We start from the raw sequence: 72,089 nt of genomic DNA on the forward strand, positions 1-72,089 counted from the left end.
ACTGGTCTAGACACTGACTTTTGGGTTTAACTGCTCAGGGTGGTGGGAGTTTTGCAGTTCCACTCATTCATAGCTTTCAAGAGCAAATATCTTTGCTGCGTTAATTTCAAAAAAGCAAAGTATGTGATATTAGCCCTAGATTTCTTAAGATTATCCACAATATTGTAATCAATGTTATAAATAGGATAGGGCAGAGTGAACATACCAGTTTTTCCATTCTTAGGAGGGAGCTTACCATTTTGAGCCACCTTTATTGCAGTGAGAGATGCATTTTCTTTCTTTGGATGGTTTTCTACTGGGGTATTCTTGGACTGACCACTAGATTTACCCTTCTCAATAGGGACTTTGGGAGCGGGTGCCTTCATAGGGCGGACATCTTTCTTGGTCCGATCTATAGGCTTCATCACACCCATAAGCGGCCCCTTGCTTCGTGTGTGGATTTCATTAGTTTGGATCTCTTCCATACTGTCTCCTTTGTCATCATCGTTCTCATTTGCAGAGAAATCCCACAGTACATTGATTTGAGATTCTTCCTCCAAGGCCTCCTCTACTTGGTATTCTTCCTCATCTTCTTGTTCCGGCTCTAGCTCCACTATAGGTTCTCCCTGGTTAAGGAGCAATCCTATAAGAGCCAACTCTTCTGTATTTAAATTCCCTTCATTGGGTGGAGCAAGCAGTGCAAGTGGACCATGACCACCTTCTGCCTTCTTATGATAGAAAGGTTTGAAAGGTTTTCTATTGTTGTACTCTCTTACACTCTTGCTTGTACTCTCTCCAGAATTCCTTTTCATATCGATGATTGTATTTGTCAACTTCTTAATGATCCGATGCAGACCTTCTACATATATGGTATCCTTTTCTTTGGTTTCAGCCCCCTTGTTATCACTCCCATTATTCTTCTTGGATGCCTGAGAGGCTTTCTTTCCTTCGGTTGTAGGGTGGCATGCTGTGAGACTAAGCATTTCATTCTCGACCTTCACTGCTTCATTGATAGCACCTTGTAAGGTTTGTGCATTACTCCTCTTCACCCACATCACAATAGGGATAGGGAGAGCAGTGATGTAGAATTCCATGAGCACCTCCTCAGTAGGTCTAGCGGTGGCTGGGATTCTATTGAACAAGGTGTTGAACCAGATGTTAAAATCCTTGACCTTTTCTTTGGTTTCCATTTTCAAACGGGATAGTTCTAAAACTAAGGCCGTAGAGGTTTTGTTATCACCATACTTGTCTAAAAAGGCCTGTTGAAAGGTAGCCCACGAAGTGATTGATCCTATTCTCAAGCTAAAGTACCATGTGGAAGCTGCACCAATTAGGGTAAAAGGGAATAGGCGACAAACTATATCTTCATCAACTACCCCCAACATGCGCATGGCCAAGAAGAATGAATTGATATGGTTTTCAGCGGTGTCTCCCTACTCAGGGTCGAATTTAGGTAGTACCTTTTCTGCATTCTTCAGTAAGGGATGCTGCTGCCCAGGTATCGCCACGACATCCTGAGCAAGCCAGGGAGGTAGTGCTCCCGGAGGAGGTGTGAGTTGGTTTCCACCTGATTGAGGAATATTAGCCATGTCGAGGATAGGGATGTTCTGATTGAGGGTTTCTTCGTTAGGATTTTCCAAATTAGGCCAAGGATTGCCTTCAGACGGGGAATCCTCAGGGATTTCTTCCCAAGGAGAGTTGATACTCTGTAAAGAATCAAGCAAAATAACTTCAAGAGAAGGGGTTGCAGATGTCTCTTCATTTATGTGATAGACCCTTGGTTTTATTTTTGTTGTCAAAGGTAAAGATTGAAAGATAGGGAGTTGTGATAAGGAACGAGCATAAGCTCGAGTAAGTCTTCTGACTGGATATTACTAAGTGACAAGATACTCCCACAGTGTCTCTTCTTCGAAATGAGGCTTTTCCGAATGAGAGGAAGGGTCTTTTTGACCTTCACAATCCATGTATTAATATTTTTGAATCCATGCGTGGCACTTAAGAATGAAATATTGAAAATCTATGTATGGCGGTTCAGGCCCTCCTTCTAGCGCCAATTTGTTGACATGGCAAATTTTCGCTATACCAACAAGGGGAACTAACCTGATCGCAAGCCCCAATTAGACCTGCTTTCATTTGGAATGGCTAGTTCCAATGGGTTTTAAGGGACCCCGTAAACTGTTAAATGAGTTGAAAGATTGCTTTTGGGAAGAAGGCTTCAATTAAATCAACAAAATTAAAACAACTAACCTATATGTATCAACTCCTATCTAAGCTATTTCTAACTACTCTAGTTTATATCCTAACTATCCTAACCTATCCTGTAGGAGAAAAACAAAGGAGGTTAAACATCATATATAAATCCCAAGTCCAAATGAATCAATTACTGGTCCACTTAAGAACAAGGTTGTATTAAATCCTAATTGCAATCCAATCATTCATATAGGAATACACATTCCATTTTATGGAAGAAAAGCTTGCAACTGATGTCTAACATAGTTTTGAATCAGCAACCTTTCATGATTTAACCATGATGTTGAATCATATTCAAATAACCAGGCATAACCATGAACTGCAAGTTATCAATATGCACAAGAAAAACAAATATACATTTGCATTTATGCTAGTGACAACATTCTGATCAAAACACATAAGAGAAGAGGAAAATCAATCTGAAACACAGGCTCCTCATTGAACCAAGCAGTCTCTCTTTATTCACAATAAATCAGAGTTGTTTTTTCCAAACAAAAAGCCCTCCTCTCCTATCAGGAGGTAATACTTATGTAGCCCTCCATGACCCTCCCTCTTCCATGACCTTTCATTTCCCCCCTTTCATTACACAGGTCAACATATGCAGATGAGAATGGTCGGTGAAACTACTGACACGCCGAGGTCACCCTTGGTGGAGTGTTCTCCTTCCTGGGGAAATGAATGGATGCCTTTGGAATAGAGGAGGACTGCATATCATTTCTTAGCACCTGTGTGGAGTGGCTATCATTCTTTGTCATTTCCTGAAGGAAACTGAAGATGCTGCGCTCATCATCCCCACATCTGGCATGCTTTGTGATGTATCTAGCAATGATGACATCTTGATGGATTAGTGTTGTCATGAATGCTTCCATTGAATGGAAGGAGTGCCTCCATTATGTAGTTTTGCAGCCCGTGTTCCCTTTCGCAGAGTGTGTTCTGCAATGTTGACACTGGTAGGGCATAGGTGTCATTCTAATACAACTCACCTTCATCCGTTACTGGGTATGCTCGAATTTGCCTGCAAAATAATCCATATCGGCTATGACGGTGAGACATATGGCAAATAGGCCTACAAAACATGAATCTTGCATTTATAACATCAAATGTGAAAGAATTCCATTTTCTTTTTAATTTATGCACTGATTAAGTCCCGTGAATGTAAATCCGATTTATATTTCAAATCCTTGCAAAACACAGAGCGGAACCCAAAACCTGGACTTGAAATACTATGGGTGGGAGCCTATGCCCTATCAGGTCCGCCATATGGCATTTCCCATAAAAAAAACGATGACCATAGCACTTTACTGAATACACAAGAAACACGGGAAAAACTCGCGTTTGGGCCATATACCCAGACTTCAAATTTTATATGCCCGAGCCTAAAATTATTGGCGGGTTCGGCGTATGGTGTCGCACCTTATACATGAGCGCTAGACCCCGTCGATAGCGATTTTGCGATGGGGAGGGGTGGACCCGATAGCATATATATTATGTTTAATCAGATCAGTGGGTTCGCCATATCGCATATCACAATATGCGCAGGCCTAGGGCCCGGTCGATTGCAATATGCGATTAGGCCAGACCCAATATATATATATATATATATATATATATATATATATATATATATATATATATATATATATATATATATATATATATATATATATATATATATATATATCTATATATGTGTGTGTGTGTGTGTGTGTGTGTGTTATATTTAATAGCCCTGGCGGGTCCATAGTGTATGATTTCCCTTTGTAAATCCCGACTTCAACGTTTTTTTCGAAAACACAAGAAAGTATGGGAAAACCCCATGTTCAAGCATAAGGCCAGACCTAAAATGTTATATGCTCTGGTCTATAATCATCGGTGGGTCTGGGGTATAACGATGTGCCTTATATATAGGCCCCGGACCCTGCCGATTGCGATATGAGATTGGGAGGGCAGACCCAATAGAATATATATCGTGGTTAATAAAACGTGTCAGGTCTGGAAGCCATGAATTCATTGTGTTAATTGCGATAGGCCTAAAAAAAAGGGGGATTTATGCATGTTTTGCGAAGTATTTCTGCTATAAGGAATTATGATGGGAATAATGATGCGATAGAAGGTTTTGAGGGCTTAAAAGGTTCCGATTGGGGGAATGAATGGAGGGCTAGGCTGGGTGATGAATGGACTATGCAACAAGGTCTAAAAAGGGTGTCTTGACCATTAATAATTGAAGATTTGGCTCAGAAACGAGTTAAAGTCTCTAGGACTAAACAGATCATTCAGAGAGGTAGAAGACCAAATTTTAGGGGATCCACTCAAAATTACCGCCAAGGCAAGTTTCATAGGGTGGTGGTTGTGGCCACAACAACAAGCTAGATGTGGAGGATTGTACTGCATTGAGCACAAAGGGGGAGAATGTGCAGAGTCACGATGTTAGTGAACTTTGGCATAGAAGACTTGGCCATTTGCATCATGGTTCTTTAAATATCATACAATAGATAAGCATAGGCCTCCCCCACGGAGCACTTGAGCAGCAGGATGCATGAAAATGATGTACTTTGAGGAAGTACACAAAGTCCACATTCCATGATCGAGAAAACAAAGCACATGCAGTCCTTGAAAGGATCCACTCTGAAGTTTGTGGACCTTTCTCGATATCCTCCACTGCCAGGCACAAAGATATTTTCATTTTTATGGTTGACTTCTCATGAAAGTGTTGGATCTTCTTCATGCAGAATAAAAATGAGAAATTCTCCAAGTTCATAGAATTCATGGCACTGGTTGAGAAAGAAATGGGCAAGAAGGTGAGGGCTCTTAGGACAGATAATGGTGGTGAGTACGTGTTGAATGAATTTAAAAATTTATGTGAAAAAAAAGTCATTTGACAAGAGTTGACAACACCCCACAACCCAGAGCAGAATGGGGTGGTTAAGAGAAATAACCATACATTGTGGGAGCATCGAGGGCAATGTTGCATGATCAAGGTCGACCTTTATATTTTTAGACCGAGGCCTGTAACATAGTATTCTATTTGCAAAATCGGAGTCCTCATTGGATTCTTAGCATGATTACATCGAAGGAGGCTTTCTCAGGGAAAAATTTGGATGTGTCGCACTAAAATATTTTTAGAACCTATGTTTACTGCCATGTCTGCAAAGAATCAAGGAAGAAGCTAGAGTTGACAGTAGAATTGGGGGTAATTTTGGGTTACACAAAAACTCCTGAGACCTACGATGTGTACTTTCTATACCTCAAAATGAAAGTTATGTGAAGGGATGTAAAATTTGATGAAGACAAAGCCATGTGATGCTTTCTTGAAAGGGAGCTTCAGATCCCACCAGAAGAGGAGATTTTTTCTCCAAAGGAGGAACCTCAGGAAGTTTTGGAGCAACCACAAATTGAGGAGAAGATATTGGAGACATCCACTCAAGAAAAACCATCCATAGAAGGCAGCAAAGGGACCAGGGAAGCTGAGATACTTGTGCAAGATGCAAGGGAGAATGTGGGTGCTTCTTCAAACGAATGCAGGCAAAGAAGGTCACCAGATTGGTGCACTGGCTACATGGCTCTAATGATTGAGTTTGTAGAGACTGATCCATCCTCTTTCGAGGAAGCAATAGAGAAACTTGTGTGGGTTGATGCAATGGTGGAGGAATATGAATCCATTGTAAAGAATAATGTTCGAGAAGTGGTCCCAAGACTAGCAGATAAACTAGTTGTGGGTTTGAGATGGATCTTCAAGGTAAAGAATGCAACAAATGGAAGCATAGAAAAGTACAAGGCCAAATTTATGGTCAAGGGGTATTCTCAAGTTGAGGAGATTGACTATGAGGATACCTTTTCTCCTATAGCAAGGTACTCATCCATCATATCAATTCTTTCTCTAGCTACATATATGGGATGGAAGATCCACTAGATTGATGTGAAAACAACATTCCTCAATGGAGTTATTGAGGAGGAGGTGTACATCGAGAAACCAGAAGGATTCAATACTTTTGACCAGGAGTCTCATGTGTGCACACTCAAGCGAGTGTTGTACGGTCTCAAGCAAGCACCTTGTGCTTGGTACACCAAGATTGATAGATATCTCACTGGTTTAGGCTTCACCAAAAATGAAGCCGATGAAAACCTCTATCATATCTTGGTAGAAGGTAAATTGTTGATTATTGTCCTATATTTTGATGAATTGATTTTAACTGGTGATGAGTAGCTGATTAGATCTTCCAAGGAGGACCTTGCAAGATAATTTGAAATGAAGGACATGGGTCTCATGCACTACTTCCTCGGATTGGAAGTATGGAAAGGTGATGGGGAACTATTTTTCTCTCAGGGCGAGTATGCCAACGAGATACTTCATAGGTTCCGCATGGAGAATTGCAAACCCATGGAGACACCTCTAGCGACCAACTAGAGTAAGCATGATGCCACTTCAGGTGAGGAAGTGGATTCTACTATTTATCGATAGTTGTTTGGTTCACTAATGTATCTTGTGAACACACGATCATATATGTGCTATGGATTCAACTACATGATCCAAGCTAGGGTTAGGCCAACCAAACTATTTTGGAGGGAAGCTAAGCATGTTCTACGATACCTCAGAGGCACTACCCAGTTTGTACTATGGTATAGCCGGATAGAGGGAGTGAAGCTTTGTGGCTTCACAGATGCAGATTGGGTGGGGAGTCCATCAAACTGAAAGCGTAGAATAGGTGGAATTTTCAGTGTTGGGTCTGCAACGGTTTCTTGGTATAAAAGGAAGCAAAGATCTGTGGCACTCAGCTTGGCAAAAGAAAATACATGGCTTCCAATCAAGAAACATGTGAGACAATTTGGATGAGAAAGATACTTGTTAGATTGTTTGGTCAGATGATGGATCTAACTGTGATCTACTGATATAATAAGAGTTGCATCAAGCTCTCTGAAAATCATGTTTTTCATGATCGATCCAAGCATATAGATATCCGATATCACAATTTAAGGGACTATGTGTAGAGACAGATAATGTTGTTGCAGTACATTCTGATAGACGAAAGAGATGCTCATATTTTGACAAAGGCCTTGTCAAGAGGGAAGTTCGAGTTCACAGGTGCAGGATAAGGGTAGTTGATAATCCCTTTCTTATTGAGAGGGAGTGTTGAAAATTACAGCAAGAAATTCTCAATTTGATTTTGCCTTGATTAAATTGAGAAAATTTGAATTTCCACATTAGCAGACAACTTGGATGATGTTAACTTGTGTGACATGGATTGTGTCACATAGTTTACTTAGTAAATTTGAGTTGGAGGAGTTAGAGCTTAGTTTTGCATGTGTGATTGCTAATTTGTAGCAATCAAGATCAGTTATCTCAAGTTGTTTTCAATTAAACTAGTTTCAACTTTTGGAGGAACTAGTGGAAGACTAGTTAAGCAGTGGGACTTTAGTCAAACTCAGTGATCATCCAATTAACTGATAAATCAACCCAAAATAGCTAGTGCATGTAGAGAATTCAAGTTACCCAGTTGAGGTGGAGATTCCAAGGCAGTGTAACATTAGTTGTAGACTAGTCTTGAGTGTACATTTGTTGCATGCAGTCATATGATCAACCTAAAGGAATTGCGCAATTCAATTGAGGGGATTTCCTAAATAATAGGGGTTAATTCCTCAAGGAACAATGTAAGGAAATAGGAGCTCAAGCTGAGGCAAAATTTGACTTAGTTTGGGTTAGAGGCCTTCAGTGAGCAGAGAGATAGGTTGTGCACTTGCAAGGTGAGCTCAGCTGAGAAAATAAATTGTAATACATCTATATTTCATTTGATTAATGCAAGAGGCATTGGGCTTTTTAGCATATTTGTTTCCCCAGATAAAAATACTTGTTGCATGTGTGTTATTCCTTCTTGCATGTCAGAAATTTTTGTTCTAAATTGTGAAATAATGTCAGTAGAGCAGTAGTGTAGATCTGTTTCTTCTGATTTTGTTTAAAACTTTAGGAGAAGTTACAAATCTACATCCTAATTTCTACGTAGAGGGTCCAAAATTATAACATTAATAAGAAGTTGATACATGTAAAAATCATAACCCTAACCTTGGATGACTATTAAGCTATGTTAAATATTGGGCTGTTATGAAAGGAAGGGTTTCCATTATTATTATATTATTTATTATTCCATAGTTAACTAGATGACCTAGGAGTGGGATATTGAAGCATAACAGAATAAACATAAGATTGTGTAATAGCCATACTAGACATAGTGCCCATAGAAACTCCATATTAGGTGCCCCTTTCTTTGTATTTGCATTTCATAACTAAAGAGAAGAGAGTAGAGCATAGGCCTCCCTTTCTAGTTGAGTTTTTACTATATTAGTTTTCCCCGTGATTTATCTTATGTTCATTGTGTGGATGGTGCTTTATTTCCGTAGCTTCATTCATTTCAATATTGTCATGTATTAAGCTAGTAGCTGGAATATTAAGTAAAACACTACCACTAATAATAGGATGAGAAAACTTGTATGACTTATTATGATGAACTATTCTAGTGGGATATTTCTGGTACTTTATGGAAATCTATATTGATTTCATAAATGAAGGGATATATGTTAACACTTCATTTTTATCACCATGAGACATCTATTATTGACTTTAGTAAACATCACCATGTGGAATTTGAAAAAGGAATTAGTGATGGGTATGTTTGTCTATTATTTGCATGAGTAACCCCATGCAGAAAAAAGCGTTGATAGGTTTTCACTGAGCAGTTTCTCACAATATCATTTTTTCCACTAGCATTTTCATGGCACGGGTTTTGAGTTCCATCGTAATTTTTTTTTTTTGGTTAAGGAACTACGAGTATATTATAATCTAGGGTTAATGCATTTGAGGAATATACATATTGTATTATAACATTGTAAATATTGAATATACTAAAAAAAAAATTAGTTTTCTGAATTTGGGTTTCGAGAGTAAAGTCTTTTGCTAAATGTGTGTGTGTGTGCCTGTGCATACCATTGCATCTTTTTTATTTTTATATAGAATATTTTTGCAGCAATTAATTGTATAGGGTCAACACCTACATCTGTTGTCTAAATAGTTTGGCTTCAAGGGGATGCCTTTGTGGCTAAGGGTTTTAGCTTGGCCCTCAGGAAAACCTTGTTAGAATCGCAAATATGTAGTGTGTTGGAAATAATACTGAGAGGGGGGGTGAATCAGTATTATCAGATCAATCAAACTTTTCAATGCTCAGAAACATATACGCTACTTCAGTTAGGTGAACCAGCGTGTACACGCTACTGTGATTAAGTAAAACAGCGTATAAGAAGAAAACTCATAATTTAGTCAGCTTATTCTTCAGTTAAGTTCATCAGGACATTATTCACCACATTAACAGTAAGCAGGTGCAGTATAACAGAACAGATCAAAAACCACACACATGAACACCAAGATATAAGGTGGAAACCCAATGTGGGTGAAAACCACCTGCTGCAAGTTGTCTCTATCTTTCCTTAATAAGAAACTTCAGTTTACAATATTTTGTACTGGTGCAGCCTTGTACCAGTACGTAGGCTACAACCTGCAGAAGGCTACAACCTTCTCTCGTTCTCCAAACTTCCTTGGAAGGGAGCTCCAACCCCTTTTGCTCTTGTACTAGCCAAGATACTAGTACGTAGGTGCTGGCCTACAATCTTCTTTCTTTCAGGTACCACCTTTCATACATTTTCAGACTGGATATTCCTGAAGCACATCATTCAATCTGTAGAACCCAATTCATTCAACTTTCATAACAGATCCATGAAGCATAAAACAACCAATACTAGAATTATCAAATTTTGAATCACTGAACCACTGAACCCTGTCAATCACCAGATACCAGAACCCAGAGCAGTCTACAGAACTCTGTAATAACAGTCAGATCCAACTGCAAACCCAAAAATCAAGCTTTAAGAGATATACGCTACTTCAATGAGCGAAACCCGCGTGTACACATGTTTTTACTTAAGCCAACCTGCGTACAGATCTAAAAATAGATTCTCTCAACTTGCAGCTGTACCAGACATCAGTTAGATCCAGAACATAATATTGCGACAGTATGCAGATCTAGAAATACGCATAATCAACCATATCATAATAGAGTATTTCAAACCATTAGATCCCGATTTGTCCTTAGATCTAGTCTTCCATCTGCCGATGTGATTTCTCCTTAGCTCATATCAAGCAACCCGAACCCTACATATCAGATCTCTTTCTCTCTTAGATATTCAAGCCTTGTCGAAAGATGAAATTGCCTAATGATCTTCTTCTCCTTATATAGCCTTAGGCCTTGCTCAATACCAAGAGCCAAAACCATAGTAACACAATACCATCAACTTTAAAACTAGGGATCGACACGCCCGTCGAGACATAATGGTCCGAAATCATAGGCACAACTTCCAAGGACTAACCACCATGGACCAAAGGAACCTTTCCACATACACGCGCTTTCTCTGAATCGAACTAGCGTGTACACGCGACTTGGGCTTAACGAAACTGCGTGTATGACCTTCCTTGGCATGCTGTACTGAGATCTGTCTTCTGATTAAGTTGCCATCACCTGTACCAACCTCTGAGCACCTGTACCAACCTCTGAGTGAGTTGCCATCAAGGACAACACTTGAATCATAATGCCAACAATCTCCCCCTTTGGACTTGATGGCAACCACCACACCAAGTCATTCTCCCCCTTTGACATCAAGGGCAAAGGGCTGTGCTCCCCCTGAGGACATGCTGATACCTCTGCTTGCTGTGCTGACTCATGCTCCCCCTGACAGTAGGCCAGATCTGCAAAAGATGTTCTTCAACAGGAACCAAGACTTATACACCATAAGAGACCTTCCTATCACCGAAAGACTCAATACATACATCCATACTCCCTACCAAGAGGGGATATATCAGAAACAACCAATTATATTACAGCATTCATCCCAGGCATAGAGGGGAAACCAACATAGGCCGTTACATGACCTTGACACCATAAAAGAGATATGACAAGAGAGATACATGACATAGAGACAACAGATCTAGACCAAGACTTAGGAAAGGCACCAGCAGCATCTGATAAACATCTTGTTAGATCAGCAACCAGGATTTCTTTCTGAGCTCCTTCTCCTGAAACCAACAACCAAAACATCTGAATGCCAACAATGCTTTATGAGACTTTTAAGCTGCTCCCCCTGAACCTGTGCCTGTTGCACCCCCTGAAACTGTGCCTGAAGAATTCTGACATTCCCATTGCTGTTCAGAACTCCAGAGTTTTCCCTTGCTGTTCAGAACTTCATATACGCGATTTCTCCTGAATAAAACGGCATATGTACGCGGATATAATCTCTGCAACAAGCGTACACCTTACACGCGACTTTCCCACCATAAATCCGCGTGTATACGCGTATATACCTTTCGTAACTTGCGTATACCAAATTTTCTGTAGAACAGACATGCTTCAACAGCAGGATGAAGCATCAACTACTCCCAGCTTTTGTCTGAGATATTCAAAAGTTTCCCTGGGCAGTGGTTTTGTGAGAATATCAGCAACTTGTTCCTTAGAAGGAACATACTCCAACTTGACCTTCTGTTCAAGCACTTGTTCCCGGAGAAAATGGTACTTGATTGGTATGTGCTTGGTCTTTGAGTGCATGACTGGATTCTTTGAAATGCTGATTGCACTAGTATTATCACATAAGATAGACACTGGTGGAGTGCAAGTGATTTGAAAATCCTGCAAGGTCTGCATCATCCAAAGAAGTTGTGTGCAACAAGATGCCGCAGCCACATATTCTGCTTCAGCTGTAGATAAGGCAATCGAACTATGTTTCTTGCTGAACCAAGATACTAATCTGGAACCCATGAAGAAAGCACCACCACTTGTGCTTTTCCTATCATCCACACTTCCAGCCCAATCTGCATCTGTGTAAGCATGAAGAGTGAGATCTGTATTTCTAGGATACCATAAGCCATAGTTTTGGGTCCCTTGAAGATATTTGAAGATTCTTTTGACTGCCTGAAGATGAGTTTCCTTTGGGTTGGCTTGAAATCTTCCAACCATTCCTACTGCATGTGTAATATCTGGTCGAGTACCTGTCAAATAAAGCAAACTCCCAATCATGGATCTATAAGTGGGTTGGTGAACTGCTGCTGATTCATCATTAGCACTGAGGCTGCATCCTGTAACCATGGGTGTACAAACTGGCTTTGACTCTTCCATGCCATACTTCTTCAGATCTGCTTGAGGTATTTGGTTTGAGACAAGAAGATACCTCCTTCATTTTGTTGGATTTGCAATCCAAGAAAATATGTCAATTCTCCAAGAAGTGACATTTCGAATTCTTTCTGCATAACCAAGGCAAAGTTTTGACTCATAGTCTCTTCATTGCTGCCAAAAATAATATCATCTACATAAACAACAAGAATTAGCAATTTGTTATTTTCAACTTTTATATAGAGATTGCTATCTGCTGATCCTTTTGAAAAGCCTTGTTGGTGAAGATATTTGTCCAACCGATAGTACCAAGCCCTTGGAGCTTGTTTGAGTCCATAGAGTGCCTTTTTCAATCTGCATACAAGGTTTGGATCATTCCCAAGAATGAAACCATCTGGCTGCTCAATATATACTTCCTCTTCTAAGTCTCCATTCAGGAAAGCTGATTTCACGTCCATTTGAAATACCTTGAAGTTTTGAAAGCTTGAGAGAGCAAGGAACATTCGGATGGCCTCAAGTCTTGCCACAGGAGCAAAGGTCTCTTCAAAATCTATTCCTTCTTGCTGTGCATACCCTTTACAAACAAGTCTGGCCTTGTTTCTAATTACTTCTCCATTTTCATTTAATTTATTCTTGAAGACCCATTTTGTTCCTATTACATTCTTATCTTTTGGTCTAGGAACTAATTCCCAAGTGTTGTTCTTTTCGATTTGCTCAAGTTCTTCATCCATTGCTTTGACCCAACCTTCATCTTTGCATGCCTCTTTCACATTTTGTGGTTCAGTGGAGGAGAGTAATGCCAAGTAGCTTGAAGCTTCTGCAAGTGTCCTTCTTGTTTGTACTCCTGCTTCTTTCTGCCCCACAATCTGAGTTTCTGGATGATTCTTTTGAACATATCTGGATGGAGTCTTCTCTTCCGTTCTTGTCTGCTCCTCTGGTTCTTCTTGAGATTCTTCTTCTTCTTGAGGTTCTTCTTCTTCATTATTTTGCCTTTGAGAGTAACCTTCATCTTCTTCAATGTCTTCATGATGAACTTGCCTAGGAATATATCCCTTCTCATCAACCACTATATCAATACTGTCAACAATTCTGCCAAGTCTTTTATTGTAGCACTTGTATGCTTTGCTATGTGGAGAATAACCAAGAAGAATGCCCTCATCTGCTCTAGGTTCAAGTTTGCCAAGTTGCTCATCAGTATTCTTGATATAACATTTGCTCCCAAAGATTTTGAAGTGCTTCACGGAAGGAGTTTTACCACTCCAAAGCTCATGAGGTGTTTGAGTGCTGTTTACTCGGACATTTGTTTTGTTAAGAATAATAACAGCAGCATGTGCAGCTTCACCCCAGAAGGTTGCAGGAGTACCTGATTCATCGAGCATAGCACGAGCCATTTGTTGGATAGTTCTGTTCATTCTTTCCACAACCCCATTTTGCTGAGGAGTTCTAGCTGTAGAGAATTCTCTTCTTATCCCATGTTCATCGCAGAAATCGAAAAATTCATTTGATGTGAACTCCCCACCTCTGTCAGATCTGAGGCACTTAATTTTGTGTCCTGATTCATTTTCAGCCAATGCTTTGAAGGATTTGAATTTTTCGAATGCTTCATCTTTGTGCTTCATAAGCCCTAACCAAACAAACCTTGAGAAATCATCAATGAATAATATCAGATATTCTTCTCCTCGAGGTGTCCTTTTCCTAAATGGACCACATACATCTGTATGGACTAGCTCAAGAGGCAAGCTAGCTGATCCTTCCTTCTCTGGAAAGTTAGTTCTGGTTTGCTTTCCAAACTGACAAGATTTGCATATGGTGTTGTCTGGAATTTTGATATCTGGAAGATCGCGAACTGCCTGATATTTGCATGCTTTCCTTATTTGTGAGAAACTTAGATGTCCCAACCTTCGATGCCATAACCAGTGCTCTTCATCCTTGCTAAGATAGCATTGTTGTTGTCCTTCTTCAAATATGTACAGATTATTTGGAGTTCTTTTGCCCTTGAGAACTGTTTTTCCTGTATCAAGATCACGAACAAGACATCCATTCGATCTAAAAATAACCTCGGTTTTTTGATCACACATCTGGCTGACACTTAGAAGATTATGCTTCAATCCATCAACATATAAAACATTTCCAGCCTTGACCTTTTCTTTCAAAGGAGCAATACCTTTTCCTTTTATAGTTGCAGGAGTATCATTTCCAAAAGAAACTTTCTTTCCCTTTTCTAAAGTAGAATAAGATTCAAGTTTTTCTTTATCACCTGTCATATGTTTCGAACATCCACTGTCAATGTACCATAGATTTTCCTGTCCTTCTGCATAAAATGCTATCCCACATCTTTCTGTTTGAGGTTCCTTTATTCTCCATGTTTTGGTGCTCGTGGCTTGTTCCTTTTTCTCCTGAAACCTGCTCCTGCATTCAGAGTCTTTATGACCAAAATTATTGCAAATAGAACATTCAACTTCATTTTCAAGAACCGAAAAGTTGTTATAGGTCCTTTTTGTAATCCCTGTCATACTTCTTTGTTTTTGAGCTTCCCTAGTCATGATTGTTTTATATGCAACACATTGAGCTGCTCTGTGACCAAAGTTGTGGCAAGAAAAGCATTGTCCATTGAAGAAGCTTCTGCGGTTATTGAATCTACCAGCCAACTGATTGTAATTTCTATTTTCATCTATTCTTGAGCCAAACTGAGAAGATTTTACCTTTGGTTGGTTGTAGCTTTTGTTCATCCTTAAGGAGGATTGTCCCTGATAGTTTCTGTTTGTAATTCGTCCCTGCTTTACCTGATTATCTTCATTGTTCTTCCGCTCATTTCTTCTTGCTGCATCAAGATAACTTTTTGAGGTGGATGCTTGAGAGGTTTCTCCATTATAGCCCAAACCTGTCTTGTTTAGAGGAGACCGCTGCACACTGATAATCTCATCCAAAGTTTCAGATCCTTTGACAAATTTAAGATTAATAGCTTTTGTTTTCTCAATTTCTTTTCTGAGACAAACAATTTCACCTTCTAGTTTTTCAAGATGTTTTTCCTTTTCATCAATTTGAAATTGCAAAGTATCAATGATCACATTCTTTTCTTCTATGCCTCTCTTGAGTCTAGTGATTTCATTATAGAGATTATCCACATCTACAGCATCCTCATAATCATCATCTTCAAATGCCATTAACAGCTTATATTTATTACCTTGTTCATCTTCATCACTGTTTGATAAGCCATCACTATCTTCATGGGTGTAGTAGCTTTTCTTATTTGCACTTTGTTTTTTGTTCCATCTAGCAGGTTCTTTTCCTTTATCCTTATAAGGACATTTTGCAGCATAATGACCTACTCTCCCACAAGCAAAGCATTTGAAAGGTAGCTTACCTCTGAACCTTCCAGAACCCCTTTGAAGATTTCTGACAAAATTTGATTCTTCTTCCTCTTCTTCTGGAACATGGCTTGCTTCATAGTAATCTTCTTTTCCTGATGCCTTAAAAGCAGCTTCCCTTCTGTCAGATGGACCTCCCTTTCTCATTTCATAAGCGGTTAGAATTCCATGTAGCTGAGACATAGTGAGAACACGGAGATTTTCTTTTTCTTCTATTGCAGATACTTTAGATTCAAACTTGGGGGATAATGATCTTAGAATCTTTTGAACTACTATAGTTTCTCTTATTTCTTCACCCAAATTTTTCATACAATTAACAATCTCATCTACCCGAAGAAAATAATTAGCCACACTTTCATCATTATACATCTTGAGAGTCTCATATTGAATCCTGAGAGTTTGAAGTTTAGCTTGCTTTACCTGTTCATCTCCTTCATAGCTAGTGATCATTTTGTCCCATATTTCTTTTGCTGATTTGAAGTGCATGACCTTCATGAATTCTGTTTGAGATATACTTCCTAATAGAGTACTGACTGCTTTTGCATTTGTTTCATACTTCTTTTTCTCAGCTGGATCTGTAGGAGTAGCTGAAGGAAAAGCATAGCCTGTTTCTACAATGTTCCAAACTTCTGTACCAAGAGATTGAAGATATGCAGTAACTCTTACCTTCCAATAATTGAAATTTGTCCCATCAAAAATCGGTGGCCTGATTGATGCTTCTTTCTCGTAGCTGCTCATGATGAATGATCTACCTTCAAGCGATCAAGCTTCTCTGAAGGACCCGCTCTGATACCAATTGTTGGAAATAATACTGAGAGGGGGGGTGAATCAGTATTATCAGATCAATCAAACTTTTCAATGCTCAGAAACATATACGCTACTTCAGTTAGGTGAACCAGCGTGTACACGCTACTGTGATTAAGTAAAACAGCGTATAAGAAGAAAACTCATAATTTAGTCAGCTTATTCTTCAGTTAAGTTCATCAGGACATTATTCACCACATTAACAGTAAGCAGGTGCAGTATAACAGAACAGATCAAAAACCACACACATGAACACCAAGATATAAGGTGGAAACCCAATGTGGGTGAAAACCACCTGCTGCAAGTTGTCTCTATCTTTCCTTAATAAGAAACTTCAGTTTACAATATTTTGTACTGGTGCAGCCTTGTACCAGTACGCAGGCTACAACCTGCAGAAGGCTACAACCTTCTCTCGTTCTCCAAACTTCCTTGGAAGGGAGCTCCAACCCCTTTTGCTCTTGTACTAGCCAAGATACTAGTACGTAGGTGCTGGCCTACAATCTTCTTTCTTTCAGGTACCACCTTTCATACATTTTCAGACTGGATATTCCTGAAGCACATCATTCAATCTGTAGAACCCAATTCATTCAACTTTCATAACAGATCCATGAAGCATAAAACAACCAATACTAGAATTATCAAATTTTGAATCACTGAACCACTGAACCCTGTCAATCACCAGATACCAGAACCCAGAGCAGTCTACAGAACTCTGTAATAACAGTCAGATCCAACTGCAAACCCAAAAATCAAGCTTTAAGAGATATACGCTACTTCAATGAGCGAAACCCGCGTGTACACGCGTTTTTACTTAAGCCAACCTGCGTACAGATCTAAAAATAGATTCTCTCAACTTGCAGCTGTACCAGACATCAGTTAGATCCAGAACATAATATTGCGACAGTATGCAGATCTAGAAATACGCATAATCAACCATATCATAATAGAGTATTTCAAACCATTAAATCCCGATTTGTCCTTAGATCTAGTCTTCCATCCGCCGATGTGATTTCTCCTTAGCTCATATCAAGCAACCCGAACCCTGCATATCAGATCTCTTTCTCTCTTAGATATTCAAGCCTTGTCGAAAGATGAAATTGCCTAATGATCTTCTTCTCCTTATATAGCCTTAGGCCTTGCTCAATACCAAGAGCCAAAACCATAGTAACACAATACCATCAACTTTAAAACTAGGGATCGACACGCCCGTTGAGACATAATGGTCCGAAATCATAGGCACAACTTCCAAGGACTAACCACCATGGACCAAAGGAACCTTTCCACATACACGCACTTTCTCTGAATCGAACTAGCGTGTACACGCGACTTGGGCTTAACGAAACTGCGTGTATGACCTTCCTTGGCATGCTGTACTGAGATCTGTCTTCTGATTAAGTTGCCATCACCTGTACCAACCTCTGAGCACCTGTACCAACCTCTGAGTGAGTTGCCATCAAGGACAACTCTTGAATCATAATGCCAACATAGTGTTGATTCTTATGGTGAATGGAAATGGCGAGCAATTAAAATATAACTATTGAGAAATTCTATGGGGAGTTTTGAGATGTGGAAGCTCAAAATGGAAGATATATTGGTGGACAAAGATCAATGGATTGATATGGATCTTGGTACTAATACAATGAGGATGTTAATAGAACACTGGACCAAGTTGGATTAGAAAGAAAAGAGAACAATACATTTGTATCTCTCAAATTTAGTATTACTAGATGATCTAGGAGAAGCTACAATGAAGGCATTGTGGAACAATTTAGGGGCTTTGAATTATTCTAAGTCCCTTGTGAATAAATTGTTCCCACAAAAGAAGTTGTATAACATGATGATGAAGGATGGAGAGCTAGTGAAAGATCATCTTAATGCCTTCAATATTGTGGTAAGTAAGCTATTATTTATTTATCATAATATTTTAGAAGAATATAAGTGTCTCATATTGTTTTTTTCTTTACCAAACTCATGAGATAGTCTGGTTTTTTCCATAGGTTGTAATGCAACTACTTTTAAGTTTTGATGAAATAGTCTTATGGAGCAGATGAGCTGGAAAAACGAATAAAGATAGAACATAGATTCCTTATTTATAAGAGGATGATCCTTTTATAGAATAAAAATAAATCCAAATGTGGGCGATTTAAATCTAGATAAATCTCGAAGAAAATTTGTAAAGGTATGATGGAGAAGTGCAAAAGAAGGGAATTACAAGAAACATTGCATATCCAAAATTGTTAAGAAAGGGAAGGGATCTAATATTGCTCCTCCTCCAAAAGCAAAAACCTTTTCAAAAGGGTGGGATATGCATTTGGCTTCTTTAAGTACACATGAAAGGTTAGTCCAATTAGGTGTATCTTTTCATAAGAGTTCTCACAGGGATTGGTTTTTTAATATGAACGATATGATGGCATTGATGTTTTCCTAAGAGATGATTTAATAGCCAGAATCATAAGATGAGGAAAAGTCAAGTTGAAGTTCATTGATGGAAGGAGTAGAACACTTTATGGTGTTATGCACATCCCAGATTAGCCAAAAAAATGATTTCTATAAGAAATATGAGCAATGCAAGTGTAAAAATAATGTTTGGAAAGGAACCTATAAGATGGTTCAAGGAGAAATGGTATTTCAAAGGGTATTTTGGATTGTAACTCTGTATAAGTTACTAGGAAGCACTATTAGTGATGAGTGCAATAGCTCCATTGTTCCTAATAGTAGAACTAAAGAAGGAAAAAACCATGTAGTCTATGGAGAAAAGAATACGTTGGGGTGTCAAAGACTAGGACATATCGAAGAGAATGACCTTCAATTACTACATGATAAAGGTATTGTTAAAGCTATGTCTAGATTTTATCTAAACTTTGATTTTTCTCTGAGCATTGCTTATATGAGAAGAAAAACCAAGTAATATTCTCCTCTAGTGCTATAAGGATAGAGGGAATGTTATACCTGATGCATAGTGATGTGTTTTGTCAGTTCCATCATTGTGTAAATGTGTATTATTTCTCATTTATAGATTACTTCTTAAGGAATACATGGATTTTTTTCCTTGGGAACGAATATGAATACTTTGACAAGTTTAAAGAGTTTAAGGATCTTGTGGAAAATCAAATAGAGAAGAAAATCAAGGTGTTGAGGATATATAATAGTGAGGAATTCTATGGGAAAGAGTTCGATGAGTTTTTTAATATGTGCAATATAGGAAGGAAAAAGACTACACCATGCACACCTTAATAGAATGGGGTTGCAAAAAGGATGAACATGACAATGATGGAAAACATAAGGATCATCCTCAAAGGTGCCAAGTTAGGACATGAATTCTTGTAGAGGCAATGGGCATTATGTGTTACCTAGTAAATAAATCACACTCCCAAGCATTTGATGATAAGAATAGGAGAAAGATATATAATAAAACTTGAAATAGTATCTTTATTAGAAATAAAAATGTTATGAAAGGTTATAAACGTTGGAACCCAGAAACTAAGAAGGTTGTGTATAATCAACATGTGGTATTTAGAGAAATCAAAGTTGTTGTCAAACAAGAAGTCCTACAGAGGGAGAAAGAAATTTAGAAAGTAGAGTTTGAATTGAAGGGTGATGAATAATACTCTACAAAACAACATGACTGAAGAAAATCATGTTTCAATATTGAGGATATTGGTTCAAGAAAGAAGGCAAGAAGAGAGGTATTCTCCACTTGATTTTCATTCCAAATTTTCTTTTATTTATTATTGATGATGATCCTAGAACTATTAGGGAGATAGTAGATTCAAAGGATGGAAACATTGGAAAAAGGCCATGGTTAAGGAAACATAAATCTTGGTTAAGAATGAAGCTTGAGACCTAATGGAGTAGTTGGTTGGAAGAAATCCCATTAGCATCAAATGGGTGTTTAAGAAGAATTTGAATGTAGAAGAAAAGTGGACAAATACAAAGCTCATTTAGTAGCAAAAGATTTTTTCCAAGTAGTAGAAATTAACCTGTGAATTTTTTTCTCCTATTGACAAGCTACCTTATTTTAGATTTCTTTTATCTATTGTTGTTGCTTTTTATTTTGAAGTAGCATAGATGGATGTGAAAACAAAATTTGTAAATGGGGATTTAGAAGATTAAATCTAGATGAAACATCCAATAGACTTTGTAGTGAAGGGAAAGGAGTTGGAGGGTTGAAAAGGTCATTGCATGGGTTAAAGAGATAATCAAGGATGTGGTATAAGTTTTTTGATACTTATACAGTGGGACTTGGATTCATAAGGAGAAAAGCATATCACTGTGTGTATTTAAAATTAGTTGGTGATCATCTTATTTGTTTGGTCTTGTATGTGGATGATATGTTGTTTATTAGAAACAAAGAAACCATATAGGTTGTGAAAACTTAGATTTCCACTAAATATGACATGAAATATCTTGGTGTTGCAAATTTCATTTTGGGAATGGAAATTAAAAGAGATCGAGAAAACAAGAATGTATAGTTAAACCAGAGGACATATGTTGAGACAATATTTTATAGGTTTAATATGCAATAATCTAAACCGATAAAGGCACATGTTCCTGCAGGTGTAAAGTTATCTATAGATCAATGTCCCGACATGGGAAGAGGAAGAGGACATGTCCCATGTTCCTTATGCTAATGCTATTGGTAATCTGATGGATGCAATGGTCTATTCTAGATTGAACATTGCATGTGAAATGAGATTTTTGAGCAGTTAGATGTCAAAACCAAAGGAACATTGGGAAACAATAAAGAGGGTTTTCAAGTGTCTACATGGTAGTTATCAATTTCACTACTAAGGAAGACCAGGATTGGATAAAGTGTTGGACATGCATGGGTTTGTTTATGTATAATTGACTAGAGATTTGGATCACAAAATATTTACAAGTGCACGTGTTTAATCCATTTGGATGATTAATTGGTTGGATAAGAAAGAGACAATATACAATCACACTCTCAACTACAAAAGTTGAATACATGGCATCCCCTCATGCAAGCAAGGATGTAGTATGGTTACAAATATTGTGTTCAAGTATTGGGTTTGTATATAAAACTCTAATGATAGATTTTGATTGTAAGAGTGTAATATTCCTAGTGAAGAACCCAATTTATCATTATAAGACAGAGCATATTGATGTTTAGTATCACTTTGTGAGAGGAGAGTTTGAAGGCAAGATAGCGTTGTTGGTGGAAGTGGACACCTTGAAGAATTTTTTAGATTCACTAATAAATTGTATGAGCACTAAGAAGTTTTCTTGGTGCAAAGAAACATTGGCCATTGCTTTCTTGGATCATTGATCAAGAACCCTTGTGGTGCCTGAAATGCAAAGAAAATGACAAATGAGAGAATATTTTTTATGTGTTATATTCTTTGCATGATTATCGCCACATGTGATTCATTACATTGGGAACAACAAGGGGTCACAGAGGGGATATTAGCCTTTGTGCAGGGTCCCAAAGGGGCTTGTTGAGAAAAAAATCATTGATAATTTTTTATGGAGATTATTTTATTAAGCGATTTTTTTGGTATGGTTTTTGTCTTTGGTTGTTTCATGGCACATGGTTTTGAGGTCCATGGTATTATAATTCTAGTTAAGGAACTATGGTTATATTCTAATCTAGGGTATCAAAATTTTGATACTTATACATCGGGACTTGGCTTCATAAGGAGAAAGTCATATCACTGTGTATATTTAAAATTAGTTGGTGATCATCTTATTTTTTTGGTCTTGTATGTGGATGATATGTTGTTGAATGGAAACAAAGAAACCATCTAGGTTGTGAAAACTTAGTTTTCCACTAAATATGACATGAAAGATATTGGTGTTGCAAATTTCATTTTGGGAATGGAAATTAAAAGAGATCATGAAAACAAGAAAGTCTAGTTAAATTAGAGGACATATGTTGAGACAATATTTTAGAGGTTTAATATGTAAGAATGTAAACTGATAAAGGCCCATGTTCCTACAGGTGTAAAGTTATTGACGGATCAATATCCTGACATGGGAAGAGGAAGAGGACATGTCCCTTGTTCCTTATGATAGTGTTATTGGTAATTTAATGGATGCAATAGTCTATGCTAGATTGAACATTTCACATGCAACGAGAGTTTTGAGAAGTTATATGTCAAAACCAAAGGAACATTGGGAAACAGTAAGGAGGGTTTTTAAGTATTTACGTGGTAGTTATCGATTTCACTACTAAGGAATACTAGGATTGGATAAAGTGTTGGATATGCATGGGTTTGTTGATGTAGAATTGACTATAGATCTGGATCAAAAAATATTTGGAAATGGATATGTTTAACCCATTTGGATGACCAATTGGTTGGATAAGAAAGAGATAGTCTATAGTCACACTCTCAACTACAAAAGTTGAATGCATGGCATGCACTCATGCAAGCAAGGATGTAGAATCGTTACAAATATTGTGTTCAAGTATTAGGTTTGTATAGCAAACTCTAATGATAGATTGTGACTGTAAGAGTGTAATATTCCTAGTGAAGAACCCAGTTTATCATTATAATACAAAGCATATTGATGTTTAGTATCACTTTGTGAGAGGAGAGTTTGAAGAAAATATAGTGTTGTTAGTGAAGGAGGACACCTACAAGAATGTGATTCACTAATAAATTGTATGAGCACTAAGAAGTTTTCTTGGTGTAAAGAAACATTGGACGTTGCTTTCTTGGATCATTGATCAAGAACCCTTGTGGTGCTTGAAATGCAAAGAAAACAACAAATGAGAGAATGTTGGTTATGTGGTATATTCTTTGCATGATTATCACGGCATGTGATTCATTACGTTGGGCACAACAAAGGGTCACCAAGAGGATAGTAGCCCCTGTGCAGGGTCCCAAAGGGGCTTGTTGGGCAAAAAATCATTAATAAATTTTTATGGAGAGTATTTTATTGAGAGGTTGTTTTGGTATGGTTTTTGTCTTTGGTGGTTTCATGGCACATGGTTTTGAGGTCCATGGTAATGTAATTCTAGTTAAGGAACTATGGTTATATTCTAATCCAAGGTTAATGGATTGGGAGGATATATATATATATATATATATATATATATATATATATATATATATATATATATATATATATATATATATATATCATTGTATGGTAACATTGTAAAGATAGAATATACTTGAAGAAAAAACATTTTTGGTTTTCCTCATTTGGATTTCCAAAGTAAAATCTTTGTGTTAAATGTGTGTGTGTGTGTGTGTGCCATTGCATCTTTTCTATTTTATTAATAATATATTTGCAACAATTCATTGTACAAGATTAAAACCTATAGTTGGATATAGCATAAACCTTGAGAGACCATATATTAGCCTCAATATTAATGATGTGCATGATTTTCCCCATTAAAGATGTACAAAATAGGCTAAATAAAATTGAAATTAATGAGCATACTCTCCTTGAGTAGTACACAACCATTGAAAAGATCAAAATTGATGTAGGGATTTTCCTAGGTTGATTAAATCAATCTTAAGTTGATAGCTTGTGTGAATTAACCCATGTTGATTAAGTTGATAATTTATGTAAATTTAACCCATATTGATTAATTCAAGCTTGATTATTTGTGCAAAGTCCATTGTACCTTTTATTGGGATCACACTCTTCTATGTTTATTGCGTCATAATTAACCACTCGTGAAAAGGTCAATGTGCTTTATATGGAGTATGGTGATCTATTCATCCTTTATCAATGTTGTGTACATAATATGCATTAGTATTTCTTAAGTAATGAGTCACATTAATAGTAACAAACCATTAGAAACATCACACTCTATTTAAGAGAATCTTTTTCCATAGTATTTAAAAGCATCTTTAATATGTGTTATCTATATTTTGGTGTGACTCCCCTCTAGATATATGAACTTGTCCTTGGACATTGGGCTCTGACTATTGTGATTCTCTTTTTTATAGAAATTCTACCAAACTTAATTTAAGCTAGTGAACATTTAATCCCAATGGACATAATAGAGCTTTAAAGATGATTGAACTACAAGGGGAAGGGACTTAGTTTAGTCACATCACTTCATATGGTATAGATCTTGTTGATGTATCTCTTTCTTCTTGGAAATATAACATCCGCTATTTACCCCCATTTAATTTTGTTGGTTTAGTGCTTTTATTTGAATTCTTATGCTTATATGCCATTGAATCTTGCAAGTAGATTCAAAGGTTTTCTTTCTATATTTAACAAGTTAAATCTATATTTTTACAACTTGTAAAGGAGAAACACTATTTTTCTTATCTTTTATAGAAGGATGTTGGAGCTAGAACCTCCTTTTCTTTCCATCAATCCAACCATGAAGATTCAACAAGGAGAACTAAATTACATATTCTTCTCTTCCCTTCCATCTAATAACCATAGTTTGAATCTTTGTTACTTGTTTGATAGAGTAGAGTAAACTTATTGTCTATGAATAGCATTTAATTAGCTACTACAGATCAAGTTGTAAGATTGCACAAATAAACCTATCAAACCTTCTACAAGTTCTAGACTCATATAGTCTTCCTCCTGTGAGCTTCCAATTTTTAGTTCTTTCTTTTAAATCTTATTCTCTAATCTAAACCATGGTTGAATGCCCCCTTTCTTCCATGTTCTTCTTTACTTATTCTTCGTTACTAGGTTCCTAGGTTAAATTCATTTTCCTACCAAACCCTGGTCAGATTGACAATCTATATGTAACATGCAACCTTCTCTACTTCCTTTAATCCCCTGATAGTTCTCCCAACCGCCATGCTAACTTCCTTGATTATATATGGATCCACCATTCATATAACCCCCCTACCACATGGCATCCTTATATGGATGTGATACTTTTATCCCCTCCATTCATTTTGGTGTCATCAATATATTATAGGCTTCCCATTTAGTGATCCATAATTGATGATCTAACCCAAAATTCCTTTGTGGAACTTTTGGGGACCTTCCCTCCAATCTTCTACAGAACTCTCACATCAATCTTGGTCAATGGCCATATTCTTGGATCAAAAGTTGTTAAACACTTTGTAGACCTTCTCCATGTCTCCTCCTTGCACTTCATAATGACCTACACACTAGAACATGCAACAAACCATGATTTCTTCCTTACGCAATCTAATCAATCCACACCATTTTATATTATTCAATGTGTTCTTCCTTCTTGTTCATCCATGCCAATTTTGTCCTTGAGTGGCTAGAGATTCTCTTGCATCACCTTATGACGAAATATTTTTGCATAAACAAAGTCTTTAGAAATGATGGCCTTGACTTAGCGAAGGTGGTCCCTTGACTCTTGTTCTAACATAGATGGTCAAGGTGTAAATAGGAGTGTTTGATTAGGATAATGGAAGGGTTAATAATGTCTCTTTAAGTTCATGAAGGTAAAGAGAGAATTGTTTAAAAGGAAAATGGAGGAGCCAATATTGTTCTGTCAAGTTCATGAAAGTATAATAAGAAGTGTTCAGTTAGTGGTTAATACCAATCTTTGAAGTGGGTGAATGTATAGAGAATGTATACATATAAGTTTTTTAATTAGGAATATGGAGGGGTAATATTAATTAAAGGTACTGAGAGATGTATCTATTCTGCTAAATAACATGACACATGATCCTCCTCCCTCGATTTCAGGTGTCAGATAAAATACACGGGTGACACGTGTCTGATATGAGTTTGAATCATGTCCTCTTCGTAGAACATGAGTTTAATTGGTGTCAGACACAAGATCCATTGGTGTCCTGAATTTTGGACATGTGTCCAGTGAAAAAAACATCTTAAAATCATTTATTTCCTTAGTCTCATGCAACTTAGTCATAGTTTTAGAGATCTCAAAGGATTTGGAGTGCAGCTAAGGGAAATTAAGCAATTTTAGAAGGGATTCCAAGTGTTGGAAAGTGGATTTATCCAAGTCTTACTATTGTTGTGCAATTAATGGTAATTTAAAATTCTTAAAGTAAAAGTGACATTCTCCTTAAAGAAGAATGTCACTTTACTTATTTTTTTAATACTACCATTAATTACCATTAACATTATCATTAGATTTTATATGGAGAAAGTAGAATTTTAGATCCCACTCAAAATTCAATAGATTTAACAATTTTCAAGATAGACTTAATAATTTTCAAGATTTTAGGATTGGGGGATTGCAATGTTCCCATTGGAGTTGCCATGTATGAGGGTATGGGACTAACATTTAATTAAGATGATTAAGCCCTCTATGTACCTTGATGTTGGTGGCATTAATTGTTGAACTCTTGTGTCATGACCTAATAAAAATGCATCCATCACTCAAATAGAATTTCAATTTAATATGCTAAGATTTTTCTATTTTATTTTAATGTTTAGAGGGTGATATTGATGATGAGAATCCCAATATAAATAATGATTTTGATGATATATAAAACTAGTTATTGTTATAGTATGGCTTTATGTTACTGTACAAGTCATTTAAGGCCTCTTTGTTGATGTATTTTTAGTTAGAAATAGATTGCACTCAATGCTATTTTGATTATATACCTTAGTTATATGATTAAATTTGTATTATCTTTATTTAAATGTTTTATATTTCATATTATATGTGTAATTGATTAATTTGTTATATTTTTAAATACATATTATATTTTTTAATATATAATATATGTGTCCTCTGTGTTATGTTCTGTTCTCCGGAGACACTAAGTCACTTGTCCGATATTTGTTATTTGTATTTTCTTGTCTTTTGAGTTCGTGTTTTTGTATCATGTGACTTCGCTAATTTGGAAAAGGGAGGGCTAATATTAATCTTTTTATATTAGTAAATGAAGTATAAAGAAGTATTTGGGTACGAAAATGAAGATAAAATTTGAAGTTGGTGAAGGTAGGGAAGAAGTTTGAAATTGATGAAGGTATTAAGAAAAATATTTTGATTAGAGAAATGGAGAAATTAATATTGGATTTTAAAGTTGGTGAAGATATGAAGAAATGTATTTGGTTAAGGAAATGGAGAAATTAATATTGGATGTTAAAGTTGGTGAGGATATGGAGATAAAGATGTGGGAAGAGGATTTTGGTAAGATGGAAATGAAAGTATGAAATGTTTCAAATAAAAAGTGAGAAATTTCCTTCAGTAGGTGAAAGTATGAAATAGTGTTTAGTGTTTTGTTTTGAATGTTTTTTTGGGAAGATGATAGCTTTAAAATTGGTAGAAGTATTTGGAGAAACATTTAGTTTGGAAAATGAATAGCAACTATTGATTCTGTAAGGCAAAGACGGATTTGTGGTTGGAAAAATAGACTGGCCATTATTGATCATTTAATGGGGATGGTAAGAGATAAATGTCATTATTTGCCATGATTTGTGGTTGGAAAAATAGGACTGGCCATTATTGATCATTTAATGGGGATGGTAAGAGATAAATGTCATTATTTGCCATTATTGATCATACGGAATGGTTGTTGATCATTTAATGTTAAAAGATTAGAAAGTTTTGTCTGGTTGGAAAGACGGTGGGGGCAAAGTTATAGAAAACAGTCTGGGAAAACGATAGGGGCGAAGTTATAGAAAATAGTCCTGGGCTAGGAAAACAGTGGGGCCAAATATTGTTCATTTAAGTTTTAACCAAACACAAACACAGTACATGGTACAGGAGCATGACTTTATTTTGAAAGGTGAAGTATATTTTGTAGGCCCGTGAGTTTATTTTTAAAACTTTTAAAGGTTAGGTTTAATTTATAAATAAATGTTTTTGTTTTTTTTAATTTGTTTATTGTAATTTTTTATAATTTAAGATGTTTTTGAAATATATAAATAAATTTAGTGTCTTGAAAAATTCTTGAGTTGAGAGGTTTATTCTATAACTTAGTATAAGGGGATATGTAAGGGTAATATAGGGGATCTGTAAAATTGTTGGTGGGTCTGTTCTCTTTTAAAATAAAAATAGAAATTAAAAACTATGTTTTAAATTGAAAAATAATGTAAATTATAATAATAAAAAAGGAAAATGTTGTAAAATAATTAGAAGTAAAAAAATGTGTAAGTAAGATGTTTAAATCTTATACTTTTCAAAAATATTTAAATAAACTATTTGAAGATCTCTGCTAACTAATTTATATTCATATAATCTTCATATAATTTATATATAGAATTTTTTTTGTTAAAATGAAATATTTTAATGCTAAATTATATCTATATATATATATATATATATATATATATGTAAATTAAGTTTTATTGTTAAAACATTTATTTGGTCCTATATATACTCTATTTAGTATTTAAAAATACAATTTAAATAATGAAAAATAATACATTATATTGTGCACTCTAAATAAGTTTACAAGTGAAAAAATTTGATCCCTCTTAGCATATGTTAGATCCGTACTTAAGATGGATCTATGCTAGTTATACATTTAAATTTTGTTAAATAAATAGGCTTAAATTTATTCTTAAAAATTATCACTAAATTTTGAACAAAATAAAATAATTAAAAAAACATGCACTTTTGTGGTTACTTCTATCATAGCTCTATACAATGCCCTAGACATGTCCTGACAAATCAGGAACTGTAAAAGGAAAAACAATACAGCGATAGACTACAGGCACAGGAGCAATAGAAGTCATCCAGCATTGATGTCCATGGATCCACCATGTGCTTTTTTAGATGGAGCTGCTCAACAGGGGAGGAGCGCATGCGGTGTTTTCATCAAAATAACAGATGATCAGTCTTTTGGAATCCATTGGAATGCAGGACAGGGATCTAATAACAGAGCTGAGGCGGTGGCATTAGCAGGGCTCCTTTCCTTTTGTACTTTCCTTGACATTCCCAAGTTACATATCTACGGAGACTCAAAGTTAATAACTGATCATGTTATGTCAAAACATAACATCGAAAACATTCATCTTGCTGGATGGCTAGATAGAATTGCAGCTTTATGGAACAACAAGAAGAGCTATACTATTTCACACACTAGAATTGCAACTTTATGGAACAACAAGAAGAGCTATACTATTTCACACACTGCCAGATCCAATAACAGGGAGGCTGATGCATTATCCAAAATGGGCCTTACTTCTCCCCAAGGCGTATGGAGGATGCAGATTAAAACGGCAAACAACTGCTTCCAGATCCAGGACTTTTGTCTTCCTGACATTTAACTCTCATCATGTTTTGTTTTCATGGTATGGTTTTGTTTTTCATGGTACGTATTTTACATATGCTAGGCCTATACATTGGCACAATACACAACAAAGGTATGAATATTATATTTCTCTGTTGGCATGGAAAACAATTTTGTTTTAGATATCTGATGAACATATGCTTCCTATCTCCACCAAAAATTTTGTATATATACAGGTCATACATCATAAAATTCTGCCATACTTATAGATGTGGAGAAATCCGCACAACTGTACATGTATAGACATCTTGCTAATTTATTCAATATCAATATATAGCTTTTTTTCGTGCTGAAAAAAAATAATATATAATGTTAAGGAGTAAATTTTTTGGAAATCTAAATTACAGTTGTGAAACTTTAGAATTTTGAATATGACTTGGTGAATCTATTTCTATATTCAAACACTCCAAAATTTCTCAAGTGAAAATCTAAATTACAACTATAAAACTTCAGAATTTTAGATATCCGCTGGTGAAAATATTTCTTGCGAAATGTTTTTTTCCCTAGTTCGGACGAGAAATTATGAGACAAACGCCTTAAAGTAAAGCTGGAAACTGGAATGGAAATAAATATGTATCTTTCCGTGCGGATAACCTTGGAATGGAACTACAATTGATGTGAATGAGCGATCAAGAACAGAACGGACTTGAAGTTGGTACCAGTCATTTCATATATCTCACGTTAAAAGTGTGGTGTTCCTATGGGCCACGACGGTATATATCTATACACACGTGACTTAAACGAAGTTTCAGGAATGCACGCACCTTTATACACTAGGCTTCTTCTTGTTTTCATGTATTTCGGTTGAATTCTATCCTTACTCGCACCTTTATACACTAGGCTTCTTCTTGTTTTCATGTATTTCGGTTGAATTCTATCCTTACTCGTGGAGCTACCTCACACTCTACTGAAACCCTTCCATCGATACACGTCTGCGTCATTGGGTAGACGCTGCGTCCATGCATTGAATATGACTTCACAAGATTCTGACCGCGAATACGCGAAGGCCACCTAAGAGTCCATGGATACCATAGAAACATCAACCAACATATCAATTCAAATCTGTAACGAGTGCAGCCTTTCGCAATCTCAGCAATTATTTGGCAAAATCATGGAAACCTGCCCTTACGTGACTGATCCCAACATCTATTGCTGCACTCAACATTTACTACCGCACTACGAGGCGTAACCCTTCGAACTTGTCACTCTTAACCCTTTGAACTTGTCATGCAGATGGCATAAGAGTCCTAAACCGTTTCACAAGGAAACTGTAACCCTTTGAACTTGTCATGCAGATGGCATAAAAGTCCTAAACCGTTTCACAAGGAAACTGTGGACTTTTCCTGTATGGTTATTGAGACCACGTCGAGTGGTACTAGGTAAGTTTCCAAGATATATCGCAGAGCGTCAGCATCCCGCGTACAATACAGTATAAAATGGATCTTGGCTTCTTCCTTTTTGCAATACCATCATATCTTTCTGTTGCATCTCTTCCTCGGCAGAAACTATCATAACAATTATACCCCCCCTTGAGATTCTTCCAGTAACTAGGGTACTTGCTGCAATATTTCAATTCATTCATCCATCATGGATAAACTTGCAGAGGTCTTTCACTTTGGCCCCCATCACAAGTCTACGTCTGGACAGCAAAAGAAAATTAAAGGGTTTGTGGTGCTGCAAAAGAAAAATGTTTTAGATTTTAGCGATTTCGGTGCAGACATCCTAGACGATCTTAGCGAGCTGATTGGGAAGGGAGTTTCATTCCAGCTCGTCAGCACATCTCAAATCGATTCCAGTGGGTGCTGCTTTCCCTTCATATAGATTCAATCCTCAAGCTTTTTTTTCCTTTTGATTCACCAATTTTTCTATAATTTAATATGTAAGCTGTTCGAAAATTCATCTGCAGGCAGTGGAAATGGAAAGTTTGGCGAGAAAGCGCTTCTACAAAACTGGATTTCTACCCCTGAAAGACTCGTTACAGGCCAGACTACGTATAGTATCGATTTTGATTGGGACTCCGACTTTGGACCCCCTGGAGCTGTCTTCATCACTAATTCGCATCATGATGAGTTCTTCCTCAACTCACTCACGCTTGAAGTTCCCCATCATGGCAACGTCCATTTCGACTGCAACTCGTGGGTGTATCCCGCCTCTACAGACAATAGAGGCCGTATCTTTTTCTCTAATCGGGTATGTAGTGTTATGCGTAGATTAGATATGTAGTGTTATGTGTAATTCCTTATAGTGGTTTAGGTAAATTTGATCGGGTTTTAGTGTTATGCGTAGATTAGATATGTAGTGTTATGTGTAATTCCTTAGAGTGGTTTAGGTAAATTTGATCGGGTTTTAAAAGTCTAGATGTATAAGAATTTATGGTTTTAGCCCCAAGAGTTACCTCAATTGGTCAAATCAAGTGCCTCGCCAATGGGAGGTCACAGGGTCGAATCCCAAAAGCTCTTGGGGTTAGATCAGTAAATAGGCCGAGGGGTGTTGATGCCCTTCGGGTGGCGTCCACTCAGTGTTTAAAACCTTGGACGTAGCGGCTACCCACTGACCCGGGTATCCGTGAACCAGTAAGTGAAAAAAAAAAATTCATGGTTTTGTTAATGATATTTACCTTCAAATCTAATGGTAGGTCTAGATCTGGTGTCTAACAACTTATGATTTTGTCAATAATTTTCATGTAAAATATTATCTATTTAAAAACACTTACAAAATCAACATAAAATCCTTTTACCTTTTGCCTACTTATAAAATCACTCACCAAAATTAACCTAGCATCCTTTTACCTTTAATAAGATACATTAGAGATGAATAGCCTGAACAAAAGCATGGGTTGTGTAAACAAACTAACCTTACATTGATCACATCTCTGAGATCGAGTACAATGTCTTGAATGGAACTGACGAAATTATGTGCTACTAACCGTGTTTTACTGTAATATGCAGAGCTATCTCCCTTCGAATTGTCCTCCCGCGCTCATAAAACTGAGGAATGAGGACCTGATCAGCCTGAGAGGCGAATACGATGGAATGGCAGAGACTGAGAGGAAGGAGAAGGACAGAGTGTATGACTACGATTTCTACAATGATCTCGGAGACCCAGACAAGAGTGTGGAGCTCAGCCGACCAGTACTGGGAGGTTCTCAACAGTTCCCATACCCGCGGAGGGGCAGAACGGGCCGCCCTCCTACAAAAACAGGTTAGTGCACTTGTAGTGCCGATCTATAAAACAACACAATCCTTATTTTCCCACTCAATTGTGTGGCATTCGTTGATTTTTGGCATTACAGAGCCCGCTAGCGAAAGCAGATTGCCACTGGACATGAGCCTTGACATCTACGTTCCCAGAGATGAACGTTTTGGGCATCTGAAAATGTCTGATTTCTTGGCGTATGCCCTCAAGTCAGTCGTCCAATTCCTGATACCAGAGCTCCAATCTCTGTTCGATCCAACCCCGAACGAATTCGATTCCTTTGAAGACATTATAAAGCTCTACTCCGATGGGATAAAGCTGCCCGACAACCCAATTCTGGACGCTATAACGAGTCTCATCCCTCTTGAGCTCATCAAGGAGTTCCTCACAACAGACGGCGAAAAATTGCTCAAGTATCCGCTTCCTCAAGTTATTGCCAGTCAGTACTTTTCTTCTAAACTGATCCCTTCATGTTCTTATTCTGCATTAATTTTAATCGACCTGATATTAATTGAAATTGATACAAATTATGGAATGAATGGACACAGCTGACGAATTTGCCTGGAGGACAGACGAAGAGTTTGCGCGCCAGATGCTGGCCGGCGTCGATCCTGTTGTTATACAGAGACTTCAAGTAATTAGCAAAGAGCTGGCCCCTTCCTGCCATTATCAATATACAGAACCTCGTTTGATATTTTAGTTATGCTAACTTCACATTGTTTTCATGTTATGAATGATTGAATTGACAGAGTTTTCCTCCGAGAAGTAAACTGGACCCAGAGATATATGGTCCTCAGATCAGTTCTATTACGGCTTCACATATACAAAAGAATCTCGATGGACTCACAGTGGAGCAGGTATATTATCCAACCGTATACTTGTTTCTTAATCTGATTCTACTTATGTAATTCTGTAAATGAAATTCATTGTATCCAGAATTTTATTTTTTACTCTGCTTTCATAATGATACGATGCTTTCATAATGACCTGAGTAACAATTTACAATGAATTCATTGTGCCTTTAAATAAAAAATATTATAGACAAAACTATAGGTTACCAAAACTGATAAATTGATTCTATGCATGAGTCGAGTTTACCCTCAGTACCCTACAAATCCTCACTTTAAACTTTATTTATACAGATTAACTTGCTAGCCAGTAGCAAGCCAGAGAGACAGCTAGTTAGCCATTGCCCATTTCGCCAGCATTGCCAGAAAGAAAAGTCCTATGTTGTTTAGGATTATTTATAAGATCAAAAAGAAAGAAAAGTCCTATGTTGTTTAGGATTATTTATAAGATCAAAAAAAAATCCCGACGAAAATAATTTATACCAATCTTCCTCATGAATGCCACCATCCAAAGCTATAATGGGGGATGATAAAAAACAAGTTACCCTTACTTTTTCTTCCTCTTAAATTCTAGATGCTTCTCACCATGTCCATGATAATACAATTCATCTTTTCTAAATCTGCTCAAGAGTATCATCTTCTTATCCTTTATCTAAACTTATTACAATAATGGTTAAAGTCATTGAAGGGAACAATACTCTCTACCATTATTTTTCCTTGAACAATTCAGCAATATGTTAGTATCAATATGATCCACCATTATTTGTCCTCAAACAATTCAACAACATTGTCCTCAAACAATTCAACAACATGATTTTTTAAAAATATTTCAAACACCTCTCCTTAGCTTTTTATGAGGTGGGGCCCAAACCTTCCCAATTGCATTATCTATGAATATTACAAAATATGAGGCTTTTTTGACTGGACCAAATACAAAAAAAATATAACAATTCTAATATATTTGTTTTCCTTTCTTCACCACTTCTCATAAATGAAACTCTTTATACAATTGTATAGGCCTAATGATTAAAACCCTCTACTTCCTTGTAAAATATAGGAATTCAAATCTAAAAAGAAATAAAGTATGCACACCTCTATAAAGTTTAGCAATTAACCTTGTTCAACTGTCTTTTTTTATATCATAATATTCCAATGAAAACAATAAATCACTAAACCATAACGGCATAAATAAATTAACATTATAATTAAATAAAATATAATTTAATAAAAAATAAATTATTAATAATAAATAACAACAAAAATTAAATTATGAATAAATAATAATAAATAAAAATTATTCAAGGAAAATTTCAATTAAAAAACATATAAATCAATGACCGATAACCACCATGAATATATTAACTTCTTGACTAAATAAAATTTAAGGTAACAAAATTAAATTATGAATAAGTAAATAAATAAAAACTATTTAGGTCACGAGCGAAAGATATAAAAAATATTTAAGTCAAACTTCAATTAAAAAAATATATCTCTTTCCGTTCGAAAGGTGTATATTAAGTTATTAAAAATCTTATATTCCAAGTTTTTGAACCCTTTTGTATTTATAAATTAATATGATATGTCTCTTATCTTTGTCTTTATAAATTAATATGATATATCTCTTATGCATGGGCAGATGTATATGAAACTATTATTTTGGATCCCTTTCCAAATATGATATGAAACTATGTATTTATAAATTTATATGATATGACGTATGTTCAGAGTCTGGAGGACAACAGGCTGTTCATTCTGGACCACCATGATGTCTTCATGCCTTATGTGAACCGAATCAACGCTCTGCCTACCACCAAGATATATGCTTCTCGAACAATTCTGTTCCTTAAGAAGGATGGCACATTAAGGCCAGTCGCAATCGAGCTGAGCCTACCCCCTTCACATCAACGCCGCGAAAGTGTTCAGAAGGTGTTCACTCCTGCAGAGGAAGGCGCACAAGGAGCTCTATGGCAGCTCGCCAAATGCTACGTAGCCGTTAATGATTCTGGTTACCATGAGCTTATCAGCCACTGGTAAAATCATGCAGAATCTGGGAATATATATTCAGAATCTATTTAGTATTTACAATATCATTATATAATATAGGGTCCCAACTGAGTAATGGTGGGATTTTTTCAGGCTCAAGACTCACGCAGTCACGGAGCCATTTGTCATCGCCACCAACAGACAGCTGAGTGTGATGCATCCCGTGTATAAGCTACTGAGTCCCCATTTCCGAGACACCATGAACATTAATGCTCTGGCTCGCCAAATTCTTATAAATGGTGGAGGCATTCTTGAAACAACAGTATTTCCCGGAAAGTATAGCATGGAGATGTCTGCGGTAGCGTACAAGGACTGGAGGTTTGACGAACAAGGGTTGCCTGCAGATCTCCTTAAGAGGTAATCATAATTAATACTGCCTAAAATCTAATCTCGATCTGTTTCATCCATTTGAATTTTGATATATATATATATATGTGGCTACAACTTGACAGGGGTATGGCAGTGGTGGACTCATCAACGCCCTACGGGCTGAAGCTGATGATCGAAGACTACCCTTATGCTGTGGATGGATTGGAGATATGGTTCGCAATAGTTTCATGGGTTAAGCAGTACCTGTCCTTGTACTACCAGAGTGATGATGCAGTGAAATCTGATACAGAGCTTCAAGCATGGTGGACCGAAATCAGAAATGTTGGTCACGGAGACAAGAAGGACGAGACATGGTGGTACAGCATGGAGAGCGTGGAAGAAGTTGAAAAGGCAATAACAACAATCATATGGGTGGCCTCGGCTCTTCACGCTGCGGTTGATTACGGGCAATACTCTTACGGCGGATACATGCCTGATCGCCCCACCATCAGCAGAAGGTTAGTACCTGAAGAAGGGTCCCAGGAGTTCTCAGAGCTGGAGGAGAATCCAGACTTGGCTATCCTTAGAACTCTAAGTAACCCATTTCAAACCACCCTTGGTATAGCCATCATAGAAATCCTGTCGAGGCATTCAACAGACGAGGTTTATTTGGGGCAGAGAGCCACGAGTGAATGGAGTGATGATAAACGTGTGACAGAGGCTTTTGAACGTTTCGGAACAAAGTTGAAGGAGATAGAGAAGAATATAACAGAAAGAAACCTGAATGCAGAAATATTGAAGAACAGGTCTGGTCCGGCCAAGGTTCCCTATACTTTGCTTTATCCAAACACCTCGGATCTGACTCACAAAGGAGGACTTACTGGCATGGGAATTCCCAACAGCACTGCCATCTAATTTACTCTATGCGCCGTTAAAATATCATATATTAAAAAAATGGGTCATTAGTAATTACAATGTGATTTGTTAAACAATATTAGTTTTATTCTACGGCATTAATTCATAATGTCATATGTATGTTAAATAACAGATGGTGCGTTGAAATCGATCAATTAATAAATAAAGATATTAGTGATTCATGACTGTTTATATGTATGTTAGCAATCCATGATTATTAATATTTATATTTGATATATAGGAATTCATGATTTTCGGATCTTGTGGAGGTATTTCAATTGAATCATATATATTTATCTTCATTTTATTTAGTATTCAATCTGCAATTTGGTCATAATTTTGACGTTTTGAAGTCCAACCCGCTTTCCCCAGCAGGTCTGAGACCTTGACCAACTGTCTTTGAAGTTTTTTTTCAGTACAAAAAAGAGTATGATTATATATTAATAGTTCAGAAATTAGGAGATTACAATGCTATTTAAATGTTCCACATCATAAAAGTTTCATCTAGAGATGCCATTTCAGCGTTCTGTCCAAGTATTGCCAAATACAAAACATAAAAGGAGAAATAACAGTCCATACACCACGTACATATCCAGAATTATAAATAACAGTCCATACACCACGTACATATCTAGAATTATAAACTTGCATGACATAGTTGTATGCAATTTAAAACCAAATAAGAAAATAGTATGCATTCAGCATGTCTTCTGCTTCTAGCCGGCTGTACTGTGTGAAATAACAACATGTCCATCACTCTGGATGATTGAAATCAAAACAGTTATAAGACTAGTAGAGTTACAAAAATTATACAAAAAAAGAGGGGATGAAGAAACTTAGCTAGGGAATGGGAAGTCTCCTATATCTATGACTTTCTGATTCTAGATAATTTTAAGTGCATTTTTCCATTGTTACCATTTAAGCCCCTCTTCGATAGTTCATCTACATCCATATTTTATTCCCTACCCACATGTGGAGTTGCTGTGTTGTTTCCATAGTAATTCAATTCTCCTCAACCAACCATGTAATAATGGATTTGTGATGTTTGCATTGCCCATTATTTGATCAATTATAATTTTTGAATCCCCATGGATATGTATGAGAGATATCAAGGAAATTAGTGAACCATAGGAGGCCCCATAAGGCCATTGCTTCAGCGTTTGTGTTAGTGCCACTACCTCCATGCCAGTATGCTCTGTATGTCAGTGCCTCTGAGATGGCAACCCAAAAACCGCAGCCACATGTGTGCCATTGAGCAGCACCATCAAAAAAACCCATAGGGTATTCCATCTGAAGTTCAGTCCTCTTATGACGAGGTGCTTTGGAGCATATTTCATTTGATGTATGCAGTGTGTGGATGATTAAAACATTTTCAATTATCTTATATAAATTTCCAGTGTAATTCTGAAAGATGCAGAGGTTTCTCCACTTCCAAATTTCCCAAAATAGGATAGGCGGAAATATTCTCCAGACAGAGTTTTGAGAGCTCCACCACCGTAAACAATCCACAATGCATGCATGTTGAATATGCACAAAACCAATATATGAAGAAAGTCTTTTCCATACTTGAATTATATGTTGACATGTGAGGAAAATATGATTGTTATTTTCCGATTCCTCTTTGCAGATAGGACAGATGCTAGGTCCTTGCCATTTGCGCTTTTGCAAGTTTTCCCAAGTAATATTTTTATTATGGAAAACTAACCAAGTAAAGAGAATGATTTTGTTTGGGATTTTAGTTTTCCAAAAGGCAAATAAAACATGTTTCTCACTTAGTTGTGCATCCATGGAACAAAGAGAGAGGTATATATCTGCAACTTTAATGTTATCATTCTTCATCTTCCCAGACCAGATTAACTTATCATGATTGCCAGCACGACATATGCTGAGTTGTTTCATCCTAGCTACAATGTGGTCCCATTCCAGGTCCTAATGTCCAGATAGACCCAATTCCTGTGCGCTCTTCCAGACTAGATATGGACCCCTCCATAGTGAAATGGCTTGACACCAGAAGTATATGCCTCTTCTATTTAGAGTATTTATAAGCTGCTCTGGGATCATATCCTCATTTCTAGCACCTAGAATGTGGTCGGTGCCAATGAGAATGTTGTGGCTCGAACCAATGTTCCAAGCCAGGGGTTGTAGGAAGATCCTAGTGGCTTTTTGGAAGCTGAGCCAAATAGCCGATCCATTTGAAACCCCAATGGAACCGCTTCAGAACCAGTATATAAAATCATGATTCTTTAAGTATTTTTGTTTGATGACCAGACTCCATGTTCCCGTCCCAAAAATACCTCTCCAAAGAGACTTGATTAATAATGCCCATCCAAAACAACAGAGGTCTAGAATTCCCCATCCCCCCATGACCTTTGGCAGAGTGATCTTGGATATCTTAGACAAGTGAAATTTCTTATGCTCATGACTACCACCCCAAATAAAATTAGCCATAACACAGTTGAGAGAGTGAATGATGGCAGTAGGAATATGGTAAAGATGGGCCCAGTATACCCCTAGTTGATTAAGGACTGCTTGTGAAAGGATGACACGACCCCACAGGGATAGAATTCTATATTCCCACCCAGAAATCTTCTTAAAATATCTATCTACAAGCCATAGCCAATCGACATTCCTATATTTATAGGGTTTGATATGGTATCCCAAGTACTTCATACCATGACCCATCAACTCGGCTTCAATTCCAAACAATTTTTTTATATATGCAATGATGTCCAAATCACAATTCCCATGATAAATAATAGATTTGTGAGCATTCATATACAGACCAGTAGCATTAGCAAATTTCCTGAAAATATGAAAAAGGCACAACCATGAAAAACAATTCAACATACCCATGATAAGCACATCATCGACAAAGAAGCCATGTGATATGTTGATGTTGCATCCCATATTCAGAGCTTGGAAATGGTCTCGTTCCACCGCTTTTGAAATGTGCAGGCTCAAGCCGTCCATAGCCAGGATAAATAACAACAATGACAAAGAGAAACCTTGTCTCAGTCCACGCCCCACCCGGAAGAATTTTGTAGGGTATCCGTTAATAATCACAGAATAATCAACATTAATGACGCACGCCATAATCCATTCCACACATTTGAGATGTAAGGCTATTTTGAATAGGACCAGCCTGAGGTAACCCCAATCTAGGCAGTCAAAAGCCTTCTTCAGATCAACTTGCAGGATGGCAGCATTGAGGTTTTTTATATGAATTGAATGCATGCATTCTTGTGCATTTGCAACAGTGTCATGTATTTGTCTGCCCTGTAGAAACCCGTGTTTCTCAAGAGATATATGGCGTGAAAGAGTACTTCGTAGACACCCAACAATGGTTTTTGAGGTAACTTTGTAGATAAGGTTGCACATCGAAATTGGCCTGTATTCCTCAAAACAGGCAGGAGGATTGTGCTTTGGGATAAGGGCAATATAAGTAGACATAATGCCGTGGTGTATATTCCCAGTGAGTCTAGACTCCTCCACCATTTGCAGAAGTTCATTTTTGAAAAGATCAAAGAAATGCGTGAACAACTCCATAGTCCACCCATCTGGTCCCGGGTTTTTATCGCCATTGAATGATTTAAGGACACTAAGTAGTTCCTCCTCAGTGATTCTTTTGTACAGTGCATCATTTGATTCTTGGTCAAACATAGATGGGTAGTGCTCAATCCCCCATATGAGATCTTCTTCCACAATGTTTTCATTGCACTCATATGCTGCTTTGAAATGTGAGGTCACAACTTGGAGATTTCCACCTGTGACTGGATATAGTTTCCCTCAACATCATGAATCCCCCATACAAAATTTGCATTAAGCCTATGGTTTGCATAACAATGGAAAAATTTAGTATTTATGTCTCCCTCTTTAATCCAAATAGCCTGGCTCTTAAGGGGCCAAGTGGCTTTTTCAAAATCTAAGAGTCGTTTTCTTTTTAATTCCAACTCTAGAATGTGTGAATGGGTAGCATCTGGAAGATTATTCGTGGCCATCAACGAGAGGAGGAGGTCTAGCTCACATTTAATGTCCTTAATCTCTTTTTTCATGCACTGGTTTTTTCTCTTCTGTAAGTTTTTCACTTCCCCGTGGAGAGTCTACAATTTGTCGAGTATATGATCCATAGGGGAGGATCCTATATCCCCATCGCGGCGCCATGTATCCCTCATCAGAGTGTTAAACTCCGGATCATCTAGCTAGGTTCTATTGAATTTAAATGGCATGCCTGGGCGTACCATCGAATTCTTCCAAACAAGTGTAATATCTCTGTGATCTGATAAGAAATTGTTGATAATCTCTGTCTGCACATCTCCTAAGCAAGCAACCAACTGTTCATGCATTAAAAAATGATCAAGTCTCTTGGTGACATATGCCTTGCCTGTGCACCCATTGTCCCAAGTGGGAGCCATTTCCTCTGGGCAAATGTCCACAAAGTTTTGTGCTAGAAGAGCATCATGAAACATCCCCGCCAAGGGGTCAATCCTTCTCGATCGTCCCCATACTTCTTACAATGCAATAGTACAGTTTAAATCACTAGCACTGATGAGGGAGGCCAACTCCATTATACCAGAAGAAAACAAACGGTCCAAGAAAATGGTCCTATCTTTGCAAGGAGCATAGGTATTTAAAATATGTATGCAACCGCCCATTCTGTGGATATGTCCTTCAAGGAGAATGCCCGCGAAACATCTATATGCTTTAAAATTGACCCATCTAGGGTACCAAATAGCCACTAAACCACCAGAGAGACCCACAGCTGCAGTAGCATATATATGCCATTCCGGGAGCATTTTCCTGAAATATTGTACAACCTGAGGAATAGAGTGCATGGATTCTTGTAGTAGAATGAGATATGGGTGAAGAGAGGAGAAAAGACTCTTGAGGGCCTGATATTTCGGGGCACCCCCAAAACCCCATATATTTAGTGATAGAATGAACATCATGGAGATGCCTGCTCGGGAAATTGTGCTCTAAGGGCCTGTGAGGGGGGGATGTCAGCGATAGGCACATCGACCAAAAATCTGTCTATAGGGGAGGTAGGAGGATTAGGCCTAGGATGTCCTCTAAAACGTTGACTTCCTCAGTTTTGTTTCCACCGGACAATGATGTTACCTGCAGAAGTAGGGATGATGTGGGGGGTAGGAGAGCCAGACGGCTTGTGGATGGTAAGGGTCCACAAGTCCAATGATTTCCTATCAAGTAGAAAGTCCAGGTCACTGCCCACTGAGTTTGCAAGTGAGTCTAGTGGCGAGTTGGGCGGAGTGACACTTGTCCTAGGCCCCTTATTCCTTGAAGTCTTATTCCACGGGCAATGAAAAAATGACACTTCGTGTTATACACCATTACTCTGTTATTGAAATTGCAACTTTGCACATGCTTCTAAAGAACAACCTTGCACTTGCTCCTTGATGCGTAAAATTCTCACATCTTGCAACTACTTTTTGATATATCATATGTTGCTCCTATTCCTTGTTGTTGCTGGAAAGAAAGTGGTGGTTTGTCTCCAATCTTGTACATTGATAGAGTTTTGTCTTGGCCAACACTGATTGGCTTATATTGACTTTGTAGGGTTACAAAATTTCACCTCTTGGATTATAATATAATATAATTGTTGCAATATTATGATTTTTTTTTCACAAATTATATGTTTTATAGCTATCAAATGTTTTTAATCTTAAAAAAAATAATAATCAAATCACGATATATATTTTTCAAAGGATTTTTTTCAAAAAATATTTTGGTTAACCTCATTTAATAACAATGAATTTTTGTAGTCTCTTATGATTAAATATAAATAATTAGAAAAGTGGCAATTCATGGCTAATTAAAGATTAAGGTATTGAAAGCATGTCATAATGAAGAGTATTACGTCTATTATACAACAAGGTGGCATAATTAGAGATGACAAAGCTTAACCATGTGGCAATAGTGGTAGGTTACAACTCTAAGTAATTAATGCATACATATGAAAGGCAACGAGGAAAAACGTTTAAAGAAGAATGAGATGAATAAAATTTGAGTGTAGCAAAAGCTCTACTTGTGTCATAATGATGACATGTTATAATTATTTAGAGACTACTTGGTATAATGAAATTGCATTTCACCATAGTCATTACAGTAGAAATTGCAGTTGCTAATGAAATCAAACTGAAATTAATAGACACAAATTTCTTCTATTAAATTCTGCAGAAGGAAAACTAACAGTAGAAACACATGTAATCATTCAATCACAATACAAAAAGTTTTTTACTGAAGAAACCAACTCGGAAAACCCTTCGTCTATTTGTATTATATTAGATGAGAACAATGATCTATTACACTGACTGCTTCAACGATTGAAGCTCAATCTATATTGCAATATTGATCTCCTCCTAAGTATGCTCTCGCTAATACTTAGCCAAAATAGGATTCCTACTTCCTTGTATTTCCTTGCCAATTCTTGCTCCTAAAGTATAGGGAAGCTCATATTTCCTTGCGCAATTCGTGAGGAAATTAGCTCACCCGCTACATGCAAACATTGTACACTCACTAGAATATAATAATGATTACACTATGCCTTTTCTCTCCAACTTCACTAGGAAATTTGAATTGCATGCATGACTAGGGATATTTTTAGTAAATTGGCTACTTCACTGATAGTTAGTTATGTTTACAATAGTTACAACCACTCAACTGAACTCATACTGACTCTATTCTAGAGCAGAGCTCAGATAACTTACTTTAACTGAAGATAACACCTCTAGATAGCTATATATTAGCCACTAACTTGCATACAACTCTACTTCTAGCCCAAAAACTTGAATTGAATGACTTAACTGAGTGATTTGGCCATGTCACTCTTGCTAATTTCTTGACAACGTATCCTGCTGAAGTGGAAATTCGAATTTATTCATTTGATTAAGGCACAAGTCAAATGAGTCATTTTGTTGCTACAATTTAACACTCCCTCTTAGAAAGAAAAGGGTTCTAAACAACCCCAATGCTGCTCTCGTGGAACTCAAACTTTTGTCTTGACAAAGCCTTTATCAAAATTTCTACATTCTGCTCCTCTATAGGAATGTGCTATAACATAACAATCCTCCTCTACACACAATCTATTAGGTGATGGTACCCTATGTTTATATGCTTGGACCTATCATGAAACACTAGATTTTAAGAGAATTTTATAAAAATCTAATTGTCACAGTGGATCAATGTAGACTCCATCCCCTGACTGAAGAGACCAACCAAGATCTTCCTCCAAATAGCCTCACATGCTACTTGACTAGCATCCATATACTTGGCCTCTCCTAAGTTAAATGTTACAAATTTATGTTTCCTGCTGTACCAAGAAAGTGCTACTGACCCAGCACTCAATACAACTCCCAATGTGCTCTTCCTATCTGAGGGACTCCCTGCCCAGTCTGCATCTGTGAATCCTTGGAGCTTCACTCCATTAGTATGCCTATACCATAAACCAAACTCTGGTGTGCCTTTGAGGTATCTTAGAACATGTTTTCCTACTTTCCAGTGAATATCGGAAGGCTCCACCATGAACAGACTATGTTGGTTCACTACAAAACAAATATCGTACCTTGTGTTCACAAAGTACATCAAGCCCCACCAACTGTATGTAGATAGTGCCATCTACTACCTCTCCTGTAGAAGCATCCTCTTTCCTCCAAGTAGTACCTAGAGGAGTATCCATGGGTTTTCAATCCTGCATATGCAGTATCTGAAGGATTTCCGAGGTGTACTTCCCCTGTCCAACAAATATCTCTCCATCTCCTTACCACACCTTCAAGCCAAGGAAGTAGTTCATCAAAACCATGTCCTTCCTGTCAGTATCAAATCATCCACATATAGAACTAAGATGAACAAACTTCCATCTACCATAATGTAGTAGAGATTGGCATATGCCTCACTCTTAGTGAAGCCCAATCCATTGAGATAAGAATCTATGCGAGTGTACTAAGCACGGGGTGCTTGCTTGAGACCATAGATGGATCTCTTGAGACTACACACGTGTCTCCTTGCTAAAGGTCTCAAAACCCTTAGGCTACATAATGTAGATCTCTTCCTCAACCACTCCATTGAGGAAGATAGTTTTAACATCCATTTGGTGGATCCTCCACCCTGACTATGTTGTCAATGCAAGTATGGTCTTGGTAGATGAGTATATTGCCACAAGGGTAAATGTCTCCTTATAGTTAATCCCCTCCAACTGTGAGAAGCCTTTTGCCACAAATATGGCCTTTTACTTTTCAACACTGCCATCAGCTACATGTTTCACCTTATAGAACAGTCTGGAACCAACAACTAACTTGTTCTTAGGTTTGGGCACCACTTACCAATTAGTGTTCTTCAACATGGAGTTATACTCCTTCACCATGGAATCTACCCACACCTGCTATGAAACAACCTCTTCAAAATAAGATGGCTCAGAATCTATCAAGTCTATCATGGGTGCCATATATCCTATATATATGTCTAGTTATCTCCTCTGTCTATGCAAGGAGCTAGGAGTTCCAACCTGCTCCCGAGATTCCTGCACCAACTTGTCAGCCATCCTGGTCCTCTTCCTCCCTTCTCTAGAAGGCTCTGTGTGAGTGGGTGCCTCTACTCAGTCTGCTCTCTACTCCTCCACATGTGGCTTCTCCACATCATCCTCCTGGAATGTCCTCTTTCCTTTGAGTAAGATCTCACTCTGTGGATATGACTGAGGCTCCTCCTCTCGTGGTATGCTCATCTCTCGCTCTAGAGAACTCCTCATGGATTTATCCTCATCAAATATCACATCCCTCCTCATAACAGTCATCTTGAGTGAGGGTGTGTATAGCGGGTAAATATGAGGTGTCTCAGAATAACCCATAAATATCCCCTTTTCTGTAGTGGGATCCAACTTTTTCTTGTTATTTTTGGAGACATGACGATAGACTATGGATCCAAAAATATGAAAGTGGGAGACATATAACTTCCTCCCAGTGAAAGTCACTTCAAGTGAAACCATTCCAATAATTTTTTGAGGTCTCCTGTTCTGTAAGTAAACAACTGTATTGCAAGCTTCGACCCATAGGGATTGATCAGGTGCTCATCATTTAGCTCAAAATTCAGAGTTCTCATATTGGCTCAAAAAATATATGGTTGCATCTGTCTCATCAATACGATCGCAACGCAATTTGTTTCGTCGAAAACAGAGTTCGGATGAAGGAGAAAAATCACGTTGTTCGTTTTCCTAAATAGCTAAAAAAATTGCAGAATGGGACAGAATGATGACATGGCAGTCCAGTCAGCAAGGGGAACCTTCTTCAGTTTACGCCCAATATGGTTGTGACAAGTGTCACCTCAGGATTCGCCAGTGTGGTTGTGTGCAAATTTCTCTAAGGTGGAATTTGATTTTTTATTTTAATTAAATATTATTATATATAATTATTATGTTATATTATATAATTTTTAAATTATATATATATATATATATATATATATATATTTTAAATATTTTAATTAAGTACTCAACGTATGTGCATTTCTTTTTATGTGATGTGGTATAAGTTATACAAAGCAATGGTATATAATATGGCAAAATTAATGTGATGGGGGAGGGTAAGTTTGAACCTGTGACCTCCCCCTCATAACTCCCACACCATACCAACAAACCACCAGTGCACATGTTGAAGGATATGGTCACGTTATTATATTTAAATGCGTAGTTCAAGTCCGATGGCGAGGTGGTGGGAGCCAATCCCCACCCCATGAGACCACAAGAGCGCAACCAAGGGCCATCGCTACCATTAAGCAGGATTAGTGCACCAGTAATCAGGATTAACATTAATTAAGCAGCAGTTTAAATGGAGTTTAGTCTGGCGTCAATTTCGGTGGTGCCTCCAACTATGGTGGAATTCCTATTTTTGGAAATTTAACTGGCAGTTCTTCCAGATTTGGTGGAGGAAATGTAGGAAAAATTGGTTTTGCCATAACTGAAACAATTCTCAGCCAAATTTCGAAAATGAATAGTCATTTTTGGCTAATTGGCATGCTAAGAATTCATTGGAGTAGGTTGCGGAGGCAGAATAGGTCATCTATAGGTGTTTTTGGTCACTTGAATATTTTTGAAGCCCAGGGCCACCAGGTGTTGGAGGCCATTCTCGGAGCAGCCGGTAACCAAATTGAGTAAAAAAATAGTCATTTATGATAGATTTGAATGTTTTAAACTCATTGGAGCACTATTGAAGCTAATACAAAGGCCCACACTATGAAGCTGGACCAAGGAGATGTAGCCCAGGAGGGGTGAACTCCTTCAACAAAAAATTGTGTATTGAGCTCTATTATTTGTGCTTGCTGTGTTTTTATATGCTGTTGTTCAACCATTTAAATTCATGGTTTTAATTTCATGCAAAACACTAAATTTCACCAAGTTAGATGAATTTACAATCACATGCTTATGGATAAACTCTCTATGGATAAGCAAACTAAAGCAAGGAAAATTTTATATTTGGAAATGATACTAGCACAACATTAACTAGCAATCAATTTCAGATCAAGTTGGTATCAGAGCAAAACGTTTCTTGAATGATTTGCTTGAAGGGTTTAATGGTTGCAAAATTGTGATGCTTACAAGGTTAAAGTTGTAGAGAGGAGAAGGGAAGCTATTTGTTACAACTCCTGAGGTAATGCATAGAAGGAGAGCCACAAGGCCATAATCTCCAACACCCAAAGTTCCAATTCCAGCTGCACTTGAAGCTCCTCAATTTTTGCCTTCAATTGAGATTGAAGAGGTACAATCAATACAAATTTCTGAGCCTGAATGCATAGCCATTATGTTTGGAGAAAGAGAGCCTGGAGGTCCCTTTTCAGAAAAGGAAGAATTCAATAAATCTTTATATACTTTGATTGAGATGGTTAAAGTCCTCTATGAAGAGAGGAACACTAGAATGGTTGGAGAGAGTTCTAAACCTCCACATGGAGAAGGAAGCTCAAAGGATAAAAAAGATGAGAAGAAGGATTTCAAAGGGAATGGTGGAAAGACACCTACATCTCCACCATCCTCATCATCTTCCTCATCATCTCCATCATCTCACACAACATCATCTTCCACTACCACCACTGCAACTGTGCATACTCATTCCAAAACCCCAAAAGGAAAAACTCCATTACTGAAATTGGACATAAAATTCGAACTTCCCATGTAGAATGTAGAAGTGAATGCGGAAAAGTTGGACAATTGGATTCGATAGTTGCACTGCAAAATTCAGAACCTTCAAGAAGATGACATAAAGATCCAGTTGGCTTCACTGAGGCTAGAAGGATATGCACTATTTTGGTGGGAAGAAAAGACTCAAGGGGAAATGAGAATCCATGGGTTGAATTTGTTTCTGCAATTAAAAGACAGTTTTATCCTTTAGCATATATGAAGAAAGCCATTATGAGTTGGCAGAATTTTAGGCAGCTTAAAGGCCAAACAATCCAAGGTTATACACAGGAGTTTAGAAAAAGGGCTTTTTTATTAGGAGTGAATTTGAATTCTCAAGATACACTGTTGAAATATATTGGGGGTTTACATTCTTATATTAAACACACTATTCTTATGTTCAATCCAACTAATTTAGATGAAGTATGTGTGCAAGCCACACATCTTGAATTTAGAGGAAAGAACACTTATGAAGAGGATAGTAATAAAAAGCCATCGAAGGGTAAGGAGAAAGAGAAAGGAGGAAAATGGAAGGGAAAGAAGAATGCAAGTGTGAAGAAAGAAGGGGAGAAAATCACATGTAAACATTGTTCCAAAGAGGGGTAAGATGAAGCCCACTGCTGGAAATTGCATCCAGAAATGAGACCAAATAAGTTCAACAATAAAGGGAAATAAAAAACCACTCAAGAAGATTTAGGTTCTAAATCGAGTGATGAAAATAAAATCACTATCATGGGAATCAAGGAAAACAAGATATTGCAAGCACTAGTTCACAAAACTGTAACACTATTACTACTCCAGATGAAAAGAGACGAATTGAGTTATTTCATCTTAGGGTCATATCTAAACACACCAAGATTGACACACTCTTCGATAGTGGGTCACAAGCGAATCTAATCTCTGAAGACTTAGTCAATAGATTGAATCTTGAAATTGTACCTCACCATAAACCATACCCTTTGGGATGGATAACAAGAGACACAAGTTTACGGGTTACAAGAAAATGTTGGTTTAAGTTTGCAATCACTGCAAATTTTGTTGACGAAGTAGAGTTAGATGTGGTACCGCTTGATATTTCAGGTGTGGTGTTGGGTAGTCCATATTTGTATGACTAGAAAGCAGTCTTTTACCACCATGAAAACAAGTATCACTTGTTCAAGGATGGTGTGGAGTACATAGTGAGAGCCCATCGAAAAAGCTGAACATTTCTTTGGTTAATGCAGGGGAGGAAAAAAGACTAGTGAATTCAAGTAAAAGTTTGTACTTCTCATGTTCGAGCCAAATGATGATATTGTTTATAATAATGTTGTTGCATGTAAGGCAAGTTTCAATTCTGATTTGGTTGGTTTAGTTCATCAGAGTGATGAAGTATATCAGGTTGTGAAAGAATCATCCTTCAAGGAGAAAGAAAATTCACATGAAATATCTTTGCAGCAAGAGGTTTCTCTTTGTGATGTTATCATGCAAGGGTTGAAAAAATTGCAAAGTGTAGAGACACCAATGCAATGCAAAAGTTTGTTGAACAAAGGGCTCATTCAATCATCCCTTATGCCATGTTTTGCACCGATGGTTATGGTGCCAAAGAGGAATGGTAAGTATTTTAGGTAGTTTTCGCCAAAGCAAAGTTGTAAAAAGAGGTCAGTACAAGAATATACATACCACCAAACAAGAATGGTTTGTATGGATTTTAATGTTGTATGTTATTTGTAGCACTTCTATTACATACATGAATTTGAATTATGGCAAAAAAGAGTCATTTCTTGAAAACAAAATTCCACATGGGTGACATAAATATGTTTAGAAAGTTTTCTTATGCACATGTCATCTGTGAAGGAAAACTATTTAATGTTTTGAAGATATCAAAGTACAAGTTGGGTTTCACTTCTTTGATGCATTTGGGCCATGGTATTGGAGGAGGTAAGTTGAAGGAAAACCTCTCCAAGTTGGATGCCATTGTTGATTGGTTAATGCCCAAGATCATTATTTTGATAAGAGGTTTGTTAGGAGCAGCCCAATGTTGGAGGAAAGTTGTTGTTGACATTTCATCTTTCGAAGTTCCTTGGCATGCATTGTTGAGTAAATATTAAGTTGTAGTGATCCATGCACTTTCATTGGATGGATACTTGTCAAAACTTTCATTTGGTTCGAAGGCACAAAAGAGTGCAAGATCAGGTTGAAAGGGGAAAAGACAAGTACAAGTATAGAATGGGGTCCTCAAGGAAAGTGAATGTTTATTTCCTTAGAGAGGAGCTCAAGGAAACAAATTCGTCAAAAGCCAATTAGATTGAGCTTGGAAAGGTGAGGGCGTTGTACCCTCATCAACTTGTCAGATAATAGTATCTTTTGGGGTCCAAAAATCTTCTAGTGGGAAGGAATGATCAGGTGCTCAATATTTAGCTCAAAATTCAAAGTTCTCAGATTGGCTCGAAAACTATATGGTTGCGTTCATTTCATCAATATGATCATAACACAATTTGTTTCGTAAAATACAGAGTTTGGATGAAGGAGAAAAGGCATGCTGTTTGTTTTCCTAAACAACTAAAAAAATTGCAGAATGGGACAAAATGATGACATGGCAGTGCAGCCAGCAAGGGGAATCTTCTTCAGTTTTCACCCAATGGGGATGCGACAAGTATCACCTTCGGATTCACCAGTGTGGTTGTGTGCAAGGGAAATTTCCTTATTGGCCTCTAAGTTGGAATTTGATTTTTTATTTTAATTAAATATTATTATTTTTTGTTAAGCTTGGTAGGTCCATTACATTTTCTATTATATAATAAACAAGTTTACACCACAAAAATTAACCAGGTGGACTCAACTTGCCTCGAGGGGAAACCAAGTTTGTTGGCCATTGGTCAGCGTTATAAGCCATCCAAAAACATAATTTTTTCAGTCTTTCTAGCCAGGCTAGATACGTCTCTATCTCATGTCCAGACACTACATAACTGTAAAAACTAACATTTTCAACATAAAAATTAAAAGCTAACCACATAAACTAAAATTATGCATGGGAGGAGTCTAGTCCTTTTGTTCCTCTGAGGTAGATGCAATGGGAGAAGGATCTTCAACAGTAGCCCCTGGCATACCACACAGCTCTAGAATGCAAGGGATGTGGCGGCCGATTCTGTCCATCCTGACATCCTGTTTGTGTCGCTGAAAGAGAATTTTCTCCATGTCTTTCTTGTAATTTGGCAGTCCCTGGACTGTCACCACCATCCCCATAGAAATTTTCTCCATCGCCTTACTGAGTAGACTCTTCATTAACTAGTACAAGTAAAGCATTTTCTTAAACTGTGTGATTCTCCCTCAAGTATTCCTTGGATCTGGAATAAGAGTCCTCCAATTGTCCATCTCTTCCCTCGTCTCGCTTTCTTGCTTTACCTCCTCTTCCCATTCTTCCATCAATTTATGAATGCCAGCATTCGTCCCTTCACAGTAGATCGTTGCTACTTCAGTGTGAGATGCTCTACTAATTTACGACCCCTACGATTTTCTGATGTGATCGACCCCTTGTCTGTCCGGGGGGCCGGTCCTCTTCTGCCGTGCCAGTGTCCTCTCGTTGCTTAGGCCATATCCTGTTTGGCAGAGCACCGATGACACCTAGAAGAAGTTAGATTCAAATTCAGACTTTTCTTAACACACCACCTTGCCCAAGCATGAATTTCCTCTCCTTCATACCTCACCGCGTATGTGCATGGGTGGCCCAAAGCTCGCAGATCCCAGAGGGGGGGTCTATGACTCTTACCCTGAGGCCCGTCATTGTTCCCGATCCCCTTAATATGGATTATATTCTGGTCGTCCCTCTCCATCTCAAGCCGAGCCCACAGGTCCTTGAATCTGGCAGGACGCCTGTAGTGGTTCCATATTCATGCTCTCTCGGCCCAAAGAGAAATGGTTTTGCCTCTCAGGTCCCTCCGACAAGTTTTCCACATAGGGTTCTTGGCTTTGCCTTCAATGCCATACGGGTTCCAGCTATCCCAGTGGTTTCTCTGCAAACTATTGCCATGGTTGTAGCCCCATCCCCCTGCCCTTAGCTTTTCCCTGCCTCTCTCTACAACCCCCATCCCCTCTTGAATTGAAGTGCCTCTATCCAGTTTCCCCTTGGCCTTAATTCTAGAGCCCAGACCCTCAAAGCCCCACAGCTTGCTTTTTCCCCCCTGACAGCCATGGTTCTGACCCATTTGGGAGAAAATATATATGCAGAACCAGGCCATGGCAAGCAATTTTCTTCCCTATTTCCACCAGCAACATTCAATTCCCCATTGCTTCAGACTCTTACCCCACCTTTCCCCCCAGTAGAACCCCAAACAGAACATAGATTCAATGCTGAGGCAAGGCCAAATTACATACCCGGTTTGTTATGCTCTTGACCTGCGAGAAGATGCCAGAATACCAAATATGCGAAGAAATACAACCCAGAACATAGAACAAAATGAGAAATAATAGCATGTATTTTATTATTCAGAGATGAAAGCAATGTTCAATTGCCTCTTTGAGGGGGCAACCTCCAATAGAGCAGGGCTCGATTATAGAATAAGACATGATGCTCCTCAATGGGGAGTCTCTATCCTTTATACAGGATTCATACGTGCAATACCATGGGTCAGTACCATGGTTCTCTTAATACCATCTATCTAATACCATGACCTGTTTGCAACTAACTGTGGTCCCTTTCTTTAAATGCGAATCAACCACTTACAATTATTAATATGGGCTTTATTGACTCTTTAACTAACTATAACTACGAATCGAACCTATTACATAAATAAGGGGGTTAGGGTTGGAACCTAACATGCCCTCCCCCATAAAAACGACCTTGTCCTCAAGGCTGAAGCTGTGAAAACTGCTGAAGAATAGTGGCTGGTTCCCAAGTTGCATCTTCCAGAGAGGTATCTTTCCACTTGACGAGGACTTCCTTGATCGTGCGACCATGCAGATGTCATTCTTTCTTGTCCAGGACTTGTTCAGGTTGGAGCCAGATTGAAACTTCTTCATCCAATTCAGGTAGACAGGTTTGAATTATGCAATTGTTCCCCACCACTTTCTTAAGGCATGATACATGGAAGATAAGATGGATTTTTGCAGTGGCTAGAAAGGCTAGCTTGTAGGCTACTTCCCCAATGCAGTGAAGTATTTGATAAGGTCCGTATAATTTTGGAGATAATTTCTGACTACCCTTGTCTTTGAGTGATGTTTGCTTGTATGGTTGTAGCCTCAAGAATACCTGATCCCCTTCTTGAAATATGTGCTCCGAAAGATGCTGGTTTGCTTGTTGCTTCATGTGATTTTGAGCTTGATGGAGATTATCTTTGAGACAAGCTAGCATGGTTGCATGGTTTTGTAGGAGTTGATCCACTACTTGCACCTTAGAGCATCCCGAGATATAAGAAGTAGGTGAAGGGGGAAGTTGACCATAAACTGCTTCATAGGGAGTCATCTTGGTGGTGGCATGATAGTATTATACCACCATTCAGCTCAAGGTAACTATTGTACCCATTGATGTTTCTTTTCTGAAGTGAAGCACCTGAGGTAGGTTTCCAGACATTTTTTGATGACTTCAGTTTGACCATCAGTTTGGGGATGATAGGAAGTACTGAGTTGTAGTTGGGTGCCTTGTAGCTTGAAAAGTTCCTACCAAAAGTTACTGGTGAAGATCGGGTCATGATCAGACACAATGGAAGTGGGCATGCCATGCAATTTGAAGATCTGATCCATGAAAGATTGAGCCACCAAAGTGGGTGTAAAAGGGTGGGGTAGGGCGCAAAAATGAGCATACTTAGAAATTCTGTCCACAACCACCATGATGACTGACTTGTTGCCTGACTTTGGAAGACTAGTAATGAAATCCATATAAACATCCGTCCAAATTGAGGCAGGGATGGGCAATGGCTGTAAAGTGCCTAGGGGCTTGACTGTTTCTCCTTTGTGGCACTAACACACATCACATTCAACTACAAAAGTAAGAATGTCCGTTTTCATGCCTGTCCAAAAGAAGGAACGATGAGTGCGAGCATAAGTCTTCTGAAAGCCTGCATGGCCTGCAGTGGAAGATGAGTGCAACTTTGCGAAAATATGCATTTTGAGGGTGGATGTCAGTGATATCACTACTCTGTCCTTGTAGCGAAGAATCCATAGAAAATTTTAGGGGCGAATGTTCGCCCTTTGGTGAAATTAAGGTGTTTTAAATTTTTAGTGGGCGAATATTTTGTATCATAGTACATTTTTACAAATCACATCAAATAGCCCACCTTATTTTAAGGGAGAGGGTAAAAAAGGTAAATTTAGCCCTTGAAATTAGGAGTTACAACCTTCCATTCGCCCATTTTCAAGAATAGATTTTATTTAAGTGAATCCATTCATCCATTTTCAAGAATAGGTTTTATTTAAGTGAATTCTATGGGCCAAATACCATATTTATAAAAGAGTTATGGTAAATTAATAAAAATATAAATAAATGAGAGGTATGGTAAATAAATATAACATTTTTTATATTTACTCCATAAGTCACCTTATATACATGCAAGGGTGTAAACAAATAAAAATATAAGTAAAGTGGAGGTATGATAAATAAATAAGTAGTTTTTTTATACTTACTCAAAAGGTATGGTAAATAAATAAAAATATAAATAAACTAGACGTATGGTAAATAAATAAAAGCTCTTTTTATATCATTCTATTTATCAAGGCTCAAGAAAGAGATTTATTTAAGTGAATCCTATCGGCCAAATACCATATTTGTAAAAGAGGTATGGTAATTTAATAAAAATATAAATAAACGAGAGGTATGGTAAACAAATACAACTTTTTTTTATATTTACTCTATAAGTCACCTTATATTTACGAACACTCAAAAAATGCGTTATATTTAGGTAAAACCTATGGGCAAAATACTATGAGACAAATACCATGGACTAGATTGTTATTAATACCATGCAAAAAAACATTATTAACCCTAATATTATTATTAATAAAAATAAAAAATGGCACATGGTATTGACCCATGGTATTCACCTAGAATGTAGCCTATTTAAATGGGGGAATTAAACCAACATAGATCCATCTTTACTTTGATCTACTAACCCTCGAGAGGTATCAAATATCGTGATATGCAAATTAGAATAGAGTGAAAAAATATTTGATCCCTCTCGGGGCTTGGTGGATCAAGAGTAAAAATGGATGTTGTAATTTAATGTATGTTAAACATTTTAGCTTGGTTAAAATAAAAAATAAAATAAAAATCAACTATTAATTTTATTAATTTTTATAAATTACTAATAGTAATTTTTAAGCTCCAGGTTTATGATAACCCATGGTATTGACCCATGGTAATACCAAGATCTTACAAGATTTTATAATTGAGTAAAATATTCACCATGCATGGTGAGAGATTCGCCAAAAAATTATATATACATATTATATTATTGATAAAATCACCTTCCATTTTTCCTATATACCATGGAGATTCGCCCATTTATTATACATATAAATTTAGGGGGCGGGTTCTTAAAATTTTCCCTGGAAGAATCTCATCTTTCCAAGAGTGGCCCGCTGTGGAATGAGGATTTGCTTGCAAGTTATTAATGATTTGGGAGAGCGGAGGATGTGAAAACCATTCCTTGCGAGCTTCTTCAATCCAATCTGGAATGGGAAGAGAGATTGCTAGCAGGGTGCTGTCCTCTTCAAATTGGCGTGATAAAGCATCTGCTACGACATTTTCACGCCCTTTTTTGTAAATTATCTCATAATCATATCCCAGCGTTTTGGCTAGCCATTTGTTTTTCTGTGGCGAGGATAGCCGTTGCTCCAAAAAATATTTAACAATGTAAACTTTAAAATGGGAACTATCAACTCAAAATGGGAACTTTGGCAAAAAAAACCCTGTAAAAACATCAGAAACATTGCTAAAATTGAAAAGTGTTGATGTTGGAATAACTTCTTTTTTTTTCTAGAGTAAATTTTCAACATGTTTCAAAAATGGTGGTGAAAACCAATTTTTTGTACAAAAATTATCAAAAAAACACCTTCAAAACGAAAGTGTTGATGTTCGAATAACACGGTTTTTTTTTTTTTTTTTCAATGGGAAAATTTGTGCAAAAAACACCATCAAAATGAAAAGTGTTGACACTGGGATAACACTTTTTTCTTCAAAGGTAAAATTTCAACATTTTGAAATAATGGCGTAAAATATTTTATCACGATCTCAAAAAACATTAAAATTTCAAAAAAAAATGAAAACATAAAATAAAATTAAAATTAAAACAATGAAAAAACACAAAACAAAAAAATGTTAAACATAAATTAAAATATATACTAAAAATAAAACATAAAATAAAAATAGAAAACAACAAAAAAAATCAAATAAATAAAAAATGACAAAAAAAATCAAACATAAAAAAGAAAATCATAAGAATGTAAAAACAAAAAAAACAAAATTAACCTATAAAAGATAAGAATTAAAAAATTAAAAAAAAAAACTTAAAAATTATAAACAAATAAATAGTGAGAAAAACATATTTAAATTTATTTATTTTTTTAATTTAATTTATCTTGTAAACCATAAAAAGATGACAAAAGGAAAAAAAAAAAAAAGAAGACAAAAATATGGAAAAGAAAAAAAGAAAAAAAAATAAACTATAGAATTAAGTACGTAAAAATAGAAAAATTTAAAAAACATTAACAAAAGAAAAGAAAAAAGTTAAAAACAAACTAGATTTAAAAAAAAATAGAAAATTAACAAAATAAAAATAAAAATTAGAAACTACTAAAATTAAAATTAAAATGTTGATTACTTGAAAAAACAAATATAAAATATATATATTAAAAAAAAAGAAAAATCTCATAAACCATAAAAAAATTTGGAAAAAAAAAAATACAAAATTTAAAAAATATATATATAAAAAATTAAGTAAGTAAAAATAGAAAAATTAAAACAAAACTACAAAAAAAAAAAAAAACAAACTAAAAAAAAAAGAAAAGAAAAGAAAATTAACAAAAACAATTAAAAAACCAGTAAAATTAATATTAAAAACATTTAAAAAAAACAAAAATAAACTCAAATTACTAAAAAAAAATCCAAAAAAATGAAAATTTTAAAAATATATATGTCTTTTCAAATTAAAAAATAAAAAATAAAAAACATTTAAAGTTAAAAAAAATATGTATTTTTCATTTAAAAGAAAAAAAAAATGATTAAGCCTACTTTTTTTATTTAAAAACAAAAAAATTAAATTTTTTTTTTTTTTTTTTTTAAACAATTTTTTTTTATTAAAAAAATTACCTCTACCAGCCCGGCCGCCCATGGTGTTATGACCCTACAGACCCTCTGCTCAGAGCCACGCCACCACGGTCGGCCAGGTAGGTAGAGGGGCGATTCCATGTAGACCCTTCATCTAGGGCCGCGCCACCACGGGCGGCTGGGCAAGCGGAGGTAATTTTTTTTTTTTTTTAAATAAAAAAAGGTAGGCTTAATAATTTTATTATTATTATTATTATTTATTTTTTTAAAATCAAAAATACATTTTTTTAACTTTAAATGTTTTGGTATTTTTTATTTATTTATTTTTTTAATTTGAAAAGATATATATATTTTTAAAATTTACACACACACAGATATATATATATATATATATATATATATATATATATATATATATATATATATATATATATATATATCATTTGAGTTAATTTTTGTTTTTTTTAAATGTTTTTAATATTAATTTTAGTAGTTTTTTAATTTTTTTTTGTTATTATTTATTTATTTAATTATTTTTTTTTAAATCTATTTTTTTTCCTAGTTTTTGTTAATGTTATTTTTAATATTTTTCTATTTTTACTTACTTAATTTTATATTTTCTTTCTTAATTTTGATTTTGTTTTTTTTTTTTTTTTCCAAATTCTTTTATGGTTTATGAGATTTTTTTTTTTAACATTTTTTTGTCTTTTTATATATATATTTTTATAATTTTTTTTTAAGTAATCAAAATTAAAAAATAAAAAATAAAACAACTTGAAAATTCATTAAGTAATCATAATTTAAAAAAAAAATTGGACATAATAAAGTTTAAAGTGTGAAAAATAAGTCCTCTAAAAAAAATGTATGTTGCATCAACACGTTTGAAAATTAGCATGAAAATCACTAACATTTAAAAACAAATATTTATATTTGATACATAAGAAAATTTAAAGTGTCAAAAATATGCTAAAAAAAGAAGAAGTGTATTTGGCATCACCACTTTTCAAAATCGGGTCACGTTTTTACTACCCGTACAAAACGGGTAATCGTATCGGTTATTTAAAGTGCTAGAAACTATGCTCTAAAAAAATTATGTGTGTTTTGCATTGCCCCTTTTCAAAATCGGGTCAATTTATTGTTATCTCTATGAAATGAGTAACAATATCAGTTCTCGTTTCAAATTTTACGTTGTTATTTAAGGCTTTGATGATCTGTGCGGATTTGGAAACGTCGCCCCAATAAGTATGTCGCCAGGTATCCACTGCATGTAGGATGGACATCATCTCCTTCTCATAGGTAGATTGTCCCAGATGTTTCCCACTTAGTTGTTGGCCAGTGAAGGCCAAGGGTCGGCCCTCCTGCATTAAGACAGCCCCAATACCTGTACCTAAGGCATCACATTCAATCACAAAAGACTTGGTGAAGTCGGGTAGTGCTAATACAAGAGTAGAACACATGGCCTGTTTGAGAGCTACAAACGCCTGTTATGCTTCATCAGTCCAGAGGAATGAATTTTTCTTGAGAAGGTGAGTGAGGGGTCTAGCAATGTGACCATAATTGCAAACAAATTTGCAATTGTAGCTGGTGAGACCCAAGAATCCTCTTAAACTCTTCAAGGTCTTTGGTTGGGGTCAATCCTGCATTGTCTGGATCTTTTTGGGATCCACCCTGACACCGTCACATCCCACAATGTGGCCCAAATAGTCAACTTCTTTCATGCCAAAAGAGCACTTGGACAATTTGACAAATAATTTATGCTTCCGGAGCAGTTGCAAGAGCAGGTCTACATGCTGAAGATGTTTTCCCCAGGTGAGGTTGTAGATGAGAATGTCATCAAAGAAAACAAGGACAATTGTTTTGAGATATGGTTTGTGCAAGTGATTCATGAGGCTCTGTAAAGTGGATGGGGCATTACAGAGACCAAATGGCATGACCATGAATTCATAATGGCCTTCATGAGTTCAGAAAGTAGTCTTCAGAATGTCTACTTCTTTCATGCGTATTTGGTGATAGTCCGAGTGAAGATCTAGCATAGTAAAGAATTGAGCCCCATTTAGTTCATCCAGCAAATCATCAACAATTGGGATGGGGAATTTATCTTTGACTGTAAGCTTGTTGAGGGCCCTGAAGTCTGGACACATGTGCCATTCCCCATCTTTTTGGAGCACCATGACCACAGGTGATGAATAAGGACTGATGCTAGGATAAATGACACCGGTTTCCAGGAGTTCCTTAATGATTTTTTCAATTTCATTCTTTTGGATGAAAGGGTATCTATATGGGTGCACATTCGGTGGTTGTGCCCCTAGGACCAAAGTGATGCTATGATTATGTTCCCCTATAGAGGGTGGAAGCCTATGAGGTTTTTCAAAGACTTGTGGGTGGCTGTTTAAGGCCTGTTGCATCTCAAGATGAATATGAAGAGTAATGGGATTGAAGGCCTTGATGGCATTAAATTGGGCGATAACTCCATGGTGGCCCTTTTTTAACAACTTTTCCATTCGATGCGAGCTGATGATAGAAGGAGTACCTGCCTGGAGTCCGCGGAGGGTATGCGTGTGGTCCTTCTGCTTAAAGCTCATATATAACTCCTAGAAATCCATTGTGATTAGGCCGAGTGTGCGGAGCCATTCAACACCCAAGACAATGTCACACCCACCCATGTTGATGGCAAACATGTGGGTCTTTAGGTGGTAATCTCCCATCTGAAGTTTGATATTTTCACAGTGGCCTTCACATTTCATTGTCCTCCCATCAGCAATCTAGACCTGGAAATTAGAGACTGCTCTGATGGATAAAGTTATGCATGCTGCCACTATACATCAATAATACTATAGGGCAATGTTTAATAAAACCTTTGATTTTGAGAGTTTTGGGAGAAGAAATGTCTGCCAAAGCATGAAGTAAGATAACTGGTTCTTCTGGAGTATCTAGGAGCTCATTGTCCTGCTGGTTGTCCTCATCTTCCTCCTTTGGTCCCTCAAAGGGTGGGGCTTCCTCAGATGAACTGTGATTAGTAGCGTCAATTTGAAAGAATTTGGGTTCCTTGCATTTATGCCCTGGGGAGTATTTTTCATCACAGTAGTAACACAATCCTTGCTTTCTTCTTTCAGCCATTTCTGCGGGGGGCACCTTTTGAACCTTAAGTGTTTGGGTAGCGCCCTGAGCCTGGGTGGGGCATCCCTTGGCTATGAAATTTGGACAAGGCGACTGGGCCGCTAAAGCACGTTCCACTTCGACAGCCTTTGTGCAAGCTTCCATCCATGTGGTTGGGTGGTGCATCCAGACATGGGCTTGGATGGCATATTTGAGACCACTTACAAAACATTCCAAGTAGAAGTCATCTCCCAGACCTGTTGTGCGGAAGACCAATTTCTCAAAGGCTGTAATATAGTCGTTTACTGTGCCTGTCTGCCTGAGCTTAGTAAAATGACCCAAAAAATTATATTCACGGTTAAAGCAGTCACAAATGGCTTTTGTGAACACCTGCCAAGTAACTACCCTTGGATATCATTTATAATGCTACTGCCACCATTTCCATCTTTCTTGGTCCAAGTAAAGGCCTCCCACACGTAGTTTAGTTTCATCATCTATGATGTGATTCAAAGTGTAATATTGTTCCATTTGTGCTACCCATATTGATGGATTAGAGCCATCAAATTTGTACATGTCCAGCGTGGGAGGTCAAGGGTGGGAATGTTGGTGATTTCCTTGGAAGTGAAGATGATGGCTAGATTCTCCTTCATGGTCTTCATTAAAATAATATGCCTCCAATTGTAACGCTGACTTGTCCATTGTGACAATGTCTTGTAATGTCTGGATTTGCATCGTTAACTTCGACAAATTTTTCCAATGGTATCCATCTTCTCATTGGCCATAGCTTGAGCTCTAGGTTCTACCATGCACAGATCCTGGTCACTTGTCATCACTGTGAAAAAAATTTGGGACCACCTAAAAATTGAAGCTGACAAGTGAATGGTACCATTGCGCTCAACTCCTCATCCTGATTCTTATGGGCTAAGTGTCTTATAAGCGTCCCAGGCAGCCTTAGACTTTTTTTTTTTTGTACTCCAAATGGAATTTTACTCCCCACTTAACAATACTACAGTAGCCAATTTCCAGAAAAGTTAATCCTGCCCAATGTCCTACGAGAATCGCCCCCGGGTATAGGAGCCACAAGCCTCCCTACCCAAATGGTTAGATCTGTTTGAAAAACCCTCAACTGCTGAATTTGAGTTGGACTATGGCAAGGACCGAACCCCAGCTGCTAGATATGAATGGTAGTGTGGCATTAGACCCTGAACTGGTGGAGCTGATTGTTGTGGCGGTGACAGAACCCTAGCTGCTAGATCTAATCTGGGAAAGAAGATGATGGGCATTCTTCAGAGAGACAACGGAACTATGGTCTTAAGGAGTGTCAGGTGCTACAGATTGCAATATACATAAGGGTCCAATAGTAGTACTTGGCCTAATATTTCAGGGCACTAACTAAGGAGGATCAACCATACCCTTAGCCGTACTACCTGACTACCCTATCGTACGCGCAAGTAATCTCCCCGAGTGCTGTTCTCGGTGTACTGTAGCAGCAAGACAACCGACAGTTTATCTATGATGAGGTTTTAGCTGAGCCTAGGGGGCTTCCGATATACCTAGAGGGTATGTGGAAGACAGTCCGTGCACGGTTCTGTCTAATGTGCTACTACTCGAAGGGGTACCCACAAGGGTTACAAGGGAGTCCAACAAGCGTGACCACCTCTTGTATTTCCTACATGCATGCCTCCCCAAATCCGCAGGTTTATGTGCTCAACAACAGATTCCGTGGTTTAAAGACACCGGAACACGTCTCTAGCCAAAAAAAAAAAAAAAACTGCTAAAAATGGAGATCCCATCAGCCCTGGAAAGTGCTCTGATACCACTTGTTATGCTCTTGACCTGTGAAAGATGTCAGAATACCAAATATGCAAAGAAATACAACCTAGAACACAGAACAAAATGAGAAATAACAATATGTATTTTATTATTCAGAGATGAAAGCAATGTTCACTTGCCTCTTCGAGGGGGCAACCTCCAATAGAGCAGGGCTCGATTACAAAATAAGACACGATGCTTCTCAATGGGGAGTCTTTATCCTTTATATAGGATTCATACATGTAATACCATGGGTCAGTACCATGGTTCTATTAATACCATCTATATAATACCATGGCCCGTTTGCAACTAACTGTGGTCCCTTTCATTAAATGCGGCTCAACCACTTACAATTATTAATATGGGCTTTATTGACTCTTTAACTAAGTATAACTATGACTCGACCCTATTACATAAATAAGGGGGTTAGTGTTGGACCCTAACACGGTTTCTGTAGGCATCCGTCCATGACCAAGGGTCCTCTCTTGCCGCCGACCTTCCACTGCTCTGTATCACCACCCTTCTTCTCAACCTTTCCCTCCTGCACTGCACGTCGAATGGCCTCACCTACTCCACCACCCTGCCTTATTTCCTTCTTCGCTACCTTGCCCACTTTCCCAACAAGCATTCATGTCGAAGGACACCGCACCACCTGCCTTGAGCATGTGGGCGGTGGTGGTAATTAGGGCCTGAGTACTAAGCATGTTTACACCTACCCTGGCTTGACTGACAACAACCCACATCCTGATCGGGGGTTTAATTAAATATTAATATATATAATTATTATGTTATATTATATAATTTTCAATATATATATATATATATATTTTAAATATTTTAATTAAATATTAACTAAATACCTAACGTATATACGAATGTGCATTTTTTTTTATGCCATATTGTATAAGTTTTAAACTATACAAAGCAAAGGTATATAATATGGAAAAATTAATGTGATGGGGGAGGGCGTGTTTGAACCCCATAGCTCCCACACCATACCAATGGACCACCAACACACATGTTGAAGACTACAACCATGTTATTTTATTTAAATGTGTAGTTCAAGTCCGATGGTGGGGTGGTGGGAGCCAGCCCCCACCCCATGTGACCACAAGAGCATGACTAAGGGCCAACACTACCATTAAGCAGGATTAGTGCGCCACTAATCAGGATTAACATTAATTAAGGAGCAGTTTAACTGAATTTTATCCTGGTGGAAGTTTTGTCGGTGCCTCCAACTATGGCAGAATTCCTATTTTTGGAAATTTAACTGGCAGTTCTTCCAAATTTGGTGGAGGAAATGTAGGAAAAATTGGTTTTGCCATAACTGAGGCAATTCTCAGCCAAATTTTGAAAATGAATAGTCATTTTTGGCTAATTGGCATGATACGAACTCATTGGAGCATGTTTCAAAGGTAGACGAGGTCATCTGTAGGTGGTTTTGGTCACTTGAATATTTTTGAAGCCTAGGGCCACCAGTTGTTGGAGGCCATTATTAGAGCAGTTGGTAACCAAATTGAGTAAAAAAATAATCATTTATGATATATTTGAATGTTTTAAACTCATTGGAATAGGTTCCAAGAGCATTGGATCCATGTAATAGTAATTTTAGAACTATTGAAGCTAATATAAAGGCCCACACTATGAAGATGGACCAAGGAGATGTAGCCTAGGAGCGGTGAACTCCTTCAACAAAAAATTGTGTATTGAGTTCTGTTATTTATGCTTGCTATGTTTTTATATGTTGTTGTTCAACCATTTAAATTCATGCTTTTAATTTCATGCAAATCACTAAATTTCACCAAGTTAGATGAATTGACAATCACATGCTTATGGATAAACTCTTTATGGGTAAGAAAACCAACGCACAAAATTTTTTATATTTGGAAATGATACTAGCGAAACATTAACTAGCAATCAATTTCAAATCAGGGATAGTGGCAACCCTTGGTCTTGCAACATTTCGCTAGTAGCTCCTACAATACTTTTATTTTTCATCTCTACAACCCCATTTTTCTATGGGTTGTGGGGTGCAATCAACTCCCTTCTAATACCCTCCTTGGCACATAATTCTTGAAGGCATTAGACACATAATCTCCTCCATTATCAATTCTCAGGGATTTAATTTTCTTTCCAGTCTCATTTTCAACTAAGATTTTAAATTCAACAAACTTTGAATAAACCTCTTATTTCTTCTTCATAAAATAGATCCAACATTTGTGGGAAAAATCATCTACGAATATCACATAATATCTGTGCTTTGCAGTGGAGACTGTGGAAAACGGTCCACCTACATATGAGTGAACTCGCTCCAAGATGGCTCCAGCTTTGCTATTTCATCCCTGGAAGGAGGATTTAACATATTTTCCAAGAGTTCATCCCCTGCAAACATCATGTTGATCAAGGGTGCATTTTGGAAGTCTAGTGGTGATCTGCTACATTATTTTCAAAGCTCCATGGTGTAGGTGTCAAGTACGCCTATGCCAAAGCTCTCTAACATCTCAACCCTAAACATGTTTTGTCTTGCTACTCAATGCAACACATCCATCCACCTCTAGCTTGTAGATATTTTTAACTCTAACACCAATTTGTTTTACTTCTCCAATAGGAACATGCTTCAAATAAACCTTCCCTATATTGAACACCACATCATATTCTTTGTTTTCAAGTACAACTACAGAAACTAGAATTTTATTCACACCAGGCACATAAATTACATTCTTTAGGTGAAGATGGTATCCTGACTCTCTCTTAAAAGTGACAATGCCAATCCCTTTGGTACTATAACTTCCATCATCTTCAAGCTCTATGTGTAATTTTAGGTCCTTTCTCATGTAAGCTACTAAAGAAATCCTTAATTCTTGTCGTATAAAATGAAGCACTAGAGTCTAAGTACCATACACTACCTCATACAATACTTTCCATGTAAGTAACGAGGGTGAAATCCAACTCAAATTGTGATGCGAGAGCATCTCTTATTGATGTTGTTGTAGGCTTCTTATTGGATTTATTATGTGGACACTTGGTTGCATAGTGTCCATGCCCATGACAGTGAAATCATTTGATTTTACCGAGGTCTTTCTCCTTGCCATGGTTTTGGCTGGATTATTCCTTGCCTTGGGCTTTCTTTCCTTTTCTTGCTAAAGAAAAATGTTCTTCATCATTAGTTATGGATCTAACTCCATCTCTAGTGTTTCTTCTAATATCATACACCAAGTTAGACCAAAGTATCTCCAAATTTTGGAGCTTGTCTCTTCCATTAGCTGAATCCTAATAACTATGATAGGACTTCTGAAGACCAAGGAGTGCTAAGCCCAGAAGTTTAGATGGTGGAAAAGTCTCTCCAACTCCTCCAAGTTCATCTCTCACCTCAGTGAATCTAGATAGGTATTGAATAATAGTTTCATTTTTATTCATTCGAATGTTCCCGTGCTTATCTTGCAATGCCAGCTTCCTGGCATCACTCCTACTGTCAAGTAGGTCTATGAGAGTTTTCCACATTGTAAAAGCAGTCTCATTTCCATTTCAAATTCAAAACCACATGGTATTTGACTCCCTCCAAGATAATCCTCTTGGATTTTGCATTATCTTTCTTCCACTGACCCAACTGATGTGCATCTAATGCTGCTGGTTTTGGAATATATGTTTTTGTGTACTCTAATAATCCATTGTCATCCAACACAGCTTACATTCTTTCTTTCAAAGCACATAAATTCGAAGTTACCTCCAATGCATACTCAAGCCTTAATCCATTGAAACATTGTTCTTGCACTGAAGAAATACATGCACCACAACTCTGCTATTTGAAATTACTTTGAGAGATGATCAGGAACCTGATTTATATGTAGTTTTCAATAGCTTTGATACAATGTAGAAGTAACTTGAAATTTATAGCTCCTAATGAATTCAATAGACACAAATTTCTTCTACTAAATTCCACGGAAGGAAAACTGGCAATAGAAACACATGCAATCATTCAATCACAATGCACAAAGTTTTTTTACTAGGGAACCCAACCGGGAAAAACCCCTCCTCTATTTCTATTATATCAAATGAGAACAATTATCTATTAGAATGACTGCTTCAATGCTTGAAGCTCAATCTGCACTGTAATATTGATCTCCTCCTAAGTCTACTTTGGCCAATACTTAGCCAAAATAGGCCTCTTGCTTCCTCCTATTTCTTTGGGAAATACTTGAGGAAATTAGCTCATCTGCTAAATGCAAACACTGTACACTCACTAGTATAAAATAATGATTACATTATTCCTTTTCTTTTGAACTTCACTAGGAAATTCGAATTGCATGGATGACTAGGGCTATTTTCAGTAAATTGACTAGTGAACTGAGAGTCAGTTGAGCTTACAACAGTTAGAACTACTCAACTGAACTCATACTAACTCTATTCTAGACTAGAGCTCAGACAATTGAATTTCATTAAAGATAACACCTCTAAATAGCTAGATCTTACCCACCAACTTGCACACAACTCTACTTCTAGCCCACAAACTCGAATTGAATGACTCAATTGAGTGATTTGGCCATCTCACTCCTGCTAACTGCATGAAAACTCATCCCGCTGAAGTGGAAATTCAAATTTCTTCATTTAACTAAGGCAAAACTCAATTGAAGCATTTTATTGCTACAATTTAACAATTACACCTTGGGACAATTTCATGGGTAGTTGGTACAACTAAATTAGAAGTTATAAATTGCTGTTTCAAATGATATCAATAGTCCATCATGCATGAGAGGATCATCATGTCAGCAATTTCCCATTAGTGGCAACACATTGGCTTTGATCATTGTTCTTTCCAAGGGTATGTATATTCCATGACCTATGCAGGAATCCCATTTGAAACAAGTTACATATTCCTTTAAAGAGTTTTTTTTTTTTTATTTTATTTTATTTTATTTTATTTTATGGTGATTAATTAGATTTGTGTTTGTTCCTTCTCCCTTTTCCTTCTCTTAATTAGAGTGAATCGAATAACTAACAATTTTGTTACTTCTCTCAAGTGATGCTTGTAAAGAGAATACTTATGATCACATCCTTTACTTTGTGAAATACTTAGCTAGGCCTCTTCCCCTCCCCTACAACTAATAACTTGAACATAAATGTAGTGCAATTAATTTATTTCTCCAAATTCAGTCATTGTGACTTATGGAGTGTTAAACCCCAAATAATTTTCAATGGTAGTTATTTTCTAACAATGTTGAATGATGGAAAATGGTAATAATAAGAATGTACTCAATTATAAATAGTTTATAGTTTCAAGAAGCAAACATTTGGGAAACATTTTTTTTTAATTTTTTTTAATTTTATGGTGATTAATTAGATTTGTGTTTGTTCCTTCTCCCTTTTCCTTCTCTTAATTAGAGTGAATCGAATAACTAACAATTTTGTTACTTCTCTCAAGTGATGCTTGTAAGGAGAATACTTATGACCACATCCTTTACTTTGTGAAATACTTAGCTAGGCCTCTCCCCCCCCCCTACAACTAATAACTTGAACATAAATGTAGTGCAATTAATTTATTTCTCCAAATTCAGTCATTGTGACTTATGGAGTGTTAAACCCCAAATAATTTTCAATGGTAGTTATTTTCTAACAATGTTGAATGATGGAAAATGGTAATAATAAGAATGTACTCAATTATAAATAGTTTATAGTTTCAAGAAGCAAACATTTGGGGTAAGCAAACATTTTATTTAGGATGAAAATTCAAGTATTGTATTTATGGTTGAATAATTTTTATGTGCTTACACTAAAAGAGAGTGTGTATGTTTTGGGGGTGTGAAGGAGAGACAAGGGGAGATAGAGATATAGATGTTGGGGGGGGGAGACGGAAGAAGAGAGAGGCAAATACAGGGAGGGAGGAAGAGATATAGATATGGAGAGAGAAATGTTAGAGAGAGAGAGAAGGGGAATAGAGAGAGAGGGAGGGGAAATGGAGGAAGGGAGAGAGAGATAGATAGATGTGGAGAGAGAAAGTGTGTATGTTTAGGGGCTGAGATAGAGAGATAAAGAAGGAGAGACAATGGGAGATAGAGATATAGATGGAGGAGGTAGAGATGTGCTTACATTGAAATCAATGCATGCTATTAATCTAATTACTTTGAAATTAATGTACATTATACATCTTTTTGCATCAAATCGGAAATCTACTTCTACACTAAAATTAATGCATCTAGTGCAAATAATCAAATAGGATTAGAAATCAACATTTATACTGAAATCAATGCATCTAATGCAAGAAATCAAATAGGATTAGAAATCAATATCTACACTGAAACCAATGCATCAAATGAAAGTTAAATATGAGTAGAAGTCAAAATCTACTCTGGAAACAATGCATCTAGTGTAAGGTATTAAATATGATTATAAATCGACATCTACACTAAAATCAATGCATATAGTGCAAGCGATCAAATAGGATTAGAAATCAATATCTACACTGAAACTAATGCATCATGTGCAAGCAATAAAATAGGAGTAGAAATCAACATCAACACTGAAACCAATGCATCTAGTGTATGGTATTAAATATAATTATAAATTGACATCTACACTGAAATCAATGCACATAGTGCATGTGATCAAATAGGATTAGAAATCAACAACTACATTGAAATAAATACATCCATTTTAGTGAAAATCTAAAATATTCATGACTTTCTAAATCTAACTTCTATGTTTGTATTTGTCTCTGTGAGATTCTTTCTCCTTACCTCTCTCTCCATCTTCCATTCTGTGTCTATCTCCCCCCCTCTCCTTCTCTCTCTTCTCCTCCCTCTCTCCACTGTCTCACTCTATATGCCTCTTCCTAACTTTCTCTATCTTTCTCTTCTTTCCTCTCTCCCTCTGCCATCTATACTTATACCTCCCTCCATCTCTCCTTATTTGTCTCTCTATCTCAACCCCCTAAACATATGTCACGCTCTCTCTCTTTCTCCCCCCATATCTATCTATCTATCTATCTATCTCTCCATCTTCCTTTCCCTCTCTATCTCTTCCCCTTCTCTCTCTCTCTCTCTCTCTACCCCCTCCATCTATATCTCTATCTCCCATCTATCCCTCTTCCTCCCTCCCTCTCTTTGCCTCTCTCTTCTACCCCTTCCACCACTCCATCTATATCTATATCTCCCATTGTCTCTCCTTCTCACCCACAAAACATACACACTCTCTCTCCATATCTATCTATCTCTCTCTCCCTCCTTCCTCCTCACCTTCTACCTCTCCACCTTCTCTCTCTCTCACACACACTAACTCTCCATCTCTCCCTTGCCACTCCCTCTCCACCTTTCTCTCTCTATGTCTTTCTTCCCCTTCCAACTCCATCTCTCTCATCTCTCTCAAGTCCCCTCTCTCCCCTTCTCTCCCACCTCCCTATGTCTCTCCCCCCATCATACACACACTCTCTCTCCACCCTCCAACTCTGTCACTATCTCCCTCGCTGTCTCCTTCTCTCTCGCCACTTCCCCCGCTCCATATTTATGTCTCCCTGTCTCTCTCTTCCCTCATCTCCTCTCTCCCTCATTCCATCTTCATCACTCCCTTGTCACTCACTCTCTTTCCCCCTCCAAATCTATCTCCCTCCCACCCTTGCTCCTCCTCCTCTCTATCTTCCTTTCTCTCTCTCGATGTGTCTCTCACCTCTATGTCTCTCTCCCACACTATATTCTCCCTTCCATCTCACTCTCTTTCTTAAACATGATCTCATTGTATTGTATTTAAGAAAGTATCTAAATTAATAAAAAACATAATTGGTTGTAAAATATTAAACATATATTTTGGATCAATCACATTAAAGAAAATACAATTAAAAGCTCATGTTATTGGCCCATGGCATTGTAACAATTAAAAACCTAGATCCATAACATAATAATCAAAATTCTAGATGGGCCCATGGTATTGATAAACCATGGTCGTAGCCCATGGTATTATAATTTTCTTCCCTCCTCTCCTCTATATTTCTCTTGTGGGTATTGGCCCATGGTATTGTGAAGAAACTACTTAGAAGTTAATATTATCCATAGTAAATATTCATGATTAAAAATCTTTTCATATTGTAAATATTACGTTTTTATCGGTTTATTAATTAAATTTATAGATGGAACACATATATATTAATTGTTACAAATATATTGATTGTATAAAATATAATATTACAATATTATATGTTACCCAATATCTATAACCACCTCCACCTAATAAATAATTTCCAGGGGTGGGGATAAATACTAATTAAAATGTAATATTATTAAATTTTATGTAATATTTCACGTCACACCCAACCCCAAATATTACATTCTACTCAATATTTCCCCTCACTCCTAATTTTATTGAGTTCCTTCCATTATATTGAGTTTGCCTTCCTATCGAAAACTTGAAGCAACGAAATATAAATTTACCTGATTATTATTATTATTATTATAGAAATCACACAAACGAAAATTACAAAATATAAATTTACTGGGTTATTATTATTACAGAAATCACACAACAGAAAACCTAAACGCCATGAAATTTACTTGGTCGGGTTATTATTATTACAGAAATCACATAATAGAAAACCTAAATGCCACGGAATTTAATTGGTTATTATTACAGGATATGCCCAATTGAATCCTCCGCTTCCTTTGGTTATTATTACATGATATGCCCAATTGAATCCTCTGCTTCCTTTTACTTGGTTATTATTATAGGATATGCCCAATCTTTTTAAATTGTATATGTATCGTTTTCAAAAGTGTGTTTGTTAATATTAGCGACACATTTTTTTATTTTAATTAATTTTTTAAAAGTAACATTGATTTTAATTAATATTTTTAAAGTAACATTACACATATCTTCAGCATATACAATATATATTAGCTGACACATATATTAATTTTAATATTTTTAATCTAACGTTACATGACAACATCTCATCTCCCTCATATACTGGGTTGTAGAGCACCTCTTGGCGCAATAATATATATTAATATATCATGATATATATTTGTTAACTCTAGATATATATGGGAGGGAAGAACAAAGATACAAAGTGAGAGAGGTAGAGAAGGGTGAGAGAGGAAGAGGGAGACATAAAGATGGAGGTGGGAGAGAGAAGGAGAGAGGGAGGGACATAGTGAGATGATTGGAGGCCAGAGAGAGAAATGGGGGAAGAGAGATGGAGGTAGGAGAGAAAGGGAGAGATAGGAAGGAAAAGAGAGAGAACTTAAGAGAGAGGAGGAGAGAGGGAGGGATAGAGAGATGGAGTTGGAGGGAAGAATAAAGACACAGAGTGAGAAGTGGAGAGAGAGAGGGAGCGAGAAGGGAGATATGGAGAGAGAGTGTGTATTTTTGGGGGTGAAATAATGAGACAAAGAAGGAGATATGGAGAGAATAAGGGAGACAAGGAGATAGAGAGGCATATAATAACAGAGCTGGAGTGTGAAGAGAGAGAGAGAGGTGGGAGAGAAAGTGAGAGAGAGGAAGGAAGAGAGAGAGGATGTGAGACAGAGTGATGGGGGAAGAGAGAGGGAGGTAGGAGAGAAAAGGAGAGAGAGGAAGGGTGAGAGAGAGGACTTGAGAGAGGAGAGGAGAGAGGGAGGGATAGAGAGATGGAGTTAGACGGGGGGAGAGGGAGAGAAGAAATAAATAGAGAGTGAGAAGTGGAGAGAGAGAGAGTGAGTGATAAGGGAGAGATGGAAATAAGGTGCGTATGTTTGGGGGTGAG

The 72,089-nt window shown here is 37.0% G+C and overlaps 1 protein-coding gene across 1 annotated transcript; it reads left to right on the forward strand.

Moving 5' to 3' along the window:
- The first annotated feature begins 31,197 nt into the window (after nucleotides 1–31,197).
- Nucleotides 31,198–37,244, forward strand: LOC149153682 (linoleate 9S-lipoxygenase 6-like). The gene is made up of 9 exons (XM_089445884.1): nucleotides 31,198–31,537; nucleotides 31,649–31,932; nucleotides 32,691–32,943; nucleotides 33,035–33,376; nucleotides 33,486–33,571; nucleotides 33,687–33,794; nucleotides 35,511–35,815; nucleotides 35,922–36,185; nucleotides 36,281–37,244. Exons 1-9 carry the CDS (start codon nucleotides 31,330–31,332, stop codon nucleotides 37,050–37,052), a joined length of 2,622 nt encoding a protein of 873 aa, XP_089302010.1. The 5' UTR covers nucleotides 31,198–31,329; the 3' UTR covers nucleotides 37,053–37,244.
- Nucleotides 37,245–72,089: the final 34,845 nt, after the last annotated feature.

Source organism: Pinus tabuliformis, chromosome 9 (genome assembly GCF_031772625.1).
Source record: "Pinus tabuliformis cultivar Carrire ecotype Pingquan chromosome 9, CPIR1, whole genome shotgun sequence".
Taxonomy (NCBI): domain Eukaryota; kingdom Viridiplantae; phylum Streptophyta; class Pinopsida; order Pinales; family Pinaceae; genus Pinus; species Pinus tabuliformis.

What these genes read in the sequence shown, in the direction of transcription:
- LOC149153682 (XM_089445884.1), top strand. Translation starts at nt 31,330, where the DNA reads ATGGATAAACTTGCAGAGGTCTTTCACTTTGGCCCCCATCACAAGTCT. An exon ending in GCTTCCTCAAGTTATTGCCA is followed by an intron (nt 33,377 to 33,485) that starts GTCAGTACTTTT and finishes GAATGGACACAG; the next exon opens with CTGACGAATTTGCCTGGAGG. An exon ending in TTGTTATACAGAGACTTCAA is followed by an intron (nt 33,572 to 33,686) that starts GTAATTAGCAAA and finishes TTGAATTGACAG; the next exon opens with AGTTTTCCTCCGAGAAGTAA.